The sequence below is a fragment of the Anomalospiza imberbis genome, chromosome 1 (genome assembly GCF_031753505.1).
Source record: "Anomalospiza imberbis isolate Cuckoo-Finch-1a 21T00152 chromosome 1, ASM3175350v1, whole genome shotgun sequence".
NCBI classification, from domain to species: domain Eukaryota; kingdom Metazoa; phylum Chordata; class Aves; order Passeriformes; family Viduidae; genus Anomalospiza; species Anomalospiza imberbis.
This window is the reverse complement of record NC_089681.1, coordinates 102790032-102860032: the sequence shown is the minus strand read 5'-3', so window position 1 is coordinate 102860032 and position 70001 is coordinate 102790032. Positions and strand designations below refer to the sequence as shown.

The following is a 70001-nucleotide window of genomic DNA, read 5'->3' as shown; positions in this document are numbered from 1 at the left end:
CTTGCCAAAAATAAATAAATAAAAATGTATCTATTTATTTTAATATTTTCTCCTAGGTACTGAAGAGGACTTAAGATACAAACCCCTGATTTGCTGGGGTGTGCAACCCAACTTACTTTGGCTGTTTCTTACTTAACTCCTTTTTTGTATAGAGCTTAAACTCTCCACACTAGGTCATTCAAGTCTTGAGTCACCAGGAAAAAGAAGTCGCTGTTTAAAGTATGGCAGACTACCAAAAGTTCAGACAGCTGCAATGAAGGATTAGTTGTGGGTTTTTCTCACTGCCTTGCTACAAACTGCATCACAGCTCTATGTTCAAACATTATTAAATGGGAATGTTTTCTCTGGCACTGGCTACTCCTCCCCACAGTTTAAGTATTGAATTTTTTTAACTGAAGTAGCTTTGGTTTACAGCTCACATTAGAACTTAAAAACATATTTCCATAGTAGCTGGCATATGCAGGCAACTGTTTATTCTCAGTACCAGCCATAATAAACACTTGTACTTTTATAATCCAACAAATCTTTGTCTAATCACAACTCCGTTTTCAGAGCTGTAAAATTTGTACGCTATTTAAACACTTTTTCAGGAAGACTCTCTTGAAAGATTTTCTAAGTGTGCCTCCATTATCAATACAGACCAATAATTCACTGGAAAGGATATGAAGATAAATGGTGGGTATTGATGGCAACAGTCTACTGAGAAAGAACTTTGTAAAGCAGGACATATTATCAGATTTTCAAGGGGACAGTTTGTCTGGAAAGCATGGAGAAATGACACCTCCTTGGTTGGATGGGCTCTTTGGATGAATTAAGAACAGCAACTGACTAACTTTTGGGTTTATATTCCAAAGCAGTAAAGCCCTGGAAAACGGAGCAATTTGAATTTGCTTTTGGCTCATGCCCTGTCAACAGAAGAAATGAAGATCTGCTTGCAGGATTGCTACAGCAAATGAAAGGGCCCAGCAGGACATTTGTATTCCCTTTGAATTTGCCAGAAGTGATCATTCTAAAAGTATTTGTTTTTCATAGTTGATTTTGTTGGCAATAGGAATTGCCGAGGCACGGAAATATGGAGCCTGAAATGCTCTTTTATTGGAGCATAATTAAGCTTTGAGGAGAAAAATCACTGCCATCCTTCTTCCTTTTCTAATGGATGTTGCCATTTGTGAGGATGAATTTGCAAGGAGCCAGTAATAAAAATAATTGCTATCAGTAAGAGTAGGCAATAATTTGAAAAGCATTATACTCTTAGCAGAGTCTGCGAAATGCACTGATTTTCAACCTGTGCATGTCTTCCCTTACCCAAGCTTTAGTGCTTACATAAGAAACACTGTCCTGACAGCCAGTGGTTGTGTTTTTCACCTAAACAAATATCCACCTCAGTGTGACACTGTTTCTGACTCTGTTCAATCCTCTGCTTCCAAGCAGTTCCCGGTCATGCAAGACCCCATTCAATAAGAAAACAAGCTCAGGACTCACATGCATGCAGACGCCTGTGCTAGGAATCTGCTGAAGATGGACTTCACTCACCATTTGCCTCTAAGTGGTGATGGAACAACATGCAGATGGAATTATTGCAGACTTCCTTGTGAGCACTGACAGAGCATCAGAGGCCAACAGCAGCTACCAAGATAGCCAGCTTTGCTGTTAGAAATGTGAGTAATTATTGAAAAGTGTAGCTGTACAGCTCTACAACAGGCAATACTACCACCAAGGTGGACAGAAACACAGTACCAATGCTGCATTCAAACCTGTCACATGAACATGGTGTGTTCAGCAAGGTGATGTTCCCATGAGCATCGGCATCATACAGTAAACCTTGCCAAAAGTGGAGACAAATATAAATATCTCATCTGGTTGGGCAGAAGCTGCTAACATCTGAGGCAGACTCACAACTGCAGGAATTTGGGGTGGCAGAAGGGAGGCAAGAATATTCCCACTGCCTCCCAAGAAGAATTGGCAGGATCAGAGAAGTGGAAGAAGAGACAGTTATTACAGTCACATGTAAATGTTGGCATTTAACAATAGCAGCAGGAAAAGAAAAATCAGTTAAAAGAACCTGAGAATTCTGAAAAAAGCCACAATAAATACTGAAGAACTGGAAGAGGAGCTATTTCTCATTAGAAAAGAACAAGGGTTTGAGAACTACTTGTACTTATTAAGATGGAACTGGCTTGGGACTATATGTAGTAGAAATTAGGAAAGCCAGAAAAAAATCCACAGACACTTGAACAAAACAAAAAAGGGATCAAGGTGCCATCTCACAAGGCTGCAAGAGTATCAGTTGCCTCCTCAAGTTAAATGGAATGGTAAAGGACATCAGACTTACTTTAACCAGGCTTAAGAAAAATAAATTATTGGCTAATGAACATCTCAGTGAATCATGAAATCCCCACCTAAGAAGGCACAATGGGAGGGCAGTTTAGCTGCATGATGAAGAGCTGAGGAAATGAGTGAACATGAGAAGGGATTAGCTAAGGAAGCCTTAAAGACCAAATCACAAGCTTGCCAGAAAATTGATAACACCTGAGAGACTTGCAATAACCATTGAAAAACGGTTCAATGAAGAGGAAAAATCAGGGTTATAGGCACCAAATGTATTCCCACTGTAATCTGAAGTCAAATGAATCACCGAACAGGTAACTCTGGTGCTTAGTTTTTACTGGTGAAGTGAAAAAATGGCAGTATGTTACCATGTCCTTTGCTCCTTAAAAAACATAATAGGAATCTTAGACAATTAGTGCTAGAAAGGGGAATGGAGTTCTTTAACTAGAGAGAAATAATTCTGGGTGCAAGAGAAATTGGAACTTATTTTCTCTCATCTTGTACCTACTGCAGTCTATGCTACTTGCTCCACCAACAGGCACCACCTGATTAGGAGTTTTATGCACGTGTTATTTCCACACAGGATGTACAGTCATGGGACACCTTGGGCTCAGGAACCTGAATTACAACCATCACTCTTGGAGCCTTTGCACTGCAGCACCTACAGACAGCACACAGGAGCTGGGACACCACAGGGCACCACAGAAACAAAAAGCCAGGCAACAGCCAGAGCTTGGCAGAGCTCTGAAGTCAGTTTGGTAAATGGTAATAGCAAAAATGTAAATTAAAAATGCTGTTAAACAAATGTAGATGTACATCCATCTCTAACAAGCTCCACACTCTTTAATGGTGGGATTTCTGGATTTGAATGCTAGAGTATCAAGATGAAGCTATTGGCTGTCACAGAATCACAGGATCATACAATATAATGAGCTGCAGGACGATGGAGTTCAACTCCTGGCCCTGCACTGGACATTCCTGGGAGTCACACCATGTGCCTGAGTGCATTGTCCAAACACTTCTTGAGCTCTGTCAGGCTTGGTGCTGTGACCACTTCCCTGGGGAGCCTGTTCCAGTGCCCAACCACCCTCTGGGTGAAGAATCGTTTTCTAATATCCAACCTTAATCTTCCTTGACACAACTTCAGGCCATTCCCTCGGGTCCTGTCACTGGTCACCACAGAGATCAGTGCCTGTCCCTCCTTTTCTCCTCACAAGGAAGTTGTAGACTGCAATGAGGTCTCCCCTCATCACTGACTGAGCTCCTGAGGACAAAATCTGGAGTTGTCCATCAGGCTAGAAGGCAGAAGGACAACAGGGGACTCCAGAGTAGAAACCTCTCCTTTGAGCATACACATACCTCCAGCAAGAGAAAACTATGGATAAATTGGACTACTCCAGTAGGATATTACATGTATTTCATGGGGTAAAGTGAAGGTTTACACTCAACTGCTTGTAAAGAACTTTTAAAAGCAAACTTCAATTCTTACATAAAATTACAATGAGTGGAGTGCTAATATTGTGTAGAACAAAACCATGAGGAAATGTGATACATACAACCCTCTGTCAGTTCAAGGCACACAGCAAGCCAGATTCTGGTTTCCTTACCACAAACTAAGCTGGGCAAATCTCCTAAAGTTAAAAGGTTCTGGATGGATTTTCATTTTGAGATTACAACAGTCTGTCCAACAACTTCAGTGGATTAGTTGTGATTTATATTAAAGCAGTTTAAAAAGCCAATCTGATCTTCCAAACATCTTTCACACTCAAATTCAAATGTTTCATTGCTGTCATGTGCTGAAGGACACTGAAACCTCATCCTATGGATTCTCCTTCTTATTCCCTATAGACACTCAAGAGTGTAGACTACTACAGCTTATATAAATTATAGCAGCAACAACATGGCAAGCTAATGTAGATCATGTTTTGCCTTCTTAAAAACTCAAAGCAGATTAAGGGTTTGTAATTCACTTCCATTCAGCTGAATTACAGTTCCACCATAGGCAGTGAATGCTCATCTGGATGCTCATTTGCACTGAAGGTTCATCTCTTGATGCAAGCAGGATGAAACCACTTGCAGGGCTTGATCCTTGAAAACAAAAGAGGAAAGCACAGGATGAAATCCTGTATCCTTCTCTGAGTTCAAGGGGATTTTTGGTCTTCAGTAGACTTAGTAGACTTCATAACTCTTCTTTATCACACCATTTTTGTTCTGTACTAATACTTCTGTATTGGACTCTGCTGTACAGTTAACAAAAAGGACAGGAATTCACATGTAAATATTTTTCATTATTCTACTGAAAATCACCTCAGTTTCCACCTGTACTTACTTTTGGATGAAAACTACGCAGATAGTCCCACCAGGCTGAAAAATCCACACAAACGATTTTTTCACAGAAGAGAATACTAAATTCATCGATCATCAGTATTTCATACAAGACTGGCCCCACCTCAACAGGGACCACAGGCTGTTTCAACAGAAAGACTAAAAACTGGTAGGAAGAAAAAAGTATTTTTATTCTCAGTTTCACATAGTGGAATTTAATTTAGTTTTCAAGAAAGATCAACACTGCTTTCAGAATTCTTTAAGCAATGTTTACAAGATCGTTAGTTGTGCTTTGTTAAACACCTTATTTCAGCTATCTAAATGTACCTTAATATCTTTCAGGTGCACTGGGATTCATTATCACTTTATTCACCATCACATAAAAAGACATATATAAATAATACAATTCATAGCCCAGAAAGAGGAACTGTTACGTCTTTCACAGTTCATAATCTGTCAAAAGTTCTTGAGAATTTAGCCGTACTGCTACAACTCAGTAGAACAGCACTGAAATGAGGAACCTTAGTGTTATCCCAGGAAACAGAAATACTGTTTTGTTGTGTTTGTGTAAGGGAAAGAAAGCTCAAGGGGGAAACTCATGTGCACCAGTTCTGCACGGTGAAAAGCTATGCTCACAGAAGAGTCAGTGCAGCACGGAAGTGACCTTTCAGGAGTGGATCTTGGGACAAAAGGTGCAGCTTAAAGAAGCACCTTTGAGGTATATCTAACTGAAACTACAGGTGATCAAAAATAATAATAAGGAGCAATGGTGAGTCTTCACTTCTGTAAAATACTTCGTGGTGGTTTCACTCATCAGGATTCCTTCTTTTCCTCCACTTCTAACAGCTCATCAAGGAATTCCACAACTTCACCCTAGAAATTATTAAATTTAACAGAAATAAATTAACCCCCAAAATTGGTGGGAAATTTCTGCTATTTTAATAAAAAAATAAACTGTAATAATATGTGTGCAAATATTTTCAACACCTCCATGCAGACACGAGTGCAACAAATCTATAAAATGCAGGTAAATGGCTCATACTGGCATAGCACAAGACTTGCAGCGACACAGACCTTAAAAGGAGAAAATGTTATACACGTCACAGTAAATTCTCTCATATTTTTACAGGTACTTAAATAGACAATGAAATCCTCAAACTTGGAGAGGAATAAATGTTTAAAGCACCTGTTAAATTAGGAAGTTACTAGAATGCCATAAAACATTAAAAAAAAATTAGAAAGCCTCAAAATTCGAAGCCAAAGCGTTTTGTAGAACCGTAACTTTGACTTTGTATGTCTGCTCTAACTGTTTACATCCCCTGTCACACCCTTCAAAACACACCTTCTCCATTTTCAACCACAGATCTTCAAAAGCCATGCTTCAACGCAGCAAAAATGTGAAGAACCAGAGATACTAGAATGTTTCCCATACTGGAAACAAATACACTGGGTTTAGATTCAGACCAGAAAATTTACAAGCTCCACTCTGCTAAAACAGGGCACCAACACAATGTAGCAATCCAACTTTATTTAAACTACTCCTAACACAGTTCTATGTCCTATACCTTAGTAAAATGTCTTCCTGCATTCCAGCCTGAGCACTCTGGGATTATACAGCCTCACTGGCTGGAACTTACTCTCTTGTCAACTAAACTACAGTAACTGAGCTAAAACCTTCTGTGATCACTTCTAGCACAAGGTAACACCTTCAAGTGGTGAAAAGCAGGTGGTCAACAGCAACTGCGCAGCAGCATCTCCTACTACTCACAACTGCCTGTAACAGCCCATCTGCTGGCACCCTCAGAAACACCAGTATCTTCTGGTTTGCTTTCCATGCACAGTTCAGAAACACTGCCTGAGAGGGGAGACCCTGTAGGAATACCTGTGCCCATCTTCACTTTTTGATTCAACTTAAAAGTAGAGAGATGCAGATGCTCAATGCTACATTTCCAACCTTTTACTCTAGTAACTACAATGTTCTGATAAACTCTTAATTTAACTCTGTTTTCTTTAAACCTTTCTGTCCCTTCTTTCTTGACAGAAAACTACTGTCCAAAAGGTTGTAAGATATCATTTAGGTTTTTTCCAAAATAAATTGTCATTTTCTGCTGGAAAACCTGATCAGCTTGTACTCACTCTCATATTTAAATTAATGAGAACTTTTACCAGTTATGTTGAAAGCAAGTCATCCTTGTTTGGATGCTCATTTCCCTTCTTTACTTCACCACCCATTCCAAGTCTGTGAACTGTATTGGGCTTCTGAGTCTGCTCAATTGATGTTTACAATCCCAATTACATTTTTAGGACATTTTTGTCTAAATAAGCATTCCTTCAAAAGACAGCATCTTCTAGACACATTCTGAGAGTCAAAATTTTACCATTTTCTGTTCTGGTGAGAAAAGGGCATTAAAACTCTGCCAATGAAAACAATATGAGGAAATAGAGAACTTTTTTTATTTGGAATACAATAATGCTATTATGGATATTGTGATTAAAAAGTATTAACATCACACTTTTAGGAAGTATGACTAGTCAGGAGAGAAGTAATGAAACTAAGCAAACAAAAATAAAAGCAGGAGGAAAGCTGGCTGAAATAACTGCTGTTCTTATTCTCTGCTTCACAGCTCCATCTCAAAAGACCACCGAGATTTTGAAACTATGAAGCGATTTTCGCAAATCCTGAAGGATGGCAATTTGTTGTGCTTTGAATTAAATCAAAAGATTTAATTATCCAACATATTATTGTCACACTCATCACTAAGACAGAAGACACAACATACAGACAAAACTCAAGGTTTTTATTTCTGGTTTGTTTTCAAATCCAGAAACATGTAAGAAATGAAAAAGGATATTTAAATGCAACAATATTAGGAAAAAAAAAAAAACCTAAACAAACCTGAAATCTGAAATCTCTAGTGTCTGAAACTGAGATCTAAAGAAAAACATTGCAGAAGCTATTGTGGTCTAAGTAGATGTACCAAGGAATAAGATAGGTTGAAATATAGCAAAAATATAAAAACAGTTGCTGAAACAATATACATAAAATATGCTGCAATACAACTGAGTAATTGCCTGTATGTTGGTTATTTTGGAAAAGGCAAAATCTCCAGATTAAAGACAAAACCCCAGTTAAAATATTTTTGCCTGTGCCTTCACAATCAGAATGTGAAACATTTGCAAGCTGTCACTAGAGAGGTTGGCAGCCCAATGAAAAGGTGATAACTCTGCCCCAGAGGAGGTAATCACATTGTCACACAGGCAGCTGTGACCAGGCCAGCACTGTCCTTGTCCCATTAGCACTCACTTCACACTGCACCAGACATCTAGCTGAACTCAGTGCATATTCCACAGGTGTTCATTCCAGGGAAAGAAGCCTTCTCTCAGCTGATATCCAGTAACTTTGTGCTGATTTATGCCTGCAGACCTGGAGTCTGAAATGAGTCTTTGATGATATGATTTACTCCCTCAGTGAGACAGAGTCCCTCCTCTCACCTGCTGTGCTCTTTGGCTCCTCCCTACCTTTACAGGAAGAACATCCAATTTTCCATGCAAAGTCAGCTGCAAACCTATAATTCTTTCTGCTGCCAGCTACTCGAGGGCACATCGGCCACCAGCTCCAAGGCAGGTAACACAAATACACTGCTCCAGCCCAGCGCGGATGTCAATCGTGGTGAGCAATCCATGGCCCAAAGAGCGATGCTGACGTCTTGCTGCTAGGTAGGACATCAGGAGGTGAAGTCTGGCTAGCTCGGGAAGAGAAGGGTTTGCTGCCAGACCAGTACAGGAGTGATAGTCAGGCAGCCAACAAGTGGGAAGTACACACACACGGGCTGCTTGGTCAGCTGCAGGGAAGCATTTCCTCCCTGCCCGGCCCTCAGTCCACAGTCGTGTCCTCCAGGTTGGCCAGGTACGGGTTGAGCAGCTCTGTGGCACCCACAACCTCCCTTCCTGTGCTTCCAACCTCTTCTCTCTCCCAGTTCAGGGATGGTCAGTGGAAAGTGGGACTGACAGACCAAGGATGTATGGGAAAAGATGGAACAGGTATAGCCTGAAATACAAGAGGTGTGATATCGAGCAGAAAAAGGGGAATGTTCCCAGACTAGTGTGAGTGGCAGGAGGAATCAGAGAAGCTGATCCGTCCAACTGGAACCTCTAATTATCTGTTAGATATGCAAAGTGAGCACTCTTGGTGTAGATTAACAATGAAATACAGGCATAGACAGAAAGAACAAGTTGTGTGCCACAGTAATTAATTCAAGGTTTTACCAAGGGTATGTGAGTAGGTGGATTATAATAAAAACAATCTTAAAAACAGAGTTCTTGGTCAATTCTGAATAAGCTAAGCCAGGCTAGTGAGATTGGGGCACCATCATATGAGAAGCAAAGCCCTGGAAAAAAAAAAAGACCTAAAAAGGAGAAGACTGCAAAACTCCTCACTTAGTACCTCAGTGTGTGGTAAGACATTTCCCTCTCTCTCAGGATTTTTCATAGAGGTGCACAGAGAGAAAGAAGGAGAAAACAATTTCTATTTCTGCTCCTTGTTTTTTCCATGTGGAATGTGTTTGGAGAATTGTTTACCTGGGGAGATTGCTTGATTGGATTCTGGTGAGGATTGTTTGAGCCTGATGGCCAATCAGGTCCACCAGTGTCTGGACTCTGGTGAACAGGGTCACGAGCTGTTATTAGTTAGATATGGTAGTTAGAAAAGTAGGTATGTAGTTTTGTATCTTCCTCTATATAGTATATTAATGTATTATAGCATAGTTATAATAAAGAAATCATTCAGCCTTCTGAGCTGGAGTTGGACATCATCATTTCTTCCTACTGGGCTCGCCTGCATTTTACAATATCAGTGTACTGAGTGTCCAAGACCATGATATACATTGAGCCAGGCCCTTCCTTATGCAACATGAAATGTCACATTCACATTCACAAAACACAGCTTTTTTAGAGAAACAACTGTACTTTGGAGACTCCTAGCCAACTATTCAAATAAAACAGCAAAGAGGAAGTAGCAACAAGTACCTGGCTCTGTTATGGCACACTTGAGCCTGATTGTCCAGCACCAACTTTCTTTCAGCAGCATCATTTAAAAACAGTAGAAAGCAGCTGTTGCACTGCCCACTGACAGACCCAGACACTTTGCCACTGCTTGTAATAATCACCTTCTGCAAATGCAAGCATTAATCATTCATGAGTCCTTGCCTCCACCTATAATCTGTTCTGCCCTTTCTCAGTGTGGACAGGAAAGGTTATGGGACACAATTAGCTTTCTTGTAATAGCTCACACTTTCCAATGCAGATCTGCTGATGGCCTCTCCTATAGGGATTCCGTATGGACTGTAGTGGGATATCTCATTCTTCACGGAAGTAACAGAGAAGATAATAAAAGACAAAGTTCTAGAATTAATTAAGATCCACAGAAAATTATTATTCTGGACATGCTTTTATGTGTGATTACCAGTTAATGTATAGGAAACTGCTTTTATTCTAACTCATCCAACAGCCTCAAGAGACAACACACAGAGCATGAAGAATTGGGTGGATCTTTGTTTCCTTATAATCTATGACCTAGAAGAAAAATATTTATCTCACAAAATGTCCCTCAGTTGTCCTTCAGAGCAAAAATTCAAATTTTGCTGAAGTTCAAAGACTTCAATGATTGGAAACTTGTTCAACAGTGAGAGCAACAGATTCGATTCCCTCATGTACTGGGTGTAGGTGATCAGGTTGTGGTAGTGAGAAGAGTGGCGTCTAGGTGAGGAGCTAGCAGCCCTGTAATTAATTATTGTCCTGTAACTACCCTAGTGAGTAATGGGAGTAGTCACAATGATTAGGCTATGAAAAGCAGCAGATTTTGTTCAAGAACAAATAAGCACCTTGCAAGAGTGAAGACAAAGGTTTGATATGGATGACTGTGGAGGACATTTGCTCCATGGACCTGACAGAGCCTGCACATAGACCACAAAGCCCACTGGCCAGTAATGTTTTGGAGAGGGAAAACATTATTTCAGGCTAACAGTAAGGCACGTGTCAATGAGTGGCTCAGACTGAAAGGTTTATTCAGCCTTCGACCAAGGGAAAGTTTCTCGATCTAACCTTCAGTTAAAACCTGAGAGTTAACTGTAACCACCTCAAAGACCTGCCAGAACTTCCATGAGCCGTACAGGCCATACTGGACATTCTTCACATTCTAGCTGGGGAAAAAATAAGAAAACCCCTCAATTCTTTGTGCAGAAAAATTATTTGACCCTTAATTTATTTCTTTTTCAGATACTTAGTCGACAGTATGACCAACTGCCACATGCTTATAGGGCTTTTTTTCTTAAATATTAAGAGAACTTAGTTGTCTTTTACATGAATATTAACTACTTTCTCAAATATTTTTCCATTTCATTTCAACGATATATTCTGAACCTTTAACTGTTTTTTTCTCATATATTATGGGAGACTACCCTACACTGCAGTTATTACAGTAGTATTTTACAGTAAACCAGTAAATGTGCTTTCCTTTTAACTTATTTATAAGACCTATAAAACCTGAGTCAACCCAATTTCAGAGGGACTTCAACATTGCTTCAATTGCACTGAAAGCAGAAGCCTTCCAGCAGCCTTGTTTCTGAGCTCTACTTACGCTCTCTTGCCTGCTTTATGTTGCATGCAGAAGTGCAAGAGAATCTGGGCAGTAGAAGTTCCTCCTAATGCCAGTACCTGCAGCTTGGGGCCATCCTAGCATTTAAGCCCAACCAGGCAGGCAGCTTCCCATGCATGATGGCTTAAATGAGAGCAGGAACACCTTTGACCAAGACACACATCCAGCAGTGCAGAAGCAAGAGGAGAAAGCAGAAAGACCCAGCCATATGAGAAGAATCTCCACCAGAAAATGATGATGGAAAAAAAAAAATACCAACCTCATCTTATTTTTTCTTTTAAAAGTCTGTGTTGAACAGGGACCATAACACTGCCCATTAGCTGGCAATTCTCTCTGAAACAGCTGCCGCCAGCTCTTCTCAGGGCAGCAGTGCTGTTGGAGCTGTGCTGGTCTGAAGTCATAGGCAGGGCAGGGTTTACAGGTCTGCACTTACAGCTTGCTGTTACAAGCACACTTGTGTAAATCATTTGAACATATCCAGGGAGTGAGTTAATAAATCTCAAAGTATGCGGTTAGCAATTCCCAAAGAGAAAAATAGGCTGAACTCAGATTACTATTTGCTATCAGTACTTCACTGGAGCCCTTGTGTTTTGATGCTATTCCATATGTCCTCTTTCCACCAGTCACGTTAGTTCAGTACTTATTCTTCTTTGCATTACATGGATGTGACGAAACAGAGCATTTTAATTTCAGCCACTACACAAATGGAACACATACTATATACAAATAAAAAGAAAGAGGTCCAAAAAAAGTGAGTCAAAGCTGCCAACAGCTTTTCACCTACTGATTAAGTACTGAGAGAAAAATCACATTGTAGGCTCATCCTCGCCAAATACTTGTGGTTCTTATGTAATTTAGAACAGCTAAGTAGCTATCTCTCTCCCCAAAAAATTCCATAAGGACACTGATTTTATGGGCCAAAAATATGTCTCATACAATTAGTGTGGTGGTGGAGTTACATCTACACTAGCTGAGTGTCTGGCTCTTAACAGCATTTCAGTTTGCCACTTAAATCTGTGCAGTACCAGGAGCTGTATCCATGATAGCCTTGATGCATTACACATCTGAACAGAAATCAAGAAGCTTGTCTATCCATGGCCAACCAAGATGACAACACTGTAATGTTCTTTTAACGCCCCTGTGGAAAACTGCAAGGATATTTAAGAATAATTACTTTTTCTTAAAAGTAATTTGTAGCAAGTTGGTGCTAATATTCTGTCACCTCCACTGTGTTAAATGTTTGAATTAAGAGTTTTTCATTTCCTTGTGGAAAAACATTAATAGAGTAACACAAGCAGGACAGTATTTCTTATAGTAACATATGCAAAAATCATTACTGCCTTTTCCAGCCTCTGCAATTACTGCTATGTATTCCTGTCGAAACCAAATGTTTTCCCTCGCTTTGCTGAGGGGATTTAGAAAGACACATGGATGATTTGGGATACAGGAGCAGTGAGAAGTCTAGATAAAATGAGATTCTCCACTTGAAAATAATGACACTCACATAGGAACTGATCCTCTTGCCACATTAAGCCTTTTGCTTCTGTCAAGGGAAAAAGAATTATTTTTTTCCTACAGATTATCTTGCAGGCTATCTTACTGGCCCACAAGAAACTTCACAAACAGCAAACATGGACCACAGAAACTCACAAAAAATATGGCCTATGGCCCAAGGAGCACATGGTTTAAATAAACAGAGTGCACTTAGAAGAGAGCTTGCCTCCTTCCTTAACAATTTTTAATAAAGTTTTTACTGTAATGCCTTATCTGGGGTTTTCATCAGTTTTCAACATTCCTATGGAACAAACTTTTCTATCTGTGCCAGGAGAAATATTAAACAAAATAAAAATTCCACTTATACTACCAGGTCCTGCCCATAGAGCAGAAACTGCAAGGTAGTGGTTTTACCTTTATGCTATTCCTGCTCTGTCTGCACTCCCTGGAAGTCTCCTGCAGACAAAGACAAGTTCTGGTAGCCAGGGATTTATGAGTTCACTACCAAAAGCCAGAGCCAAGCCAGAGGCATGGACAGCCTCCATCCCCTACATGCTTTTGGGCCGTAGGAAGGGAGGGCACAGAAGCCCTTCAGCTTTTCCCCTGAGAATGGTAACTTTCCTAAACAAAGAGAGTGTGAGGTAGGGATATCTGCAGCATAAGCAGGCCCAGTAATTTTGGTTGTTTAATCCAAACATATAATCCAGTGTAATGTGACTTCCTTGTCAGCCCAGAAGTTAAACTGAGGTTTACACTGCACCACCCTCCTGCAGTCTGCAAGGTCATTTGTAATTGCCCTGGTGAAAGGGGCTACAGGAATGAATGCCAGCAACTGAATGCTTGTTTATTCTACACACAGTGATGGAGGCTGAAGATTGTTCTATAACCCCCCTTCTTCTACCAACATATAGGGAAAACCCTCAAACAGGACTTATTCACCCCCTCCTTAAATACTCATCCCCGTGTTTTGAAGCAGCAGCAGATAGGAAAGAAAGAAAAAAGTACAAATTAAGTTGATGCCTAACATAAGAAAACATCATGGACAAAGCACAAACCAACAAGGGAATATAAAAAGTGCTCAAGAATTTCACACCTTGATGAAAATCCATACAGACTAGTCCTCATCTAAGCTTAACCTTAAAGCAAGCTTATTAAACTGTCTTTCAGGGGGTTTTATCACAATGGAAAGTCTTCCTGTAGTCTGGTAACCTTGCAATGGAATTTTACATAGAGTCGTTTTCAGATCACAAGAATACTGAAGGCGGCACAGACATTACTTCTCTGCTGTAAAATATTCTCTCTCCCTATGTGTTGAATAACAAAAATTGCAAAGGTGTTTTTATTTTTTAACCTAAACCATCTTCGTCTTTTCTAACTAGAAAAGACCTCGGCAGTGCTCATTACAGATACCCTTGCCTCATATCATAACTGAGCACAGCTCTTTCTTTGTCAATGCCAGCAACATTTCATCATTTGAAGATTTTTCTAAACCTCTAAATGAAAGGACCTAAAAACAAAGCAAAAGGCAATCCAAAACCTCCCATAAATGATACTTTAATTTCAGCTGCGGAAGGAAACGCCCTTTCAACAATTAAACTACTTTTCTTGCACCAAAATAAAAAAATCCCTCTTACATATTTTCCAGTGCAAATAGTAGTCATTATATGTTATTTGACCGTGAATTCCAACCATCTAAAAAGCATTAATGGGTGACCAAAATGCCACTGAGCAGAAAAAAATAACAGATAACAAGATTTCCTTTGGACAAAAACTACAATTTAGGTGGTTACTTCTGGACAAAACCATAAGGACCTTTAAGTCTAATTTAAATAACACTTAAAAAAAAAAATCCACACCCCCTCCTGGCCCCCGCAAAACACCAAACCCAGAAAAACATTTGGTTTAAATATATATGCACCATTTCTCTGCCCCCTGGTGTTACAACTCGAAAACTGGGTTTCCTTTCTTTTCTGTGGGCTCAGTGCATTATGTATTTACCTTTGTGTTAATTCTGTCCATGTTTTTTAAATTGTACATGATGTTCTTCGGGTTTGTTCTTATATTCCACTTACCAAACAAAAATTTATTATAAATCGGTCGTGGTTACAAGAAGATTTTTCCATATTAGTGAAATCCTGGAATTACAGCTACATATCATCCTCACTTTAAAGGTGATTGCTGCTTTTTTGACCCTGATTTCACTTCTAGAAAACTCACCTCATCATCATCCATCAGATGTTCCTTCGCGAATTCATACATTTCCAGCTGGAGTGTGGTAATGTTGTGGTATCGAACCGCCTCCTATCAAAAAAAAAACCACATTTCTGTTACTTTAGGGTAGCAAGACTGGTGAGTGTCATCACATGCCTCCTGAAACTATCCCAGTGAAGTCACGCCCAGACCTAGTAAAGGTAGATCCCAGGCAGGGGTCACAGTGTTTGAGAAAGGAAACAGCAGAACAGCAAACAGAGTATTCCAAACTCTTCTGTGGATCTTCCTAAGCACAGGCTCCCTCACTGCAAGAACAAAGCACTCTCCTCCTTCTCATGTTTCAAAGCACTGGCGAGCCTGAGAATAGGGAATGAGACTGCCAGGGCTGAGCAGTAGCCTGTGCCTGCATTCCAGTGGGCTTTGGACAGGAGAAAGCCTCTGTCTCCCTGTGCTGGCTATGGCAGCAGGCAGTTCTGGGAAAGAGACACACTGAGCTGTTTTGCATGATAATGACTCACCAGCCCAGTCTGGGCTAGGGTAACTCTGCAAGGTCACTCACCTGTCCCTCCTCACTTCTCTGCTGTGTGCCCAGACAGCACAGGGTAGCTCAGTCTCATACTCTCACATTTGTGAGTACCAACTGCCATCTACTTTGATTATTCTGTCTAACTCCTTTTGGGGAAGAAAACTCCCCAAAGGAGACTCCCTCTTTCACAAGAACATCTAAAGCTTAGTGCCAGAGCCAAATGTTGCTGTCACCCCATTACCATTTTTTGAAAATAAACCAGAGGCATTATGGTTTTCAAGGCAAGTGATTAGGGCAGCAAGCAACTTCTGTTTACAGCTACATAGATCAAAGTACAAGAAAATACAGCTGTGTGCATTTAATATTTTGTATTTTAAAATCAAATTATCTGTAGTCCCCAGCTCCAGAAGTTATCAATGAAACATTCAGAGTGCATGTGTAGGGGCCTTGTTCTGACCTCTCTGCACTCATGTGCCAAATGTGTCTGCGGTTTGCAGTTTCATACTGTTGCTACCCCTCACTCCCACCACCACCAAACATTGTCTCCAATATGGTTATAAAGCACCATTCTGTTCCCAAAAGCAGTGACAAAGGAGCAGTCTCCTCCCTTGTGAGCTCAGACTTGCTGCTGCTGCCTGAAAGAACCAAATGCATTTTTGCTGCCTTTTGTCTCAGTTGGCCCTGTAGGGCAGGCCTGGGTTCCCACTGTGCCAATAAAGTGTGCGCTCTAAGAGGCATGACTAGAAGGAACTAAATTTAATTTGTGGAACATGTATTGCTAATGACTAACTAGCTGTACAGCCCATATGACATGCCTAAGCAGTCAGTGAGTGTCACAATTTAGCTGCATGACTTAAATCCTGGTAACAAGAAACATTGCAAAATCCAATTTGATGTCACAGTGCAGGCTGTAAAATTTCCCTGGACATGGAAATTTAAGAACAGCATGGAAACCCATTTTTAAAATAGTTTTCCAAAGCCAGATGACAACTGTTGCTGGATGGACTGGTGTCTTCTTTACAGCAAGCATTTTAATTTAGATAATTAGATGCAATACAGTCCTGGGCCTTTTTCCATCCTCATCCACCCAACTGGGTTCTAAATGGAGTAAGTGGAAAGTCAGTTTAGCTGGAGTTACCATATTCAGACACATTCCAATGCCCACAGAACCTGAAATAACAAGCGAGTGGGCAACTATGTGTTGGCAAATAACGATTCACAAAAGCCTGAATGTCACTCAGAGATTTCATCATCAGAGATTTCAGGGGCCAGCTGCTTTATTTATAAAGGTACATAAAGATATAAATATGCCCAAGTGTCGGAGAAGTACCAGCATGAGCTTAATTCTCATCATATATTATATGCTAACATAGTATAGTTCAACAAAAAGGGAAGAGTTATAATGACATTCACTGTTTACATGACACACTACATCTCTGTGTACAACTTTCTATATGATTTTAATAAAACAGGACATGTTAAACTCCAGAATCAGAAGATAGCTCACATTTTCCTACTGAGTTTCAGAGAAAAATTTCAATGTGTCTAGAAGGCATTTTAGGTAATTCACCTACCGATCTGGGCTGAAAATCCTCCTCTTTAAGTCCCCACTTGTCTTTGTGGTACTGGTAATAGACCATGTTCTGTTTCATTACTTCATCTTTCTCGTCAAACAGAAGGTAACTGGCAGCACAAGAAGCTGCATTCTTCATGTCATTCACTAATTAATAAACACACACCAAAAAAATCCAGGTAAGGTAAATGAACAAATTCCTGCTATTATCTAAGCTCTGGAAAACTCAAATGGAAACACAGTGCATACTCTACCTCCTCACCAGCTGCATAGAGGAAAAAAAATTGCTCCCCCAAAACTATAAGCTATTTTTGTTCTGAAACACATAAGGCCACAATTCAAAAATCATCATAATCATCAACCTCTGATAGTTTTCTATGAAAATCCTAACCAAATGTTCCTCCCAGGTATCCCAGTATCAGCCCACAGCTTGGTGATATGCACTGGGGCATTTATTTAAAATACAAACAAAAATATATTAAACCCCTCCCTACTTCTCTGTACTAGGATTGACAAAGAGGGAAGAGTCAAGGTGTAAAGTGTGTAGTCAAACAACACAAGCAAGAGTCATTAATGGCTCGATGCTACATAGCTGATGTGTCTTCCCTTTGATATCGGAGCCTGCAGGAACAGCTGTAAGGGCTACATGTGTTCTTCACAGTGCAAGCAGCTCCTCAAGAAACCACAACTTTCACTGCTTAATTTACCTACCAAATATGTCACCACTGAGTACCAAACATTACGCTTTCTGTTAAGTGGTCCCCTCTTTCTTCAAAATCCATTTAGCTCCATTCTAACAGGATGATAAGAATCACCAGGAAAAAGCAAATAGTATGAAATACTCTGTATGCTTGTCTGTGGAAAAAATTCTGTCTCATGTCTGTTAACTGCAATGATAACAGGGTGCAAAAGACACCAGGAAACTTAGATTTTCTGTCCCAGAACAGTTTAAAATGCAGATTCTGGAGGCCGCTACTTGCATTCTAAAGCATAAAATTAGAGGGAAAAGATTATGAATGGAATCTGTCCCACATCATCCAACATCAGTGTTATTTAAGCACAAAAAATTACTACTTACATTTATAATATGCAAACTGCAAGTAGTGGTACATGGTGGCTACAAATTTTTCAACGACAAAGCCTCCTATAATGGGTGTCAGATTGCTCTCACACTGCACTTTGCAAGCAAGGACTTCAACATAATGATCTGGAAGGAAGAAAACAGCAACAGAGGATATGGGTAGCACAGAGTAAATTGTTATAATCACTCCCATTAGTCATCCATCAAAATTTGGCCTTATAATGCTCTCCTGGGTCCTGTGCATCTGGATCTTGCTGCTTGGAAGTACTGAGAATCTCCAGTACTGAGTACAACTCCATCTGAAGCATGAATCAAGTGTTGGTACTAGGCCCTTCTGTAAAAATCTGTGTGGCTGACTTTTAAGGCATCAGAGCTGGACTTCCAGAGAACTGAGCACTTAGGTTTCACTGACACCTACAGGCAGCATGTGGTTGGTGGGTTTTATAGAGTATTACACAGCACTGCATTATGTCCTCGCTGTAAACTTCACAGTGCTTTCTTTCCTTTTCTAAATTTTGCAAACCTTAGCAATTTCATTACACTATGGCACAAATAAGGTCGCCATGCTGCTGAGTACAACTGTGTCACAGACAGATACAGCAGGTGATTGCAAAATAAACAGCCAGAGATGGCTGTGTTATGGGCCCAGAGTTTGGATGTTTTAAGAGAGAAGAAAGAGGAGAATATGCTGCTCACCACAAAAAAACTTTCAGCCAGGAACATATAAATGCACAAGCTTACCCAGCCTAAAAAATGCTAAATATCTAATGCAATATAGGACTATAGGTGATTTTATCGTCAAGAAAATACATTTCAAGAAAACATTCCAGCAAAAAGTTTCAAGCATTTTCTGGATATATCACATTCATCTACAGGACAGAAAAGAAATATTTTAAACTCTTAGTTTCCCTGTTAGCCACATTTGGCAGGTGAAAGCAAGTTAGCTAAGCTTGTGCAGCAAATTTCTGACCAAGACAAAGAACACTTTTCATCCCTGACAACTCCTAACATGAAGAACACTGAGGTTAATTAAATATAACTGCTGAAACTAACTAAAAATAACTGGCCAAATGAAATTCCCAGGCCCATCTTTTACAAGAGCAGTGGAATCTGGACACAATAGTGTTCAATTCCAGCCAGCAGTTAAAGCCAGAGATGTGAGTCCCCCAGTGAAGTGATCCCATGCAATGAGGACTGCTGGCTTCCTAACACAACTCACTGCTCAGTGATAAATACATACCTAGTGCAAGACCCAAATACTTCTGGTTAACACTTACTGCTACATCTGCTTCCTACAGACCCTTGGAGGCAGAATATTTCTCCCTGGAACACCAGCATGATTCAGCCCAGGCAATGCAAATAAATTTGAGTGTTCTTATCTCATGAGTGAAATACTTGAAATGCATGAACATGGCCATGGTGACATCATGCAATAATTCCTGCCTTTCCTTCCCATCACTGCTGCTGGGAATTGTCCTTCCCTTCCAAGGAGGAAGGAGGGTGACAGTAAGTGTCAACCACAACTGAGCATAGACACTACTCTTCAAAGTGGCTTGGGGATTGTCCTGATGTCAGAGCTCTGACCCACTAGGGAAGAAAGTCTGCGTTTCTTGCTTTACCTCCTGTGACTTGTGCTTCACTCTGTATCTGCTATCCTAGACACCTGCATGTTTTGCCCAAGAACAAGTCAAGGCTTGAGGAATAGCCTGCAATAGCTACTCCATGTCAGCTGTACTGGTGGATACCAGCTGCACACCATGAAAAACTGAAGTTGCACGTGTATAAACATACTTCACAAAAGCTTCCCCTCACCAAGACATATTATGGCTTTAGGACAAAAAGTTGGAATGTTTTTCCTTAGGGCAACTTAATACATAAAAAGCGCAAGAGAATTTCTAAGTTTATTTAGAAAACATGCAGATGTTCTCCACAAAAATATTGCCAACAACACTGAGCTGTTAGAGCACTGGAGAGATTACTTGTTTCTTTTGCTGCCAAAAAGCATAGGAAATGTGCATGTGCCATTTTGACAACAATCAAAAAAGTTGATGTCCCTTTTCCTTTGCAAAACAATGTATTTTTTTTTTTTGCTAAACACACAAAATATAGACATTACCTACTAGTGAAACTCTAATGTAGGAAAGATTAAAAATAGCCAACAGAATCTTGTCATACTTATGAGAAAGGAGATGCAGATCACCAGACCTACACACACCACAAAGCTGATTTCAAAGGCAGGCTAACTAACCACTGAGCCTCAAAGGTGGCCAAACTGATACTGAAATGATGGTCAAGAGACGTGGCTGGATGACCACTGCTACCCAGATGGAGCAGTTGTTATTTACACAACTAAGTTACTCTGACACAGAACTTCCATGCTAATGTAAGATCTCTGTTCCAATTTCCTGATAGACCTCATTTATGTCACTGACAAGAGCAAAAAAGTAAACCAGAATTCAAACAGTTTTCAGTGAATCTAATAAACTCCTCTTGGCCTAAACTGAAGAACAGGATTTGGGTAACCAATCCTATGAATAAATTGAAACGCACTTTGGGGACATCTTTCCTTCATGCTTTATAACCACTCACCTGCAATAGAAAGATAGAAGTCTTTAAAATCTGTGATCTCTCGGGAGCCTTCACAGGCTGCTATGCAGTCATCGTAGGCTTTGAAGAAATCAGGAAGAGCCAGTTCCATGTCTGAGATGGATGTCCGCCAATTGTCGCCATTGTACGCTCTCACAGCCCTGACAAAGAGGTTCTGAAAATTGGCAGGAATGAATCAGCAGTAACTGACCCATGAGAAGTGTTGTGTAAACTCAAATACAGTAAATGATGTCTCCACATTTCTGTATGAGCTGCTCTCCAGATGATGTGAGAACAAATACAGTAGACTAATGGATTTTAACAGGTATTTCCTAGAGAGCAGGGTATGTAATTCCATTTCCAATCAAAAGAAAAGCCTGCTGGACAGAAGCAATCGTGTGAATATAAAGCGCAGGCTGTGAGAGAGGTTTTCAATGGAATCTTAAAGCCAAATGTCTGAGCTATTTTCAGTTGTGCCACTACAGCACTCATGAATTTGGATAACTAGGCACCTGCTTAGCTCCAGCAGTGTAGCAGCTTTCAGGTATGCCACTCTCTGATTTGCTGTGACTCATTTATGGAACAATGAAGTGCAGGAGAGGTGAGAATTACTGAATGCATCAAGAAGGCAGAACAAAGATGACTGAGATGACAAAAAGAGGGAGATTAAGAACTGAGAACACATAAGCAAATGGGATCCCTAAATTTCACCCAATAGGAAGAGTAATAGAACAGCTCCGAAAGAGCAGACTCTCCTGAATAAAAAGCATACCTCATAAGGCTTTGTCTCCAAGTCTTTAATATGCTCCTCAGCATCAGGCATGCTCTTATAGTAGGCCATATTTCTTTGCATCATTTCATCATCTGGATGCTTCAGAAGAAATGTGTGAGCTGCTGCGATAGCTTTTGGAAGATTATTAGCCTAAACAGGGATAGGGAAAAGAAGGTGTTAAAAAAAAGATTAACTGGAGAAAAAATTAAACCAAAACAAAACAGTTCAAAGGTTCCCAGTTTTCTCAATGATTTTTCTTGCATTGTCTATATTCACAAATTTACTTCTACTGAGAGCACAGTCTCAGCAGATACAATGGTACAGTAAAACTGATACAATTCCTCTCAGTTTTACTCCTAGCTCCATCACTGTGAATCATTAACTTTACAAGTCTATTATTCTTGCAGATAGCATAGATGATTGTTGTGAATCAAAAAGATTAGGTTCTATCCCTTGCCCCTGCCCTGCTAATAGAGCTGACAAGGCAAAATACCAGGGCTCCTGGGAGGGATTAATCTCACAGCAAGTACTGATGCTAACCTATGGATAGTAGTCAGGAGTCATCACTGCTTTCTTCACTGTTTGTATGTGTTTATGTCACTTATTTGCCTAGCAGCACAATAATATATCTTCCTGGTGGCATTACAAAGTTAGAACATACTGCAAAGACTTGGTCAAAAACTGTGTTCTAAAGCAACTTTCTGTGCCCGTTTTTAAACTAACTTTAATCCCTGTTAGATAGACTTTGTGAAGTATGCATTTCTCCTTTACAACTGCATGTACCAAACACATATGTACTTCTGTGTGCATGCCATCTATGATTTCTTAAAACTTTATATATATATATACACACACATGCACATTTTCATAAATTATATAGTATATACACACATATTTAGGAAGAGTGAGAGAGAAAGCAAAAGTCTGGGGTATTTGTGAACTGTTTAAACCCTTTTTCTAGGCTGTTCAGTGTATTGATGTAAAGGCAATACAGAACTCCACCTCACATGTGAAATAGCTTCTGGCAGCACATGTTTGAAACCACGAGCAAGAATCACAGTGTGCACACGCACGCTTCTGCTTGCACCCACAAAAGGTGCCCTTTCATTTTGGAAAGGAACCTGAGAGATGGCTGCACAGGAGCAAAACTTCAACCCACCAAGTGCTGCTGGGCCGCTAGGAGTGTCCCAGCACAGGAGCTCTGCCAGCTGCCCTTCCTGGCTGCCCCAAAACTATGTGTTTCCAATCCGCCCCGACCGTGCTAAATGCAAAGGGAAAAATCTCAGCTGCACTTTCGTCAAATGCCTGGTTTCTTCTGCGCTGTAGCTGTAAAGCTGCTTCTTTGGTAGGCTGACAAGTCTCATTTTTACTTAGGTCCATGATTCACTCTTGGTTTCAATTTTCACCTCGTAGGAAAAAAAAAAATAAAAAACGGTTTTGTAGAAACACTCCTAAGTGAACTCAATGGCTCTGAGAAAGCTCCCTCCAGAGGAGCAAGCAGCAGCGCAGGAACAGCTACTCCCAGAATCTTACAACGTGGCAAATTTCTCTGCGGAGCCCACCTGAATACACACATGGTGACTCTAAAAAATTACATAAAGCGTTTCCCTCCGGCTTCTTCCTCTACTATAAATGCTGTTGCGGGGGTGGAGGGGTGGGCGAATGAAAATTCCTTTCACAGAAACCACCAGCCAGGAAAAAGTCCTTTGGATGCAGGAGTTTGTAGCTCTAGAAGGCCCATTTAGAACTCCCCGAGAGAGATAAGGGCTCAGAACTGGACTGCAAATCCAGAATGAAACACAATATAAACAACAGACACTAAAGGCAAAACCACCAAACCACGCTGCTCAAAGTTAATGCAAATGTGATTGAAAAAAGAGTTAAAAGAGAGGGGGAGGGATTCCTCCAATTTCCTTCTCACACCTGGCAGTTACTTGATTGTATTCAAAATTATAAGAAGAAATTATATTTGGTGTTATCTGTACAGTGCAAACTTTGTATGTGCCACAAAGGGGGGGATTAATAGTTAAATTAAGATAAGAAGAGGAAACATTTGTGGTGATGTCATTTTGGTATCCATATATGGCTTTGAGAATTCGAGGAATTCCTGCCTCTCAGTTAAAAGAAAAGGCAGAGGCTTTAATATATCAAGTTAAGTTCTTTTGTATGGTCTTAGGGAAGGCATTAGACACCAGTGTGATACTGTGCATGCGGATGCTGTTCTGGTTTTATGAGAACATGTTTCCCTGCGAGTGTTTGGAAAAACTGCTGAGGAAACAGCACTCCTAAAAACAGGGCACAGCAACAGTTTAGAAGACGTGTTTTCAAGAGGCAATCTCAAAATAATGCACAAGCATACAACCCTATGTAATGTATACTGGGATATGCTGGGAGTGAAGCCCTGAAAGAGAAAACAATCTAACCAAGGAGCTCAGCTTGTTTCCTCCCAACAGAGAGGCCCTGTTTATTTCAAATGGAAATAATTGCAGTATCTGAGGGGATGGCAGAAGAGATGGACCTTGATATAGAGAACAGAAGGTAAAGATGAGAAGAGAGAAAATAATCAATTAGACCCTGGACAGAAGAATGAAAAGCTAGAAAAACAGGATGAAATCTGTTAAGAGAGAAGCGTGTCCCCAGCCATGGTTGACCCAAGAGCAAAAGGTAAATACCATTCCAGGCTAGCATTATAGTGTCCCACTTCAGCAGCCAATTTTTGCTTTGTTTCTTCTTGCAGCTGTAATGAAACTGGAGTTTTCCAGGCATGAGGCTATCTGCAAGTCACAGGCTGGGGGCTGCGGCACTTGAAAGAACTGGACCAGAAACGAGCAAGTGAAGAAGGTGGACACGCTGAAGGAGAAGAAGTAGTGCAGATCATTTGCAATAGCAGAGCTGTGACATGAAGAGTCTGAAAAAGGTTCCAGAGAAGGTTAGAAAGTAAGGCGGATGGAAAGATGACAGGGGCAGGAATGACACAGCTACTGGACACAGAGGTAGCTTCTAGGGGCCAGATGTCTAGGAAGAATTGGAAGGGCTCATTCTAGGGGACGTGCTAGATGAGCTGTAAAACATGGGTGAAGAGCGAGCATGATGGTATGTGGGTAAAGCAGGGGGAAGACAAGGCACACACTAATCCCGCTGTGGGTTACAGCAGTGGGAGGAAACCAGAGAAAGGTTTGCCAATGAGAGAATTACAAAGTGTAGGGTTCGCAGCCTATGGGGACAAGGACTGACCATGGGGCACGGAAGAAACGGAGGTGAGGCAGATGAGAACTGGTGTGGAGGAGGTGATGGGGAACGAGGTTGTGGCCCAGAGTAACCTGCTCCGAGGGCCAGGTGAGAGGTCGGCAGGACAGGAGGTTTTTCTAGCATTGGGTGCACGAGGCATTTGGAGTCTGTCGAGGCTGTCCTGGGACGATCACGCTCTCCCCCTCCACCACGACACTGACAGGCACGCTGGGCGTGCCTGGAGGGTGCCACCGCACCAGGCGAGACTCTGAGGAGAGCCTCCGACAGAGGCGGGGGAGCAGAGGCAGGGCAGAGAGAGGGGAGGAGAAAGGAGGAGGGATCAAGGAGAGGCGGGGGAGGGGGCTCACCTTGAAGTAGGCGAACTGCAGGTACTTGTAGGGCTCGCGGCGCTGGAACTCCTCGAGCAGTTCGCGGCCGGGCTGCGCCTGTCGGAAGGCGGGCAGCCCCTGCTTGCAGCGCCGCAGGCACTGCGCCCGCCGCAGCACCCCGGACAGGAGGCGCAGCTCCTCCAGCGCCGCGCCGGCGGGCGCGGGGGGCGCGGGGGGCGGCTGCCCGGCCGTGCTGCAGTTGCGGTGGCAGAACGCCTCGCTGTCGCGCAGCAGGCGGTACAGCCGCATGCTGACCTCCAGGTAGCTGACGCTCTCGGGCCAGTTCTCGGTGCTGTACTGGTCCAGCCCGTAGCGATAGGCCGACTCCAGCGGCATCAGCTCGTCCCGCGGGAAGCTGCGGAAGCTGTAGCGCTCGTACTGCGCCCCCGCCGCCGCCAGCAGCGCCGCCAGCGCCGCCACCCACATGGCTGAGCCACTGCCACCGCCACCGCACAGCACCACGTCGCTGCCGCTGGCGGGGCGCAGGGCCGGGAAAGGCGGCCCGGGGCCGGGAGGAGGGAAGGAAAAAGCGGGCGGGCCGGGGCGAAGGCAGGGCAGAGGCGGTCCCGGGGCCGGGGCGGAGGGACAGGCGGCCCCGGGGAGGGAGCGCGGCCGCGGCGGGGCGGGGCGAGCGGAGCGCCGGCTCCTCCGGGCGCCCTCTGGAGCTGTCGCCCGAGCTGGTGCCAGCAGCAGTCGCGTCTGCAAGGAAAACTTTCGTTGATGTGTTTTCCTAGTGTCTATGAGAATTGCTTTTTTCGCCATGCACAATTTAGGGGTTTTGTTTGGAAAATATATGTTCTAAATTAATCTCTTGTACCCTTCAAAAAATTTTTGGTGTGTGTTTATCTACAAAATTTGTGACATAGGTTCATACATTCATATTGTGATCACGAGCAATAAGTGCATTGTTGGAATACTCCTAGAATTCTGGACATTATTTTCCTTGAAACTGGAGTTTTAGATACGGTGTTAGAAGGCATTTTAAGTACTATTTCTGCCTCTTGTTGTTGTTTGATGTTTGGTTCCCTCAGGAAAAAAAACATAGAAGATCTATAAGGGAAGTGGTTTTGCATTTTTTTGGATACTTGCCAGAAAAGTATATTTCAAATGATAGCTATAGAGCTATATAATGCCAACAGTCCTCCACTGGTTCTGTGCAGTGCTTTGGGGCATTTTCTGATGTCCAGCTACATTAATTAACTAATAATCATTAGTAAGCGGGAAAAGCTGTGGCTGTAGATCCAAAAAACTTGAAAGTTCCTAATCTAATCAAATAATTCTTTAGAATTGTTATTTTGGTCTGACACATAGAGATTATTTGCATTATGACAATACGCAGCCTCCCAGATTTCACAATCCGAGTTGGACCAGCTGCTCTCTCTCCACTCCTCTTGGGGGACCCACGCACTGATCAGTGGCAATCCTGGGGCTGGAGAACCCTCCAGCTTGGAAAAAACTTGTGTAGAGCCATTTAAAATGGCTTCAAAACTAGACAAATAGTGAAGGCCCAGGTCTTTGTCTGTTCTTTTTTATTTTTAAACTGAGGAGTCACAGGTAATTAAAAACAAAACAAAACCCCCACACCCTATAAAATAACAAGAAAAACCTGCAAGCCCCTAACAGTTCCAGTATTTACCTTTCCTTTAGGTGACATTTAACCCTGTGCTTTCTGGATCTAGTAAGAATAGTTCTGTATCCCTTTGCTTTCTTAGGCTGAGTATCAGTGTTTATGTAGGTGTGTGAACTAAGTGACCAATCATGAAGAAAATTATTTCGTAGAAACACTTAATATTTGGACTGTTTGTCATTTGACATTTCTCAGCAGAGGCAGCCACAGGATGGAGACTGGTGAACTGCTCAAGAATTCTTCATTGCAGTGGCTACCCTTATAGCAGGGGCTCTCATGAATTACTGAGCTGAGCCTGCCCTTCTGAGCCCAAAATCACCTGCAGGTGCAAGTGCTGGAAATGTTGTATCTAAGTAGTTGTTATTATTTCACACTTCTTGAATGGCTGAGAAACCTAGAACCTCAGACATCAAAGGTCACTGGTGTTTGATTCCCTTCCACAGGAGGGCTGAGCACCAACGTGTCCCCAGCCAGGCTTTCAACCTTGGCTTGTTGCCAGCCTTTTGTATGTCAGTCCACTGCCAGCATGGACTCTGCATTTTGTCTTTGCATGGAATAGGGATGATTCTCCTGTTTTTCCTGGCAGATGGCTGTAAACACTCTGAATCCCATTTTTAAACCTTATTGGGTAACAAAGATGCAGATGGGAGCTTACACACCACAGGAGGAGCCCCCAGAAGGAGAAAGAGTCCAACAGTCTGGTTTGTGTGTGCATGTGGATGTTGCTCACTTTGCCACTATTTGTGCTGAATGCCTGTTGTCCTGTTCCCACAGTCACTCCTGCTCTTTCTCACTGACAGTTTCTGGAGTTTTGCTGCCAGCTGATACCCAGAGACTTGCCAATATGTTGTTAAAAACATCAAGATAAATTATACTCTCTGACACTGTTTCTGTAGTATTAGGGAATAGGCATTAGTTTATTCCAGGTCAGGGTACTCCACTTAGATGCACATGACTTTCAAAACTTTTCACTTATTTATACATTTTTAGCAAAGAAGTTAATATTCATTGGTTCTAAATTACACAATTTTTTGCATCAATTATTGTTTTATCTTCTATTGTTTATTGATTTCTCACTTCTCATGCTAACTAGTCCACATCTTTTAATTTTCTTATTATCTTTTTCCTAGACAGAGAATCTCCAAAACATGTTGAATCACCTTTGTTAGTCTCTTCTTTATCTTCTGGTTACTTCCACATGTCCTTGGAGGGCTATAAATTCTGGGTTCCAGGTGTCCAGTCTTTAACTCCCAAGGGCTTTTTTCAGTGAAGCTTATCAGAATTAATTCATCATAACTTTAAGTTTTTGGAGATCTAATAATCACACTCTAGCAATAACAGTCAGTAAAAAAAAACTTAGCTACATGCTGGCTAAAATGGAAAATTACACTGCTAAAGACCAACACACTACTTATGGTTTTTAAAACAACTAATCAAAAAGTTAATTAAAACAAATAACCAGGAAAGTTATCTCATTTCAAACAAGCAGGCAGGCAGGGGACCATGGATGGTGCAGTGGGATCTGGGGCTGACTCATTCTGTCTTACTGGACTAAAACCTGCTACTTGTCTTTGGAGGCCTGAAACCTGAGTGCAATGTGCTGCTAGTCAGATTCCCAGGAGTGAGGGGAGCCACAGAAGCAGGGGCTGCAGCACCACAGGGAATACAGGGAGCAGCACAGGGTGGTAAAATAAACTAGGCAACACTCTGGCATCCACCCCCAGGGAACACCATGGCAAAAGGATTTGAAATAGCAAAATGAAGGAAATGTTGACATTTGAACTGGAAAGCAAAGGAGTTTCCATGCAGCAACAAGTTAAACCTGGGTCAGTCCCCAGGCTTGAAGGGCTGGCAGTTTCAAGCTTATGTTTCAGAATTCTTAGGAATAAATTATAAAATCCCACAGGATGGAGGAAGAAGGATCCACCTTCATACTCCCCACCCACTGAGCGAGGGGCTGGGTTCTTTCCAAAGGGAAGAAAGTGAGTGCCTGGGTTTTTTCAAATCGGTGCTGCATTTGGAACATGAAGGAAGCAAACAAATTTGGGTTTAACTTAAAAAAAACATATTATGAAACTTAATAAAACCTTTATTATATGGTTTACTTATAGTAAACCATATAATAAAACATATTATAAAACATTATAAAAACATATTATAAAACATAACCAACCCAAACCCTCTTACATTCATTATTCAAAACACAATTACATAAATAAGTAATAAAAAGAAAACAAACGTTAAAAAAACAGGACAGGTGACATCTGGAATGTGGCATATGTCCATATGTTTATCACAAAAGCAGACAGTAAAGCTCATTCATTTCCCTATTCCATCTTTAAGTCCTGTTAGCCCCAAAATTCTTCTTTAAGTCTTGGCAAAACACGCTTCCTTGTCCTGCGGGTGATGGCTTCTCACAAAAAATGTTCCTTCCTCTCATTGTGGTAGTCATCCTGGAAGTGAGAAAACAACCCAGGCATTTTAATTCCTTTATTTCTAATTCAATTGGTCAGTTCTACTTTTCTGAATTTCTGTCTGGTTTGAGTGTGACATTTTTTAATTTCATGATTTAATAAAGGCAAAAAGACCTAACATAGCAACCCCTAAACTCTTACATTTACTAATCAATAACCCTTGACAATAAACTAAGTAAAAAAGCAATCTCACGAGTTTCCCTATCAAACTCTTTCTATCCCCAGTAAACCCCCAAATTAAGCTTTAATCTTGGGGAGAGACCTTTCCTCCAACAGGCCGTGGCTTCTCATGTACATGTTTCTTCCTCCTGTTGTGTCAAACACCCTGGAAGTTAGAAAAAAACAAATTTTCATTCTTAATTCCCTTAATTCCATAAATGCTGTTAAACCCAGAAGCATTATTCTGACCTTTGTGAAATGTTGCCCACTGTGTGTTTGCCAAAGTTGATTCTGAAGGTTGAGTTTTCAGTAAGACCCTTGGGCTGTGAGGTGCGATCCTCCTACTGCCCTCAGCATCACTCAGGTGTCTTTGGAAGTTTAAATCTGTTTCAAGTCAAAAGCAGCAAGTTTCTAGCAGAAAGAGGAACAATTTTCATCTCTCAAACATCCTGCAAAGTAATGAAGGGTATTCTTTGACTCCTCAAATCTATCTCCCTGTTTTCCTTCCTTGAAGAATGGCAGCTCCTCTTTAGGCTACAACAACCTGGAAATCAAAAAGTCTTTAATTTTTGTCCCTTCTGTTCAAAAAGGGGGAGAACAAAAGGAAGAAAATAAGCTTGAAAACTCTCAACAGCCCAGGCAATTACAACATCCAGCACAAACACGGATCAGCCCATGCCAACTATCCAAACACTGAACGGTTGAGAAAGAATTTGGATTTGGCCACAAGGATGGGCTGTGAACACCAAGCTTGGAGGAAAAACCCTCTAATTTATACTGCACTAAGTGGTCAGATAAATAGATAAGTATACAGATATACACCTGTATATAGTGTATAACTACTCACCTCCTCAGAGTGCAGCTCTGGCACTAAGTGGAGGAGTTCCTGCGCTCAGCTCCCAGACCTGTGCTCATTGCTGTCACCTGGGACTGCCCCGAGAGCGGGCCACAGCCTGCAGCTCACGCCTGGGGGGCAGCAGGATCCCCCTAGAGCTCTCCCTCGACAGCTGCATCAGTCGTCGTGGGTGCAGAGCTTAGAGAGGCCGCGGCTTTCTCCCCACCGGGTACTGCTGCTCCCTGGTCAAGCTGGCAGAACTTCAGTGCCCTTCCTGCATGCACTTCTGCATGACCTGATGTGCCAAAGCCTGTTTTCCTGCCCTGGATGCGGGTGCTGCCCAGAAGCTTCTTACGGGGTTGGGGGGATGGGCATTTGGCCCCCATTGCTCCTGAAACACCCAAGTCCTGTCAGCCACTGTTGTGCCAACTGCAGGCTCCTGGCATCTCTCTCAGCTTCTCCTGGGGATCCCCTGTTCAGGAAACTAGAGTGGCTCACCTCACCAGCCATCTAAAAAATCAGGCCTGTTGTGCTTTCCAGGAAATCCAGGACAGTTAATTAATATTTAGCTGCAAGTCTCCCAGGAGAGCAGCCTCCTCAGCAGTGACACCACCAGTCCCCTCTCTCTGGTGCTTCTCTACACCTGCACAGACTCAAGGTGGCCAGTCCCACCAGGCTGTGCAGTTCACGGCACGGCTACGATTCCCCTCAGGAGCAGCCCACAGCCAGTTTGGCTCCGATACAGGATGAATGGTCTGATCCCAGCTCCCTCAGTCGTTCCTCATACGGCTTGTGTTCCAAGCCCCTCACCAGCCTTGTTGCTCTCCTTTGGACACGCTCAAGCATCTCAACATCCTTCCTAAACTGAGGGGCCCAGAACTGGACACAGTACTCAAGGTGTGGCCTCACCAGTACCGAGTACAGGGGAAGAATGACCTCCCTGCTCCTGCTGGACACACTATTCCTGATACTGGCCAGGATGCCATTGGCCTTCTTGGCCACCTGGGCACACTGGTGGCTCATGTTCAGCCGACTGTCAACCAGCACCCCCAGGTCCCTTTCTGCCTGAGCACTGTCCAGCCACACCGTCCCCAGCCTATAACGTTGCAGGGGGTTATTGTGGCCAAAGTGCAGGACTCGGCACTTGGACTTATTGAACTTCATCCCATTAGATTCTGCCCATCATCCAACCGTTCCAAGTCCCTCTGCAAAGCCCTCCGTCCCTCTAACAGATCGACACACGCTCCCAGCTTAGTGTCATCTGCAAATTTGCTAATGAAAGACTCTAAACCCTCATCCATATCATCAATAAAAACATTAAACAGAACTGGCCCCAGCACAGACTCCTGAGGGACACCACCGGTGACTGGCCGCCAGCTGGATGCAGCACCATTCACGACCACTCTCTGGGCCCGGCCATGCAGCCAGTTCCTAACCCAGCACAGAGTGCTCCTGTCCAAGCCACGGACTGCCAGCTTATCCAGGAGTATGTTGTGGGAGACAGAGTCAAAGGCCTTGATGAAATCCAAATAAACAACATCTACAGCCTTCCCTGCATCCACTAGGTGGGTTACCTGGTCATAAAAGGTGACCAGGTTGGTTAAACATGACCTATGCCTCCTAAACCCATGCTGGCTGGGTCTGATACCCTGGCCATCCTGTAAATTCTGTGTGATGGCACTTAATATAAACTGTTCCATTATTTTGCCAGGTACTGAGGTCAGGCTGACTGGTCTATAGTTACCAGGATCCTCTTTTGCACCTTTTTTGTGAATGGGTGTCACATTGGCCAGCTTCCAGTCATCCGGAACTTCACCAGTGAGCCAGGAATCACTGGTTTTCACAGAAATTCACTCTCTAATCACTTAATATCTTTTTTATATTGTGGTGCCCAAAACTGCCCCCAAGACTCGAGGTGAAGCTGCTCCAGTGCAGAGCAGAGCGGGACAATCCCCTCCCTTGCCCAGCTGGTGATGCTGTGCCCTCACATTCAACTTACCATCAGCCCCTCAGGTCCCTTTCCACAACCCTTCTTTCCAGCCTCTCATTCCCCAGTTTGTTCATACATCCAGGGTTGTCCCATGCCAGATATAGAATCTGGCACTTGTCTTTGTTAAACTTCATACATTTTGTTTTTAAAAGTTTTCATTTTAAATATCATTGTTTTGGTGTTTTTTTTTTTTTTCTTGTTTGGTTGGTTGGCTGGTTTGTTTGGGTTTTTTTTTGGGTTTTTTTTGGTTTTTTTATTTGTTTTGGTGGGGGAGAGTTTTGTTGTCTTTTTTATTTCTTTTTTTTTTTCACAGGAAAGAGGACCTGGTCTTCTAAGTTTCTTAGCTTTTCAAGACAGACATGTGAAATAATAACAACTATTACCTACAACATTTCAAACACTTGGCTCTTGATTATATTTCAGTTCTGTGGTTTACATTCTGCTTTCCCAATCAATCCCTACAGATTCACTCAGGACTGCCAGATAGCACCAATAAAGACTACTGGACAGTTCCTGTGACTGCAGTTCAGTGACATGTAGAGCAAACCCTGCATATCATTTGTAAACCACCTGGGGATCCTTTGAGTTGAAAAGCAAGGTGTAAATTGAAAATATTTCTTTTTATTATTATTGCTGTAAACAGACTGGATATGTATCCATTGTAACATTCACTCTGTCAACACCTAGACCAGCAGTTATTTTAATATTGTCCCTTTACTTTTCAGTGTGTAGAAGACTTTACATATTTTCAGGAAGCCTGTTTTTATCAAAGACTGCATCAACTTACACCAAATACCCACCCAGTCTGCCAATCTCCAGCACACATGCTAGAGGAAGTTGTGAAAAAACAGGTACCTGTAATAAACAGATGTGCTCTTGTTGTTTCAGCTCCTAACACAATTAAATTTTACAGGAGCAGCAATGAATTTAGACTTCAGGCACCTGTATGCTTTAGTAAAACCTGTCAATGAACAAAACTAGGATCTTGAATTCTTATCTTTTCAGAACTGTCTCGAGTGCTCTAAATCAGCTGACAACCTGACTTGGAATATTAAAAACAAAAATACAGCCCTACCATGTCAGACCAAAGGGTCACCGAACTCTGTGTTCTGTATCAAGCTCTGCATTATATCTCCATCACTGCCCAAAACCAAATGCTAATAAATACTAAAGAGGCTAAAAATTATCAAGAAGGTAGGCTGTGATTATATTAGAGGTCCAGTTAGTCAGGGTATTAAATAGACTGGTGTTTGCATATACTGTGATACCAGATTTTGGTTTGAGAGCTGCCATTAAGACTCCAAACCCTGTTGCAGCCCACTAGACAGAGATGTAAGTGGAGACTCAGCTTGATGCTAGACCTAATTATCAATAAAACAATGGCATCAACTATAAAAAGAGATTAAACCCTCAAAGACTGGAACTGGAGCTCATAGGCATTTCTTTTAAGGTTTAGCTGAATCTGACCTGAGGCTTGCCTGGTCCCTTGGCTTAAGTTTAGTCAGAAAAATTTCCTGTCAATGGAGCAAACTAAAACGAGCAAGATAAGCAAATTAAAGCCCCAATAAAACCCAAAGAAAGAAGCTGTGGAGTCAGAAACAGTCATGTAAATATTCCTGACTAACGACAACCAAAAAAGAACCAAATTCCTCTGAGAACTGGAGAGAGTCAGAAGATGGACCCCCTGTAAGATCAAGGATTGACCCACTCTGAGAGATGGTGGGCAGTACCTCATACCTGCACTATGCTGGTGAGCACGTTAATGCTCAGCCCAGCAGCAGGTTACTCCCAGCTGTCTACTCTGTGCCTTAGCCAGCAGGAAGGATAATTATCTTAAACATGGCCATAAACTGTGTATACTCCTGCTTCCAGTGACTACACGTGGTTAACGATACACATTAAAACCTGAAGAGCTAAGGTTTTTAAACACAAAGCGTTCCTGCTCTCACACCTTTTCCACCTTGCAAAACACACACACAACTCGTTCCTGTTTATCTTACAAAATCCAGCTAACAGCCTCATTAAGTTCCTTGCTGATTCCAAGTAATGTTTCTGCTGCAATGGCTCCAGTTAGCACCAGGCAACAGATTTGAAATAGGGCACAAAGAGCTTGACTCTTTTTGTTAAAAAAGCACTATTCTCAAACAAGCAAAGGATACTTCCTTTTTTTTCTTTTTTTCTTTTTGGGGGGTGGGCAAGGAGGGTAGGTGGAGGTGTGTGTGGTAGGGTGAGTGAGCAGGGAATGTGGCCATTTCATTGCTGCAGGAAATAAAGAGCTTTAACATGCGAGACCCCAACAGTGCCATTACTTCAACTCGCTTCCAGGACAGAGGTTGCAGCCTTGGATACGCTTCAGTCCAAACTCTTCACATTGTCAAAGCCAGACCTATGCCCTAGCTCTTTGTCCGGGCTTGTCTGCATTGAACCGATATTCCAGCTACAAGCACTGCCAACGAGGCAGTCCGACTACCAAAGCTTTACCAGCAGCCTGCACAGACTTACCGCGGCCACCACCTCAGCATAAGCCAGCGTGCGGAATTCCTCATCATTCGCCTGCACGAAAACGACTAAAGACTCTCCATTTGCCGGATGCTCCCCGTCCACCTCCTTCCCTTGAAGCTTCAGCACCGCGGATAGCGGCGGTCGGCGCGGGGGTCCCGGCGGGGTCCCGGCGGGGTCCTGGCGCCCGCCCGCCCCAGGGTGCGCCCCGGCCGGACCAGCTGGAGCCTGTTAGCAAACTGCAGCCTGATATGCCACTTCTCCTTCGTGTCTGGAAAGAATCCTCTCCTCTCCCAAGCAGTTCTGTTCCTCAGTGCTCTCTGCTTTGCTCCCCTTTTGTGCCCTTACAATGAGATCCAGAAGTATTGCAAAGATGACTTCAAAAGCTGTGAACGGGAATCTACCCCTGTAATCGTCCAATTCTTTGTTGTTGTCTCCCTGTCTCTACCTGGATTTTCTTCTTGATTTTTCGTGCAGGGAAATCAGTTTCAGCACAAAATAGCAAGTTAGGTTAAAAATGCCTCACTCTCCAGTGATGTTACTCGATCAGGAAAGTCCTTCCATAAGCATGAGAAGAAGGGATTGGAAATAAAAAGTATTAGCCTTTCTCATAGAACAACCTTGTCTCCCCATTTTCATCAATTTCCATGTGTAGAAAGTTCTACTTAAATATTCATTTGCAAAAAGAGGATACTCAAAATGGAAGGAGTAAAAGTATTAGTGAAGTACAGCATTGTAGGACTGACAAACAGGCACAACATTTTAAGAAATGCAAGGCAATTTGATGCCCCAGCATAAAGCCAAATTAGACACAGGCACTGTATTTGCATCTTTATCTGTATGATCCTATGTGTGGTTTTTATTTCCTCATGGCATCACTAGCAAGCTCAAAATACGGGATTTCCACACAGTCCCTTCAGGCATCTACAGTCCCCTCCTACACAGGCCCTGCTCAAACAGCCAAATAACATAAAATTTGTTCCCAAGCTGGACCATCTCAGACTTTAAGCAGGCACATGACAAATACTCAGTTTTGCTGAATCACGAGTTAAAAGCTGCCTTACAATCAAAAGGCCAGTGTAACAGCAGGTAATGCAATGCCAGTACTATCATAGATGTTTGACTCTGCCTCCATTCCTGGCTCATTCACTGAAACAATGGGCTCCTCCCATAAATGCCAGGTGAGATAAGGCTGAGGCTCCCTAACAGGAGGCAGGCAGGATTTTGAAGAAAGAACTGTTTTCAATAATAGTCAGAGAATTGGAAGACCAAAAGAAAGGAGAAGATGTAGTGCAGGACACTTTCTTTTTGAAGTGTAAATGTCTAACACTTTCCAGCGTACATGTGACTGATTTTAGACATGCTCACCCACAATCCACCTGAGAATACTGATGACGAATTGGTAGCAGCTGCCACTCACAGAATGAGGTGAGAGAGCAATATGCTTTCTTACGGAAATAAGCATAAAGATGGCTTTGCCATCTGTATTCACATACAGCCAAAGTGTGGCTGAAGTCTGTTGAATTACAGAGGGTTGCTCTTACTGTACTGCTCTGGTAAGAGGCTCTGAAAAGGGAGAAGTGGAAACCACTGAGCAAGTCACATAAATGTAGTGTACAGTTCTGCAGGCTTGCAGGGGAAAATTCAGACTTGCTTGTACTTCCACTAGCTTTAAGCTGCATGGTGTTGAATCTGGATCAGAACAAATTGTACAAGCGTTGCCAAGGCTTTCACACTGGCAGTTTCTCAACAGCTTTGTCACCGTTGGTACCCAAAGCAGTGAGCTTGGCTATGCTCATATGGGCTGGAACAGCAGCTCTGGATAGCAGGGAGAGAATTTTCAAGGTAATAATATGACTCCTATTTTGGCAACTTGTACATATATGAGGAAAATGGATGTAAGCTAGCCAATATAATTATTTAAGATTTCAGGATAACTTATGCCTTGATTTTTTTGATAGCAGAAGACCAAGAAGTAGCATCTCTTGGTGCTTTTACTCTTAAAAAAAGCTAGAAGCAACAGAGAAAGTACATGGCTTTAAAACATATAATACACAACAAACTGCAAATGCAACCCTGTGCTTGGGAACAGAAAAGGAGAAAAATACACTAGGTTGAGCCTTTAGAGCATAAGAAAGCAAGAGCGTCTTTGAAAAAATGCAATGCTAATTAGAAAACAAATCTCACAGTTCAAGGAGTCTAGTTCTGATTTGCTAGAAATAGAAGGAATTTTTGATCTATAGTAGTGCATGTTTTGTTACTCAGCTTTAGTCAGTGGTGGAAGAGAGAGAATTAGGACTTCTACACTTGTTTTCTAACCCATTTGAAAGGTTTTTCACGAAGGAAGTACTGAGCATCTAACTGAACCTCAAGGAGACTATGTCCTAACTACAATTCTGGAAAATGATGTTCTAGTAGAAAGCATGAGTTATCCTGACATGTTTTTCTTTCTGGAAAACAGCTGCTTCCTGAAGCTTCTGGAAATCCCCGGGAGGATGGGCCAAAATAATAGTTGTAACTAAAGCCTTATAAGAGTGGGCTTCCTATGGCCCCACAAGCTCCCCTGCTCAACTCCCATGCAGCAGTCTGAGATGGAAAAGCTGTGCCATGCTGTGCCAGCTACACACAGCAGTTTATTTGGAAGTTTTTCCACTGAAGTAATCTGGAACAGACCATAGCAAGCCAGATCAGTCTTAAATCCCTTGCATCATGATCCTGGATAAAAAAAATGGGCTCTTTACAGATGACAGCCTGGAAGACCTGTGCTTTCACATGTGAGCTGAAAACTGTATGCAAGATACTTACCTTTGCCTAGTGGAGTACTCTACCACACAGGATAGATGTCCAAAGGGCAACAGCCCCCTCCTCCAGCCAGAATCTGTTCCTGCTCCTAATCCTATCAGCTTCCTGCTCTCACCTTGCTCAGAAAGTTCTCAGCTTTCTGCTGGGTCTTATGAACAAACCAAGATTCCTGACCTGCGCTATGGCCTCAAGCCCCAACAATACTACAGCAGTTTCCAATGCCAAGAGCCAATGCAGCAAACGTTCCCTGCAGTATTCCCAGAATGGGGAACTGGGGGATCTCAGCTTCCCAGGCCCTTCACTCCAACTTGCTCTTTGACACTGACATCTTGTGACCAACTGTGCATATGACAACTCACTTACTCTGATGGAACTGGGATCAGTTCCCAGGGAACTGGGAACTGGAACATGCTCATCCCATGTTATATCCCCTTCTTTTTTTTTTTCCTGTAGGATCAGTGGATCTCTTCACAGGCCAAAGGATCAGAGTAAAGATAAATTAAGACCAGAGACAAATCCACTCAGGCACTGAAGAAATTTGTATTTCCATGTTTTCACTAGTCCCCCAAAACAACCCCAAAATGAAACTGGTGTTTTCAGTGACTGGTGCACAGCACCATTAGCACAACTGCTCTTCCACACGTCCCTCACCAGCATCTTTGCTGAGAAAAACAGAGCTTCTCTTCTCTGCCACTTGCTTAAGATATATCTTTCAATACCTGCCTCTCAGAGACAGCCACTAGAGCCAGCAATGGGCTGAACTTCACCATGTGTAATTGTCCTCTACAGGAGGCAAGACATTCACCTGTACAAAAAGTGAAAAACTAGTTTTGAAAAAGTAAGGTACTCTAGCAGTCACTGTCAAGATTCTGTTACATCCACCCTGTCACATGAAAGCTGTGGGTTGACACTGGTAAGACTGGGTTTGCACACAGAAAACACTAGAATGTGACTTTGCTGAAAGTTCTGAAGTTTATTCCATGTTCACTTACCAATAAACTCCATGAAAGTGTTCTATAGGTATATATTTAATCTGAAGAAAAGAAAAAGTAAATATGAACTACAGTTTAGATATGAACTACACTTACAGAGCTGTATTGGATAGGTCGTCATTCAAATTTAGGATGTAACTTCACAGACATCTGAAGTAACCTGATTATGCAGTAATTCTTACAATGTAGAACCCTAAGAAAAATATAGTAAGGGTCAGCATTTAGGACACTTACCTCAGTGAGTGCAGACTTTCCTACATGTTCCCTGCCATTCTTGGCACCAACTTACACATCACTGAACTGCCACACCTATACCAGTAAATTGGGCATGTCTGGGATAATCCTAGGCATTCAGGCCAACCAATGTGGACGTGCCTGCGCCTGTGCTAATAAATTCTCTCATTCTCCAAGCAGGCTGGCTGCACACAAATAGCTTCCAAGAAAGTGCCAGCTTCAAAAGAATGTTCAGAAGTCCTTGGAAATGCTCTGCTTGGCACAGGCTGGCATCATGCCAGCCAGCATATCAGTTTATTGACAATAAATAATCACATTCCTTTGCCTGGGCCCTGGTTAACTTACTACCACAAATGCTGCCCAAATCCTCCCAGCATGGAGTGTCCACATATGCTTGATATGCCAGAAGGACACGGGATGCTATCCAGAAGGATCCCCTTACTTTGCTGTGGTGGTTTCACCTGAAACACTGTGTCCAGCTCTGGAATCTGGAATCCTGCTCCCTTCTTGGAGTACAAGAAAGACATGGACCTGTCACAGCAACTTCAGAGGAGGGCAACAGGAATGATGACAGGACTAAAACATCTCCCTTTTGAGGAAAGGCTGAGAGAGTGGGAATTTCTCAGCCTGGAGAAATCTCCAGGGTCACTTATTGCAGCCTTTTAACATATGAAGGGGTCTTGTAAGAAAGATGGAGAGAGAATTTTTACCAAGGTTGGTAGTGACAGAACAAGGGGTAACAGAGAACCAAGAACTAAGAAGCAGGTCCCTGAAAAAAAAAAGAGAAAAGGCAAAAGAAAAGGCAAAAAAAGAGAAGTCATCCAGACAGACACTCAAAATCATTGCAGCAAAACAAGCAAGCAATACAGGAATCAATAGTATTTATATTACTGTGACATATGATATTTCATTAACTTACAAGAATTTAGTAGTATTGAAGTGGAACATTTTCACATCAAACTTTTTATCATCTTTCTACAACAAGGAAAATAATTGAAAGGTATTTTAAAATAAGGATCATAATAGATGAATCAATCACTGAGCAAAAAAATGACAAGTTCTACAAATGTCTCTCTTGTTCTAAATTGTTTTTAGATTTAGGTGAAATGCAAATCATTTAGGTGAAATGCAATCAGGATGGATATTTTAAGCATTGTTTTGAGGTTCACTGAAGTGATTTACATTAAGTTTATGTGCAAGGCAGCATCATGTGAAAGTTTAGCTATTATGCAAACAAGATAACCGAGGCTGACAAGAAAACTACCAGAAAAATCATTCAAAACATTTGCGTGACACTGTGCCCTTTTAAATCTTACATTTTTAGCTCAAATTTACTCTTTGAGTTCTGGCTGTTTGTGGTTTTCCCAGCTGCCTGCCTGTGTCAACTCACAGCCTGTGAAAGGCCAAGTAGGTCCACATTTACTTTTGAGACTGTAATACGGTTTCAATAGCAGAAGTTGGACCCTATATAGGGTCTGACATGTCTTACCATTTTTATGATTTTTGTGGAAGAACACTGGCTTTTTCTTTTTTGATATTTACTGCTGAATATGCCTTTTCTAAGACTAACAGCTGTGCCTCACATAATGTGCAAAATGAGGTACAGGATTACTAGTGTCAAGGCTACCTTTTAAAGGAGAAAAGTATAGTGAGATATAAGCAGAGATTTCCACAGTCCATCACTTAATGATGTTGGAGAACACAGGTGCAACCTGTGAAGACGTTCAGGTAGCCACTGGCAACTTAAACCAACAGGAAAGACACTTACTGAATGCTCCTGAGGAGAAGCATATTTAAGAATTATAATTGTCTGCTTGTTCCTGGGGATGCAGGTCTACCAGCAGTGATGCTAGCACCTTATCAGGATATGAAAGCACAGTATGCACAAAATGCAATCCACTTTCAAACAACCAGAGTGCAATAATACCTGCATTTTTCTGCAGCGCAGCAGATGTTATCAGGTAAAAATGCCTTTTATCCAGAAACTACACCATAGGTGCTCTGTGAAGCCTCATGCTTTCTGGACCCTTCAGTGTGTCCCATGACTAGGGATTTGTATGGCCAATTTCTTACAATCAGACAAGCTGCAAGAGACCTGTGCCATTCACTTTTCTATGCATCTAATCCATAGATGACCCTATACTAGGCAGGTGTTCCACCTGCCTTCTCCCTAGAGACCCTACTGGCTAAGAGGAGAGTGTTCCTGTTATTAACTTACATAAGGAATGAGCACTCGGCAAAAGGCAGCAGTGCTCTTACCAGTAGTGCTTAGCCCAGAGGATTTTCAGCTTCATAAGGTCACTCCCACAGGTAACCAGCCCTTTAGAGAGCAGGAAGGAATCCCCTGGAAGAGCTGCACAGCTGGCACACTCTTCCAAGTGCCTACTATATTTGACAATTGCATGGAGCTAGCACCCCAGCTGGTCTGGGATGAATCACTCGTCTGCTTGGTGTGCCATTTGCGGCTCTGTATTCACTGTGCCGTCCTGTGCAACACTAATCTAGGAAGACAGGCACAGCCCTGCTGGTTTGAAGAGAGATCAGACCATGGTCCTTTGCCAAGGTCCTGTTTGTCTAGTGGGACGTGCGTAAGATCTATCAGGCTACCAGTGTAGTAACTACCCACACAATGAAACGACAATTCAGCAAATTTCTCAGTCAGGCTGTCCTTGGCTGAACAGGGATCACAGGGGTTCTGTCTTCCAGGCTTTTCTCCCTCAAATAACTAATAACAAACCCACCTCCCCCATATTTGTAGTATTTGCATTTCCTTTTCACTGTCTGGCAGGACGTTGGTATTTGGCACCTTTGACTGCCTAGCAAATTTATTGATCTCCTTTTTCAGTTGGTTAACCTGGAGAGACAGAAACCACAATAACCATAAAACTCATCATGAAAGCAAAAGCTTTTAATTCAGTATTTCACACTCCAGCAGAAAAAAGCAATACTGACACTACTTCCCCATTTTACATGTTCACATTTTCTGCAAGCTACTTTAACCAGTTTTGCAATGGCCTAGACAATGTCTGTCATGCAGTATTGGGCCTGATAGTACTTCTCTACGTTGACAGGTCGCTGTCAGTTGGAAAACCTCCAATATAAATCAGAAAAAATGAATTAAAATAGCAACTATCTCTCTTATAAACTCAGAGCACAAAGACAGTAAATATTTCACACACCAAGATGATATTCAAATCAAGTACTGTGTTAAACAGTGAACAAGACTCTAAATAAAAACCTTTCATACTCTTAATTTTTCCCACTGAGAACATGGAGTGTACAATCTGATTATGTGCTATCATCAAATTACTGAATACCAATGTTAATCAAACTAATATTTATATCAACACCAAAACCAGGCAGGATCGGGATCACAATTTTGGCAGAATCCAGACAGCTTTAACTTGGTTCAGATCACGTCCCATTCTATTCTAGTGATATACCAAGTAAGCCAAAAAACTGCTCCTGTATCAGCTGCTGTATTTTCAAGATAACTTGTGTGGCAGCTGAGTTGAGGAAAGGCAGTGACTTCTAGACTGTAACTTATGAATGTAGAACACAGCAGGCCTTTCAATGTTTTTTCCCAACCTACAGACCACTTACAAATGCCAAATAGCAACTGATGCAACAGCAGACTTTCAGAGGAATGCAATGGCTTAATCCTCTAAAATTGCAGAGTTTGTCGTTTAAGCTTGCACTTCAAAACCTTGGAGGTATTCGTTTATCATAAGCTACTGCTACTCTTTCACAGTGTAACCGCCGCACACTGAACTTAGCAGCGCTTTATGCTTACAACCGACCAATTCGGGACTCAAAAGTTCCGTAAAAACTAGAATAACTGTCCCATAAGCCTGTGAGCAGCTGTAATTCGCCCAAGCATGGGGACACTGGCAATTCTAGCACCAAAAGCCCAGGTTTTAGCGCCGTCTTGCTGCATCTTAGATGCTCACCAGATAAAGCACCTGGACAACCACGGACAGAAATTGCGCCGTGACACCTTCCCGTGCAGTCACGGCGCTACCGGTGGGCTCGCTGCGCCGCACCCTCGCTGGCCTCTGTGGGATCACCCAAGGGCGGTACCTCCATGCCACCCTTCCCGTCCGCGGCAGCAATTTACCGAATCCCACTCTCCCGGTGGAAGGATTCAAGCGGCCCCAGCGCTGCCCTCAGCCCGCCCTCACCTCCCCCGGCCCCGCCGCACGCGGCGCGCCCTCACAGGCTGCCGCGGGCCGCTGGCCCCGCCCCCCGGCGCCGGCCCGCCAATCCCGGAGGGCGATGTGGCTGCACGCGCTCGGGGCGCTCCCGCCCCGTCCCTCCCGCCTCCCGCCCCTGGAGAGGCCGCGCGCTCCACGCGTGGCGGCCTGCGGTTGGCGGCTCCGCGGCGGCCAATGGCGGGGCGGCACCTCAGAGCGGCCGGGCGCTTCTGCGCGCGGCGGCGCCGCAGCTCTCCCGCCGCCGCTCCGGCCGATGGCGCCCGTGTGCCGCCGCGGCGCTGCGGCCGCAGCCGCCGGGGGTCCCCGGGGGCGCCGCGGATCCCGCGAAATCCGCGCACCCCGCGCCGGCGGCCCTCGTGACGATTGTTGATTGGCGAGCGCGCCAAGCACGTGTTGAGGCGGCAGCCAATCAGCGGGCGCGGCGTGCCGCGAGGGGCGGGGCGGGCGGCGGGAGCGCAGCGTAGGGAGCGGACGGGCCGGGCCGGGCCGGGAGCGGCGGCGGGATGAGGATGCGCGGGCTGTGGGTGCTGGTGCTGCTGCTGGGGCTGGCTCAGATCGCCCTCTTGGCGCGGGGCGCGGCGGCACAGGAAGAGGATGGCGACGGAGGTGAGCAGGGGCCGGGCCGGCAGCGCAGGCTGGGTCTCCCCGCGGGAGGCGGTGTCGCGGCCCCGGCGCTGGGCGCTGCGGGGAGCGAGCCCGGGCTGGCGGGACGCCGCTGGAGCCGGAGGGCTCCTCGCAGGCCTCTGTGCAGGGCTCTGATCCCGTCCCGTGAAGGCGCTGTGGTCTGTGCGAGCCGCTTATCCCGGCGCTGCTCGTCTGTCCTGCGCCATGGGGCGGCTCTGCCTCGCCTCTCCCAAGCAGGGAGTTAACAGCTAGCTAACAATTAGCCATGTTGGCAATCCCCGGCTTCTGAGTCTCCAGGGAATTTGCGATTTTTTATTCCGACTCCTGCCGGACAGATTGCGATTTCATTATGCGGAGAGGGACTCTTCATCAGGGACTGTGCTGATAAGACGAGGAGTAATGGATGCGGATTGAAAGAGGGAAAATTTTCTTCCTCGATACGAGGAAGAAATGCTTTACTCTGAGGGTGGTGAGACACTGGCACAGGCTGCCCAGAGAGGTTGTGGATACCCCGATCCCGGCAGTGCTGAAGACCACCAAGCAGTGGTCTAGTGGGAGGTGTCCCCTCCCATGGCCGGGAGTTGGGACTGTGAGATCTTTACGGTCCCGTCCAACCCTTAGCATTCTATGGTTCTGTGATTGAGCACTCTTTTCCTTACTCCTTTGTTCAGGGACTCTCTGCATTCTTCATGTTTCAAACTGATTTTTTTTTCCCTCACAGAAGGAAGGCCCATTGTTACCATCTTCTTAGTGCTCTTCCCACCGTCTTTGGATTTCACTGACGTGTTTCTCCTCCTTACCAAAATTAGCTGAAACAAAGCTGCTCAGGCTTATTGAGTATAGTGCCTGTATGTAGGAGGCAGACATTTGAAGGTGTTTCTTTTTTTGGTTTTAAGTTTCTTTCATGTGGATTTTGGTAACTTATGCATCTTTCATGTTTCCTACATGAACACTGCTGTATTTTAAGTATTAGAGGACTTTTAGAGAGACTGGATTATGGATGACCTTCTGAACTCATGTCCTGCAACTTCTTGCTCGCCTAACAGGCACTAAAACTTGCAGAAGTGCATTTAGATCTGTTACCCTATTTGTGTAACTGACTGTATGGTCTGTAGGATAAGGGTGAAGAGATTTGTTTTAAATGATATGGCATCTGCAGTAAGGAGATGGAGATACAGAATCTTCCTGTGGAGCTCTTTTCTTTTTTTCTGTTGTAAACTGGAATACAATTTTTCTGCTTCTCTCTGCTTTTAGCTAGAACACGGTTATGGTTTCTTTGTATCATGTGACAAAGTGTAGTACTGATTTCCCTTGCCACCTTCAAAGGGTGAAGTAACACCTGTGATGTTACAGTGTTACCTGTGGCTGGCAGCAGTAGCTCGGCTTCTTCTGGGCCTTTTCATCAATATTTACCATGCTTGCTGTTCTTCTCATTATAGGAGTTCTCAGGATCAAAGGTACACAGTGGTGGAAGTATCTCCTGCTGTGTGGAGCTGAACACTAATCCACTGCCCAACTTGAATCGTTTTCCAGGTTCTATTGTATATCTTGAATTTGTATATAGATCATGAACTAGGCTGTGCAAAGCCTTTGCCTTAAAAATGCACATAATTGGGGATTTCAGTTTTTGCCCTTGGAATGCAGACTTGGGTGAAGTGGAATAAATTTATTTTGCAACAAGGAAGTAATCTTATGCACATTTATTGTTGGGGAGATGAAAAGTTCTGAGCAAACCCAACTTGTTGCACTGCATGATTTGGGAAACGAGGTTTGAGCTCCCAGGGAGGTGAATATGCTGGAAGTGAGGTTAGCCTGGATCCTGACCACTACACCCTTAGCATCCTGGTGATGAGAAAGGAGGGATCATGCAGAGGATCCACCACAGAAAAGATTGAAGGGGGCTGATGATATTGAAAATCTTTCAAAAGCCCTAGCAACACATGATGAGTCCTGACTTCTGGGTTTGTGAAAACTGAGCTCATCCAATTAGGGAACAGTGTGGTCCTCAAAAGGGTACTTTCAAGAAGAATCCCAAAGTCATTGGTGTCTGGATGCAGCATTTTTTGAACAGGATCTACTTTGTTTAAGAAAATGTTACTAGGCTGTACTTCTGATAAATGCTGACTGTTCAGTGAAGTTACTGTAAAAATTAATTTCAGAGTAGTTGGTAGTTGTCATCCTAAAGAAGGCCTGCCAGCCAGCATCGTGTACTTCAAGTCTTAAAAAAAGTTCCTTCTTGACTTCTTGATCATGTTTATTGACTTGTGTAGTAATGTGTTGAAATTTGTGGATTTTTTTTTTTTTTTAGTATAGGGGTAATATATCCATATTTTACCAGAGGACAAATTTTAGCCACAACTGTCACAGCTGTTGGTTTGTCCACTGGCTTTGCAAGTCACTTTAAGAAACAAAGAGACTTCAGTTTGAGGGCAGCTGTTTTATTTTCATGAGCTGACTTATGTAAGTATTTATTAGCTACTTCTGCCACTTTAGGTGTCACAGTTAGACTCATTCTGTTCCCTTTAAATTGAAAACCTTTAGCGCAAAGCAAAGTTTCTTGCTCTTAATAGGAAAAAAAAAAGGTCCTTCTTGCTTCCCTCATGGTTGGGTCCCTGAAACGAGTCTTTCAGTCCCAACAGTAGAGGGATGGCAGAGGTAGCTATGATGGCCCTAGGTGTTGGTGAAGGTGGAAGCTACAGAAAGTAAGTCTGCACGCTTAAGGACTGGTATCTAAGTGTACTTAACTTTCTTTTTAGTGCAGCCTTCCTTAAGCCCTTTGGGAAGAGGTGGAGTCCTGCCGTAGCAGTGCTATTGTCCTGCCTCCATCTCCAGGGAGGAGGAAATGGGTGTGTGTAATGCCCATGACAATGTGTCACTGTCAGGGAAGTTTTACCTTCGCAGGTTGTTGCAGGGAAAGATACAAAAGTATTTCTGTGAGGGATGGTGGATCTAGTGGTTACATTTTCCACCAGTGCCGGATGTTTTTGCAGGTGATACCTTGTTGCCACTGTAGTTGCTGCGGTCTTTGTCTGTCTTGGGGGAGGGTAGTGAGCAGGAACAAGGGTCACGACCTGGTGGATAGTTTGAGGTGCAGGAGCAGAACTGGCCGGCTGGTTTTGCTTGCATTCCTTTGTGTCACGAAAAATCATATCTGAAGCAATTTGCCAGGAATGCAGTGGCTGGGAATTCAGGCACAGGCCAGCCAGGAACAGCCTGTGGTGAAACATAGCCCTCAGAACTGCTGAGCACCCGTGTAGGGCACAAGTTTTGCCTGCTGAAGCCCTCTGAAATCCAGCTGTTTCACCGGGCAGTCCTGCAGGTCTGTGAGGCATGGATTCACTCTAGGGTGAGCAAGTGCTGCAACACAGGAGGCATTGTCTGCTTGCAAATAGTGCTTTTAGCTGCCTCAAAGATCAGGTGAAACGCTTGATAAAGACACCTAATCCATCTGACTACTGTTGAGTGATAAATTATCTCCTGTGATCACTCCCTTCATCAGAAGCTTTAGTATTTTTGTGCTACATAAATTTGACCTCTAATTAAAATCAACATATTTTCTCTAAGAGCCCATATTTTTTCCTGAGAGCATATAGGCTTGTTTTTGTATACTTTCTTCCAAACTAAAAATAGTTATTGTAATTTAATGGCATAATTTTATCCATGGTGAGGTTGATCCTAATGTCTGCCGTTGGTCTGAGAAAAGTGGGGTTTGTTTTGTTACCTTTTTCATATCTGGATAGCACAAATTTATCATTCTTAACTTTCAACTTCCTGATGAAATCAGAATATTTTCAGAATACTGCTGCAGTATCTCCTCTCAGCTTAGTCAAAAGGCAATGAAAGTTAAATAGAAAATAATTTTAAACAAGAAATCTTAATCCCTTTTTTCTTTTGTTAAGATTTTTTTTAAATCCTACTCCTGGGACTCCCACTGGTTGAAAGGGACTTAACTTCATTGTTTTACAGTTTTCATTTGGGATGAGATATTTTCATTACTTGTTCTGTAACTGAAATTCTTGTAAAGTCCTTCAGGAAGGTCTGGTTTCCTTGAAAGATAGCAGTTTTGGTTTTTTTAAATAGTTTAAAGGAACATGTGAAAGGTCAGATTTTGAAAAAACCATCTCAAATTCCAAGCCAACAAAGAATTAACCAGCAGAAATGTGCTGGCTTCAGCTTTCACATGCTAATTTTGCTTTAGTAATTTAACAAATCTTCTTTGTCCTTTAAAGGCCTGTTTTGGACCAGCGGTTCTGGTCTTAAAGGCCTCCCCAAAAGTTCTTTGAAAGAAGAAGCTTTCACTCCATTATTATTTTTTTTTAGGAATACTACCTGGGTCCTGCAGTCAGTTACTTGATTTTACACTCTCTGCAGCCTGGTGCTGATCCAGAGCAGAGTGATTGACGCTCCTGTGAGTGGAAAGACTCCTCAATGAATAGCAGACCTGACACATCGCTGTTACTGAAAGCAAGAGCGGCAGAGGCAGATGGAGCAGTCAGGACAGAAGCACAATTTTGAAGTGCTGCCTCCATACCACCTTGATAGTAGCAAAATTGTAACATTTGGGTTTATAGCAAGTGTGTCTGTTTATCAGACCTTCAGACAGGCAGCACATAGCTATTGTGATGTTACAGGTCTCCTGAGCAGGGGTGCAAGGGAAGCATTGGGAACAGATAACACCTGCTTTTTTTGGTGCAAGACAGTAATTTTTCCAACTTCAAGTTGGCTACACTTAAAGGACAGCTGGTCTGTTGCATGATGAAGGGGTTCTGTGTGAAGTTCAGGTATCATTTGTGTGCCCTTCTTGCCCAGCAAAACGTATCTCACCGCCCACATTTCAACAAGATGTCCATCAAACCTTGGTGGCAACTGTTGCATAGATTTGTGTGCTTTAATTCTTCTCGTGTCCATTTTGTTAGTTCTTCCTGAAATGTGAAATACCTGTTGATACTTTACTGAAATATTAATATTCTTAACTGGTGTGGTGTGGACACTGTTGAATTAGTCAAACATCTGAGTCCAGGCTCTTTGCAAACTGAGATAGCTGTCACTGTATGTGGAGCAGAAACTAATTCATGTGGGTACTTTTCTTAACCACAGGAGATAGCTAATCCATCTTCAGTCTGGTACTGTCACTTTAATGTTAAACTTGACACATTGTAATCTGTGTCATATTCTTTCCTTTCCAGAATCTGTTGCAAAAGAAGCTGATGATGATGGTGATGATGATGATGATGAAGAGGATGACGAAGATGATGATGATTCTGTAGTTAAAGAAGAAAATGGTGTATTAGTCTTGAATGATGCAAACTTTGACACCTTCACTGCAGACAAGGATACCGTGCTGCTGGAGTTTTATGCACCATGGTGAGTTCACAGCAGCACCTCCATGGGTGCAGCATCAGAGGGCTTCTCTGCCAGGACAAGCTCCTAAAAAGTGAGCTTGGGTTGCCATTTTAAAGATGACAAAGGACTAACTTGCCTTCAGGAGATGCCCTGGACTCTGCTATAGTCCAGAAAAAAAGCTGGTTTTGGTGGTGGAGAAGAACCTTTTTTCCCACCCCTGTACCATGCAATAACCAACAGCCTGCTCCTGTTCCACAGATTTGGGTCATACTGAGGGATCCCATGCCTAGGGGAGCACAAGCCTAATTCTAGCCCTGTTTTATGCCTGTCATGGAACAAAAATGGTCTCAGTGAGGCCCAGAAAAGTCATGCAGTGTGGTCTTGCAGCCTGCTATTATTGTGTGCCAGTCCTGGACCACTGAGAAGGTGTGTACTTGCTCATCTAGATGGAGTAATGAAGTCTTCCCTAGAAGGGAAATTGCCAGAAGGTTTTCCTTTCCAAATTCACATTTCTGTCCTTGCCAGAAGGGTATGGTATGGTTAGGGACACAGCTTTGTTTGTATTACCAATTTAAGGAGTGCCTCATACATCTACCTAATGATGGCAGTTCTGCTGGCATCCCAGGGTATACAGCACCACTGGTCTGCTCCAGGGAGCTACGATGGACTTACTTGCATATAACCAAGACAAAGGATTTAGGCCAGGATGTGTCTTCTCTTGCATTCTTATGTTCAAAAACATTAGGGATGGTTACTGGGGTAGAAGTAGAGTACTTCTCTACTTCTAAGAGTAGAAGATATTTTCAGTAGAGTTGCTGAGTTAGTGTTGCAGCCAGAATCTCTTTTCTTTTGTGGCTCAGTGATACAAAAATGACTTATTCGTTGGTCCTTCTCCAGCCTTTGAATAGAGGGGGCATATGATCTTGCTTGAGGTGGAGCTGCATTTTAACTTGTGCCATTCTTGTCAGAGAATCCCATCCCTGCTTGGCTGTAGGCATTAATTCTGCAGCTGTAGTTTGCCTACATGAAAACTAAACATGAAGTTCAATTTATCTGAGCAGAAGGATATGTATCATCATAGACTAAACACCTCTCCTATTTTTCTACTCCCCCTCCTGCCAGCTGAGATGCTAAGGAGCACAGGCTATCTGCCACACACTTCTTTCGGTTTTCGTATATTTTCCTGGTTTCTTCTTTAGCTTGTCAGGCTATATTTGGCATTTACTATGCTGGTATCCTTGGCCATGCCTACTTTTGCAGCAGGAGCCTCTGTTCTCCCCAGAGAGTTCTGGTGTGGCCAGAGAGGGAGCAGATGCTGTGTTACCATGGTGGGTGGGAGATTGCATTAGGCCAGCTTAACTGCTGGTTCATTTTCTCTTTACTTCAATTTAGAGTGCTAGGGAGAGGCTGAAATTGAATTGAGACCGTATTTGTCAGGGGTGGGGAGGGGTGGGAGGAAGGAAGGGAGGAACATAATACAAGATTTACAACTTCGTTGTAAAAACAGTTGTTGAATTTTTTTACAGTGGTTTTATAAAGCATATGGCAATACATTCCACATTGAATGAAAATTAAGAAAAATAAAGGTTTTGATGTGAACATACAGTACATTAGCTACAGTTGCTCTCTATCTCTCCATGATCTGAACATCTAGCAAGACAAACATTTCTGTGCTGATGATGTGAACATCTACCAGAAGGCATCCTGGAAATTCAGAGCAGCAGAGCACCTCTGCATGTCTGTCATGCATTTATATATCTACTTGTGTCTTCCTCTGACAGGTGTGGGCACTGCAAGCAGTTTGCTCCTGAGTATGAAAAGATAGCCAAAACTCTGAAGGAAAATGACCCTCCTATTCCTGTAGCCAAAATAGATGCTACTGCAGCTACTTCACTATCGAGTCGTTTTGATGTCAGTGGCTACCCAACCATCAAAATCCTGAAAAAAGGCCAAGCTGTTGACTATGATGGGTCGCGGACGGAAGACGGTAAGCACCAGTCCTTTGCAGTTCCCTGTAAGAAAACAAAGTAGCATATGATCTTGTTTCTTACTATGTGGCTGTTTTGAAGGACTCTGATCTCAAGTTATTTATCTTAAAACAAGTAATATTATGAATGCTGAAATTTTCCCTGTTTTCTCAACAGGCTGCGTGCTAGAGGACAATTTTGTAGGTAGTGGGTAGTGCTGTTACTGCCAGAAGGTTTCTAGAAATTATGACTTGACTGGAAGAGGAGACAGTCTCATGTTTGCTGAAGGATCAGCCAATAAACATTTGATCTATATATTGACTGTATAGAAAACCACTTGTATTTTCCTTAATTAATATGCCCAGCTCTAGCCAGAGGGGGAAAAACTACCTTTTCTGTCTGTTTTGAGATGGAATTCAGTGCTGCACACATCTGTGCTCTGCATAAGGCACTCTATGGGGTGAAGAGAAGACCTTCCTGGTAATGCCAACAAGGAAATAAGGGATAAAGGAGCTTGATTAAATAAAGTGTTCTCATGTAAGGTTGATGTGTAAGCATTGGTCCAACACTGTGCCTGCCACTCTGTTTTCTAATTCTTGTATTTGACGTGCTCCTTGTATGTTAAAATGCATGTTTGCTAATTGGGTTATTGAACTGTATTTCAGCTATTGTGGCCAAAGTCAGGGAGGTTTCTGACCCCAACTGGACCCCTCCACCTGAAGCTACTCTGGTATTGACCCAGGATAATTTTGACGAAGTTGTGAATGATGCTGACATAATCCTGGTGGAGTTTTATGCTCCCTGGTAAGCAAGAAGGCAGTCACCTGTATTTGTCTAGCACAGATGGCCTGAACACACTTGGTGAACCTGTCTTCCATTGTTATGCCTCGTTACACATCTGTGCCTCATGCAGAGCTCTGGTATACCTCATTTCTAATCTGCACCTGGGATCATGTTGCAAATCACTAGCAGACTAGACTGGATCTATGTCTCAGCAAGGGGTGGTGTCCAAATCTTCGCTGGAGGTTCATAATATTTGCTAATTTGGGAACACACCGAGGTACTAAAAACCAAAGGGAATTGGTCCTTAGCTTAAAAATGGCCTCTAAAAATGAAGCTACCTATAGTAGTGTGAGGCCAGGCACAGAGTCCAGCTTCAGGTTGCAGAGACACATCTTCCTAGGCTGAAGTGTGCCCTGTAGATTCAATGATCCCATTTCTGCATTCTGGAAGTCTTAACTCTTCCACTTCAGGGGTAGAAGGTACCTGGCAGGCTTAATGACTTGTAAGAAGTGCCCTCTGCTGTCCCTCCCTAGGTGTGGACACTGCAAGAGGCTTGCTCCAGAATACGAGAAGGCTGCCCAGGAGCTCAGCAAGCGCACGCCTCCCATCCCCCTGGCTAAAGTCGACGCCACGGCTGAAACGGAGCTTGCAAAGAAGTTTGATGTTACTGGCTACCCAACTCTCAAAATCTTCCGCAAGGGCAAACCTTATGACTACAGTGGTCCGCGGGAAAAATACGGTACTGCAACTTAGGCTTTTTCTTGTTTTCTGAGGGCTCGGCCACAGATATTTTGATGTAACTTGCAGACACATTGAGTTCTGTATCTCTGCAGGACTTGCAGATTTGTTAATGTCATAGCAGCAGTAGCTGGGGAAAACTGAAAAATTCTGCTCTCATACCTACACAGGATATTTAAATTTGTCTCTAGTCTTCATAACATCTTTTGGTGGTAGTGTCAGCTCCTTTCAATATCAAGTAAGTTAAATACACATGGTGAAGCAGTGGCAGTATAGGTAAATGGGCAGGTTTTAATTATACTGGAATGCGCCTTGAGGGCTGGCAAAAATACTCAATATTAAGTTTTAATTAGACTTAAGACTATTCAAGTAGCACTTTGGCTCATAACAGGTTCAGGAGACAGTGAAGGGTCTGGAATTTTAGAAAGGAGCATTGCTTGCAAGATCAACTGATATACATGGATTATGTGCTTGATCACCTCTTCTGAAACCAACCTGAAAGGGAAAAATCAGAAATGCAACTTTAAAAACTTGGACTGAAATCTTGCTGATTTGATCTTTAGGTTATTGTGGGAGGGCTGCACAGGAGGAAAGGTGTTCATGGGAAATGTGACATTAAACATTTTAGATGGCATGCCTGAATCTTCCAGTTCAATAAATGTTCTAAGCAACTTTTTGGGGGCGGGTTTCTCTCACAGGTATTGTTGACTACATGATTGAACAGGCTGGTCCTCCATCCAAACAGATTCAGGCTACCAAGCAGGTACAAGAATTTCTGAGGGATGGGGATGATGTCATCATCATTGGTGTCTTTAGTGGAGAGAATGACAAAACCTATCAGCTCTATCAGGAAGCAGGTAAAGAATGTTTTAAAATATTAATGGAATATATGTTTTGTTGGGATTCTGCCTAGGACTTTGGGCATGGAGAGATCATTTCTGCTCCTAGAACAATAGGGAGGGTTGGAGAGGAGAAGAAGTAGTAGGAGGAAAGGTGATCTTCTACTTGTACTCAAAAAATAAGCTCACACCGGATTTTGAGGCTGTAACTAAAGTGTCAGCCAGTCACAGATTATATCTCTGCTTGGTAATTGTGTCCCTAAAAATAGTGTGGATAGCTGAACTATTTGGGGGAAGCCAAGAGGTAAGAGATTGACAAAAGAATAACTGTTTTGAGGTAAGAGATTGACAAAAGATTAATATGTTTTGGAAGCTGTTCAAGGTGTTTGAGTGTGTAGAATAACTTGCCAAGTGGATGGGCTGTTGAACAGCATTCAAATAGTGCTGCTGGAATTGTATGTATATTCACATGCTTCTCACACCTGGATGAGAGCTGTTGTCTAAGACTGGGTTGTTCTGTGTCACTTGGAGAACAGGAACTGTTTCCTTGTAGTTACAGTCTCAAGATCTCAGTTACAAGCTGTCAGTTCACTTTCTAATGACTTTTCCTTCACCCTAACCTATTTTTCAGCTAATGGTTTGAGAGAAGATTATAAGTTCCATCACACCTTCAGCAACGAGATTGCAAAACTATTGAAAGTTTCTCCAGGAAAACTGGTTGTCATGCAGCCGGAAAAATTTCAGTCAAAGCACGAGCCCAAGATGCATGTTCTGAATCTTAAAGTGAGTAGATAGTCCAGAGCTAAAATGTTTATGTGTGGGATTGAAGGTTCTCTTTCTCTGTAATTATGATCAGTTGGCATCTTCCTGTTGGAAGTACTCCCACTAGATATTTGAGTCAACCTGTTTGTACACTGAAACTGTACTTCTTTTTTAAGAGGACTTTATGAAATTAGTCCAGATGTTATGTTTTCAAATAAGAATTTGTTCGTGCAATATTCGGTGCTCAAAGGTTTGAAGAAAATGTGGTGTCAGCCTTGTTTTTATAACATGTCCTTCCCTCTTTTGCATTCATGTGTGTCCCAATATTGTTTTTTTAGTAGTTTGTAGCAGAAATGCTGCTTAAATCTGTTTGTTTGAACTTTTTTCACTATTTCTTTACAGGACTCTACCGAGGGATCTGAGATTAAAGAGCACGTGCTAAAACATGCTTTGCCTCTAGTTGGTCATCGCAAGCCTTCCAATGATGCCAAGAGATACTCCAAGCGTCCTCTAGTGGTTGTCTACTACTCTGTGGACTTCAGTTTCGACTACCGTGTTGGTAGGTTTGCTACAATTACCCTTCCTTCACTTTGAGAGGAAGCAGGCACTAAATAACTAGAAATTACCAATTCTGTCCTGTCCTGTTTTGTCAGCCACTCAGTACTGGAGAAGCAAAGTCCTGGAAGTGGCTAAAGACTTCCCTGAATACGTGTTTGCTGTTTCTGATGAGGAAGATTATTCTTCTGAAATAAAAGATTTGGGCCTGCTTGAGAGTGGAGAGGATGTCAACGCTGCCATTCTGGATGAAGGTGGCAAGAAGTACGCCATGGAGCCAGAAGAGTTTGACTCTGATGTGCTCAGGCAGTTTGTGGTGGCGTTCAAAAAAGGTACAGTTTGTAAAATAGGGTTCTCTAAGCTATTTTGTTTACACTTCCAAGAATTGTTTTCTGAGGCAATGGCTCCAGTAACAGAGCCTGTTTTATGAGCCTAAAATGTTCCTGTGGCTTTAAAGTGTGAGCTGGTCATTCATATTTGGGACTACTATATTAAATCATGGGTTATTACTTTGTGGATGTACAGCCATAAAAAGAGGAGAAGGGTTCTAGGGAATTGCAAAAAAAACCCCTCTTGCCCGTATTTCAGGAGGTTATTGGGCCACAATGTCACCAGTTATCTAGCCTGTGTTTCATGCTGAGGCAAGTTCATTTGCTAGTGCAGTGATTTTCCCTGGCAGGAGGATGTACTTCTGCCCTTTCTTAGAGGAGATTGTAAGGGGTGCTCTTACCATATTCTAACGGTGTTGTGTGTTTTACTTCCTTCTAGGAAAACTGAAGCCAATTGTGAAATCCCAGCCAGTGCCAAAAAATAACAAAGGGCCTGTGAAAGTGGTAGTGGGTAAAACCTTTGAGACCATAGTGATGGATCCGAAGAATGATGTTCTCATAGAGTTCTATGCCCCATGGTGTGGACACTGCAAGAAACTAGAACCAGTGTATAATGAGCTAGGCAAAAAATACAAGAATGAGAAAAACCTGATTATAGCCAAGATGGATGCTACTGCCAATGACGTGACGAATGACCACTACAAAGTGGAGGGATTTCCCACCATCTACTTTGCTCCAAAGGACAAGAAGAACAACCCGATTAAATTTGAAGGCGGGGACAGAGATTTAGAGCATTTGAGCAAATTTATAGAGGAGCATGCAACAAAACTCTCCAGAACAAAAGAAGAGCTTTAGATAAGATGGGGGTGGAGAAGAAAAGTTGTTTGTACAATGTAGTTAAAATCAAGTTACTGACAAAACTTGGTGAGAGAAGAATTAAGCAGTTTTGAGCAAAGAGATTCTTGAGCAGTAAAGCAATTTCAGTATCTTTTTTTTTATATGGCAGATGAGTTTTTTTTCTGGACACTGAACTTAATACTCTAATATGAATGTCTTATGTTAGTTACGGTTTTGATCTTTGGAGAAAAATACATCCTTTATTTTTTGTGACTGTCTTGAGCTTTGTTCTTTGACTCCAATGCAACTGTTTTTAAGTTAAAAGATACTACCAAAAAGAGAGAAGCAGATCCCTCAGACAAATAGATTTCTCTTATTTATTGTAATGGTTACTGGGGGGAGTAGTCTCTTCAGCTAGTCTTTTCAGTTATGTTTCTTTGTACCTATTCATGTGACTCTATCACTGTATTCATAACTGAGGATAAGAATGGAGGTTTCCTAAAGTGCAGATGAATTATTTGGTCCTACTGAGATAAGACACAGGGACGTGCTAACTAAATATGCTCTAGACCTGTTTTAGCTTTGTGGCTCTCTGTAGAGGGGATGATGCTAAAATAGCAAGTTTTTCTAATGTACCTCTCTTTACTAGTCCTTATTGACCCATTTACATCTTAGTCTTCCTGAATATGTTTTGGAGTAATTAGAGTGTGGCAGAAAAAGAGCATCTAGTGGGTGGAAATCCTGGGATTCTGATGTCAGATCTATGTGTTACTGTCTCCTTTCCTTTTGCAGAGAGGAAAGTTTGATAGTGATTCTTCTTTGGGCAAGCAGACTGAGACCTTCTAATGGCCTTTATTCCTCTAGCAGATATTGCAAGTACAGAGAATAATCACATCCTCTCTGCGCTCCCCTTGGGAGTATATGCATTTAAAAGTGAGTTTTTATCTTGAATGGCCTTGTTTAGATATGTCCATACATTTATGGGCCATGTTGAGGCTGCAGACTTATGGGCTCTAGAAGCACTGTCTGCCTCTTCTCAGAGCCGTGATGCTGCGGTGTGTACGACTTGAGTGTCCCTGAGGCAGTTTTGATTCACATTTCGTTTTACAGGTATTTCTTCTCCTAGCAGCACTGTTTTCTGTCTTGCAAAATATGACCAGTCTTCCTTCAGTAATTGCTTGTTGCATTAGTTCGTAGATTTTTGGAGAGTGTACAAATCTAAAACCAGTACCCAATCTTTTTTTTTTCTTCTGGGGAGATGCATTCTTCTGTGTATCAAGGATAAACCAGGATAAACAAGGATGTCCAGGAAGTGGCTGTTCAGGTAGAGTCTGGGGACCCAAAAGGGACTGCAAGGGGGTACGTAGTCCTTATACTTTCCTACTGCACTTGGCATCCCTATTGAAGGGGCATCCTTCCCTCCTGCCTTAAAAGGAGACTGTCCCCCACTGTTAACAACCCACACGGCAAAGCATAACTATCAAATTATTCTTGCAGAGGTGTATGGGACGGACTGCAGGAAGGCTTTCTCTTAATTAATGGTTTAGCCAAAGATAGTGAACAAAGCTCACCAGCAGGTTATGAGTGAGAGGGACAGTATCAAATCTGGAAGTGCTGGGGTGTGCCTGAATGCTATTCAGCTCCTATTCTTTATCAGCAAAAGATGGGAAATGTTAAGGAAGTGTTAAAGCAGTGTCATCATTTACCTCAGGCCCTAGCATTGTCCCTCTCCTCTTTTCACATTAGAGGGCTTTTTCTTTCTATTGTCCTTAAGTGGACAGATGGCTGTTAAGCTTAAGACAGTATTTCACCTACAAGTCTCTTACCAGATAAAGTGCATTATCTTCCCATCTACTGGCATTTCTTTTTGCAGCTCTTCTGTAGAGCTTTCAAAAGCTATAATCTATTCTAAATGTGTTGTTCAGGCAACAGGAGTGAGATCAGACTTAGCTGAGCACCAGAGGTGATTTTTTTCAGAAAATAAACATACAGGTCAAGTAACAAGTTCTGTCCTATCTGCCAGTGTTATCAACTCAGTTCTTCAAAGAACTAGGCATAGGCTTTTTAAAGCAGTTCTTAAAACATAGTTCAGGTTCTATGCCTAAGAAAATACCTCACACAATGCTGTGGGGAACTAATTTACTCCTTGTTAGTTGATTGCAGACTTAAAGGGTTTTTTCCAAAACAGCTGTTGTCTAACTTACAGGGGGATATGGATAAATAAGGAACATGTAGAAGGGAGGGTGGGGAGTCCCTTATTGATGGTGAAGGACTTCAGTCAGGGTTGAGGCACCATTCTCCTTGGGACAGCAAGGGTTGAACTTGAGCACGAGCATTTTCTCGCCTCCCTCTGAGAGGTGCTAAATTATTAACATTGTCATTGCCAATGCTGTACTGTTTCTTTAAACTGTGTCCTCCCAGCAGGAGCCAACCCCTCTCTGGGCTGAAACCTCTACAGCCTCCAGGGAACCTCTCTGGCAATAGAAGACACAAGGCCCAGGGGAGTGTCCTAGATGTGCTTGCTCAGTGCTCCTGTCACCCCTCTCTCTCCTCCTTGCCTTCACAGGTGGAAGCGGCCTAGTGCATAAACAGTTACTTCAGTGTGGTGCTGAGACACCTGACTCTTGTTCAGGAGCAGTAGTGCTTAAGTCAGAGCTGATTAGGAATACAGTAACCAGTACTGCTTACAGTCTCTTGACAACAGTGAGCTGCAAGAGCAGGCAGTGTTACCCCAAGCAGGTTATGAGCAGTAGGGGGATTGAGGATTTGTTCCATCCTTACAATGGTGTTGCCTGACCACATTTTCTGTGAATCCTCAGCTGTGCCACTCACCTTGGCATCTGCATGTCATAATAAATACATTTATAACTCCCCAGCAAGATGAGAATACTCTTGCCTCTAAGCTTTGGGAGGAGTCACAGTGGAAAGCAAATTGCTTTCCTTAGTTCAAGTATCCTATCCTTTGCTGTGTGTACTATCAACATCACATGAACCCTCTGTAAAACTCACTGGGATGGATACACTGTGAGGTCTGTTATCTCTGTACAGAAAATGATATTAATGTGATTGATGCATTCTAAGGAGAACAGGTCATACCATCTTTTGGAATTTGTTAAATGCATCATGCGTGTCTGCTTTTTCCTTCCTGAGGCATTAGGATGCTTTCCTAAACATCCTAAATACTTTTATTAGAGAGTTACCTAAATGCTGCTATTAGCCTTGCTGTTCCCTTATTACAGAAGAAAAAAAAAGTGCAGTGCAAGAGAATAAGGGAGCTAACTGCTAATTATGGTAGTGCCTGGGTATGGCCCAGGATTTGGCTGGTGGCAAGCAGGAAAGGCACTGCAGAGCTGGTGCCACAAAGTTTTCTCTGCCCTCTTGTATGTGAGGCTATGTACTGAGGAAACAGGTTTCTGGAAAGTAGAACATGAATAAATGGTACTGATTAAAGGCTTCTCGGAAAGTAGCATTTACTGTAGTGATCAGACTGCTGTCTTTTCTTTTTTGGTAGGCAATAGAAGCCAGTGCAAACTGTGATCCAAAAGGCCTTTGCTGACAGCCTGCATTGGTATTGGACACTGGTCAGAGGGCTGAGTGTTGCAGTCTGTATGCTCAGCCCTTGATGTGGGTAGTGAGTAAGTCAAGCCCTGTGCAAACTTGTGTAATCCGCTTCTCAAACTGGTACAGACCCTTGTATTTGTTATGCAATTTGGCTTTGGTTTGCTGTGTTTGACTTGCAGAACTCCCTTTGTCAGTGCAGATCAGGGATCTATGAGCAACCCTAGCAAAATTCAGTGCAGTAGCATCTTGGATCAGTTGCCGGGCATTTCTAAGACTTCAGCACAGCTTGAAGTGTCACAGGAATCACTGCATGTCACTGCAGTGCATTTGCCAGGGGAGGGCTCTCAGTTGCTACAAAGAGCTCCCCTTCTTTTCCTGCCTGGACCCATGGTAGATTGTGTGAAGCCATGCAACCAGGAGCAGAAGAAATGTTCTTCTTCCATGCATGACCTGTCTTTATATCTGCCCAGAATGCCACTCACAAATCAAGTGATTTCATTCAACATCCTTGGAGGTTGCACTGTACTTGAAGCCAGTTCCTTTAGACAGAGCTCTGCCTGCTCTCAGGCCACAGACTGATGTCATGTTAATGTTAGTGCTGGATTTTCTGTGTCAGGAGCTGCTGGTTTTATGTGAAGCCATTGTGCTGTAATCTGTCTGAACAAGCTCTATATGTACCATGAAAACTAAATTATCATGTCTTTGTAGAGTCTAGATGAGGCTGGTTGGGTCTGGAAGGACAAGACCACTCTCCTGTTTCATTTTTGCATCCAGAGAGAATGGGATCTGGTCTGTGAACTGCTCCAAATCCCTACATTAGAAAGGTGGGAGTTTCAGTTTCAGAAATGCTGTTCACATCTCAAGCTGTGTGTGACTTGGTTAACAGAAACATAAAGGAGATAAGCTATATTAATCCAACCATGCAAATAAAACCCTTATCACAATCAGTAACCCAATCCTCTGAAGGATTTCCACAGGCTGGGATTTTGAACAGCCAGTTGTTTCTTCATAGTGAAAGCTGACACTTGACAGCCTGGCTTCCATTGATACCCTTCTACTTGCCTTTGTCTAAGTTATAGTGGCCTTCCTGAAATCTAGTATGTTTTGCCTCACAATAGGAGAGAATTGTTCTGCAATACAGCCTGGTAAAATCCTGCTCAGAATGATAAAAGCAGAGTAAAAAAAATACAGCAGAAGGTCATCTCAGAGGCAGAGAAAAAGGTAATTTATAAGTTTTCCCTAAAGTTAGAGAAAGCAAGGCTAGACAGGGCCATTTACTCAGCTCATCTTTTTGGTTTACATATCAGACCACAAGTTCTCTACTGTTTGCTTTCCATATTCAGCCTAATAGCTTGCATTTAACCTGTGGGCCTGTCCAAACAAAGTGTGCAACACAAACAAAGCTTCATAGCTCTGCTGAGTGGTGCTGCTGCACTAACACTGATTTCTGAGCCACAGAATGCAATCAGGAAACGGGATGTGCCACTAGAAATTGGTACTACTGCTTTGAGGAAGGAAGGCAGTTTTGCCTTCACTTTGCCATGTGAAATATTTCATATGTAACTTTTGATGATGCCTTTGGACAGTGGACTTCAGTGATGTGTTTTCATGTGGGGGTTGGCTCTTCTTTTGTGATGTTGAGTTGGTTTTGGTGTTTTTCAGTCTCAAGATACCTACTAACATATAACAAGTAAAACTCCACTAGTTTAATTAAGCTGTGGCTTTTCCCAGCCAGCAGATTTTCACAGAGGGCCTAAAGACAAGAGGGTTGAGCTTCATTTAAGCTCCTTTCCCTGAGCCTGAAGGAGCAGTAATAGAGCACCAGACTTCAGCAGATGCAAATTGATAGAGCTGTTTACTGGTGTACTAATGAGTCCATGGAATTGTCAGCGGCCTTACTATAATCTGCCTGTCTCTTTGTTTTTCTCAGAGATCACCCTTAATGTTCAATTTGGACAAACCAGCTAATCTTTAAATAGAAAAATCACAAATTAAAAAAAAGGTCACAGTGGGTTTGTTTTTTCATTCTTACACTTCCAAAGTGCACCATAAATGTTAATGATCAAAGCATGCCGTTTGCCATAGCTACACAGCAGTGGGTATAAGTGCAGTACTTATACAGGAAAATGTCCAAAAGAACTGGTAAGGATCAACAAGTCCTCCTTTGATCACAGTGCTGGGGTAACAGGTTCAGTGGTAAGATAAAATCAATGTTTGTTTGGAGTTATTTTCCTAACAATGCAGCTTGTTTTGCTGAGAATTATAGGAATGGTCAAACTTCAGTGTCACAAGACATCTATTGCTTGAACGCTTCAGCCTGAAGAGGAACTGTGGATATATAAGGATCAAGTCATCCTCTTGTGCATGAAGCACTGCATTTTGAAAGGCCAGACCTAAGTCACTGGTGGAAAACATACTGCTTGGAAAGGAAAGAGGAAATTAGGACAATGTGTGAAGATTACTACACATATGTAAATGAATCACAGGCAGTACCAGGCAATACAGCCAATTGCATGTATTTGTCGCTAGTAAGTACAGATCAATAACTATGTGAGAGCAAAAAAAGCAAGAGAAAGCATTTAGCCTGAGACATGCATCAGCTCAGATATAAAATAAGTAGAACTGTACAAAAAATATTCTAGTGAAAATTGTAGATCTTGGGATACTGTTTGGAGGGGAAAAAATAACATTGCCACAAAACTCTCTTGGTTTGAAACATTCCTTGCTTTTCATCTCGCGAGTGGCTGAAATCAATAACCAATTTAGACCATGCACTTTAATAGTGATAAAATAATGACATTTTCTGACTCAACAGAGTCTAACAGCAAAATTTCTTCAGACACTTTGACTTCAGAGAATCTGTCAAATGCATTCAAAAATATCCTGCTATATTCATTTGTTTGCCATGAGAACTGAGTGGTTATTATGTGGTTCTCTGCTGTCTATGACATTTCCTTTTTCCTAGGTCAACCTTCCTTCTACTAAATTGAATCCAGTGTTAATCTTTCAGAATAAACAAGATCCATCCAACACTATGGATGTAACAAAGTTTTCCTGATCCCAAACCAGGATTTATTAATTCCAGTAAAAGATTCAGTATCAAAAAATTAGGTGACTGACACCTGCACTGGAAAGTAAACCCTGAAGTTTGGTATCTGGGATGTACCTATGGGGTAAAAATCTGCCTGGAGGGAGAGAATCAGACAAAATCCAAAACAAACAGGGTGGTGAGTAAAGCCAAATGAAGCTCCAGCCAGCAGAAAAAGGCCTGAAAGCTGCCCCTCTTTCAGACCTAAACACATTCCTTGAGGTCACAGAACTGTGCTTGCAGTCTTTTGTGTTCATCAGCATAAAACTCCTTCTTGGAAAGCAGGTGCCTTATACGCTCCATCAAAGAATTTATCTTTGAGCAGCAGATGTGACCCTCCATGCTTTTACAACAGTGGTTAGACCTTCTGCCCAAGGCCAAGGAGATGCCTCTCTCTTCCTGAAACTGCTCAGATGTGCACCTTTTCAGACAATACTTTAGCTCTCTACCCATCAGCAACAGCTATGCTGTCCCTTCTGCCACCTCTGTTCTGCTGCACCTGTCTGACCAGGTGTAGTTTTGAAAATGAGCTTCCTATACTACTTCTCAAAAATGCTTGGCAACACTTTTAACTGTGCTAAGTGGTATGGATTTATAAATGCTTGTAGCCAGTCCTATCTCTATGGCACACCTTTGCTCAGAGCACCCTGCTGTGCTTCTGGCATGTCACCAGGTTAATCTAAATTAACCAGGTTATGTTCAGTGCTCTGGAGGCTGCAGGCAGCTCCTGGCAGGCTAACCACCCAGAATTTGGATGGAAGTGTGGATATTGCAATAGCAGGCAGTGTTGTAAATATTTTATAAAAGGAGGGGGTTTTTGGCCGTGCTGGGGGGCTGTGCTTTTCCTTACACTAGAACTGAGAGACTGCCGGCAGTGATGAACAAATGCCAGGGGAGGGTCTGCTTGGGGTGCAAAAGACTAGTCAAGTGCAGTAGTGGGAAGGGGGGAAAGAGAGAACAAGGAGATCAATCTGTAACTGACTGTGAACAATCAATTGAGATACCCCACTACCTTCGGACCAGCCGAGAAATTTACCTTACCGCAGGGATATTTATACCTCCCTTGGACTCACACCTTCTATGTTATGGCTACCCCTAAATATGCATCCCGCGTTTTCCACTGCCCAGGCATTCGGGTCTCTATTCCCAACAGGGCGATGAAAGCCACGGTTGCAAATGCATGCCTTTAGGCACAGGAAAAATCCTTTCCTTCCCGCTGGGAGACCCCGCTGCATTCTGGGAGAGCACTATGGAAATCATGAGTCCCGCCCCTGCCCTCGGCACCGCCTGCCTCCGCCCTTCCCTGGGAACGGCGCAGCTCCGGAGAGTTTCTCCGTGCGCCTCCTAAGAGCTGGCTTTCCCCCCTGCATCTCTTTACTGAGTTTTCCAAAGATAACTGAGCTTCCGCTGGGTACATACAATTACCGCTCGTTTGCATTTCCCTCCCTCGGATTGTTTTAATGGCTTTAATCAGTGGAATGGCAAAACTAATTCCATTTCCAACGGGGGGGGGAGGAAAGGAAAGGAAATGGGAAAGGAAATGGGAAAGGAAATGGGAAAGGAAAGGAAAGGAAATGGGAAAGGAAATGGGAAAGTGGAAAGGAAATGGGAAAGTGGAAAGGAAATGGGAAAGTGGAAAGGAAAGGAAAGGAAAGGAAAGGAAAGGAAAGGAAAGGAAAGGAAAGGAAAGGAAAGGAAAGGAAAGGAAAGGAAAGGAAAGGAAAGGAAAGGAAAGGCAAGGAAAGGAAAGGAAAGGAAAGGAAAGGCAAGGCAAGGCAAGGCACCTGCCAGAAGCAAGCTCAGCTGTGGAAAGGAACTTCATGTCTGAGAGTTTCCCTTCAGCCTATTTTTCAGCTTCTTCTGCATGTAATGAATGCAGACATCAATAAGCACTGATTAATCTGATTTATTTTCCTTTGGGTTTCTCTCTCCTTCCTCAAGAGGGCTGCTTTTGTTATAGAATTCATAGTCTCTTCTGCCAAGTGGAACCCTGACCCAGGCACAAGAGCATTCTTTCCTTAGGTAATTATCAGAAGGAACTGGTAGTTAATCTCTCTGATTGCTACCTTTTTCCTTTCTCAAATGCTTGTCATTACTGAAGGAAGCTAGGTTTTCCTGGACTTGGAGGAATTCTTGGGTTTTCTCTCAAGGCCTGTGAGTACTTGTCTCCATGCTGTTGGTGGTAATTCTTCATTGGAAGTGTTTCCATAACTAACTTCAAGGAATGTTTTGCAGCTCAGTCTCTCTTCAAACTCTTGAAAGTTTCCTTGGTATGAGCATAGATGCTGGGGAAAATCTGTCCTGGTCAAATAATTAGCAGGAGAACAAAGAGTTTTATCCCCATAGTTCTGCTCTGGTGAGTATATGGCGAAATGTAAATGACCAAGCTGCATGGGATTTTAATGCTCACCACAAAAAAAGACAGGAATATTTGGTTCTTGAGTTTCCAATACATGTGCAGGAGAAGACCATCTGTCTCTCACCCACTGCTATGTTTCCATCTTGTCTCCTCCTTAAACCCTTGCAGAGACATGGCAACAGGTGCTTTTTTTCTTCTGTGGCCTTGCAAACTGCCACTAAAATTGCTACGGTGTGACCCATGGGGAGGAGCCCCAGTGGGAACAGTGAAATGGGTTGTGAAAAAAACTAGTGGCTCCCTTGGATCTGGAGTGACATGTAATTATAAAACCTGAGACAGGTAAAACTGGCTGTAACAGGAAGGAAATTCATTACTCTGTCACAAAGACATCTTTCAGAATGCTTCTGTGTCACATAAAGAATTATCAGCAAGATGACCTATCTCAGCAGCAGTAAAACCTGAAATACAGAATATGTAAAAGCAGAGAGAAATCCTCCAAGGGCTGGACTTGCTGTATTTTGCATGGAATCATATGATATTCCCTGCATTTTCTCCTGCATGTTCATTTTTTGAAATGCTGAAGATACTCATCTGTAAAGAGAAGAAGTGATAGGGTGGGGATTAACAAAGGGACAAAGGATAGGTGTTTAAATGTTTGGGTGGATCGCTGGTAGCAAGGTTTTTTTTGTTTTTTTTTTTTTTTTTTTTTTTTTTGACACAGGAACAGCAGCATTATTAGTTGTCCAAAGCTTAAACCTTCCTATCTTATCTTTACCTTGTATTTTCAGACCATGGGTGACAAATATGGCCACAGATAATCACTGAGATGCTAAGTTCCTGCATGTTGATATCAATTTATTCTTTCTTCTTTCTATTCTTTAGTCTTCCTATTTTTCCATTAGAAGATCATGGACTCAGGTTTTTACCTGACCAGGTTTCTCTTTTGGAACGAATAACGTAAACATAAATACAATCAGACTTGTGGCCTCCTGCTTAGAGTGAAAATTCTAGAACAGCAGAAAGTATTGAAAATTATTTGGAGACCATGGTGTCATTCACTGTGGCTATAGAAATTTCCATGAAAAAAGAATTGTTTGCAAAATGGTTTATTTTATCCATAGTTGGGCTTCTCTGAAACTTGGAGATTTTTTTCAAGGGGATGTTCTAATATAATATAGCTGTTCTATTCTAGCTAACATGTATGATGAGTTTCAATTTCATTTTACTTTTATGGTTGCTGGTAAATAGGTCTATGCCTTTAGTAAGTGTAAAAGAGTATTGCTTTATTAACATCAATTATTGTTAGCTCTTATTGACATGGAAAGAGCACCCACATGTCTCAGCAAAAGCAGCTCCCCCTCTGACAGATGACAGTACCAACAGCAGGCAAGAGACATTTCCCTGCAAGCTCCTTAAGGCATAGAATTAATGCATTCTGATTTACAGCAGCTCCAGTCCTTAGAGTATTCACATGGCTAGGATAGTGACAGGGAATGATACACACTTATTGCAGCACATTCTGAAAGCACATCTCTTTTAGGTGTGTAACCTGACGTTATTTTAAATTGGTGAGGAACAACTTCTTAAATTATAGATCTGTGTTTTCAAGTCAACAGACAAAATTATTTCATGTGACACTGTTAGCAGCATTTCCTTCTGAGGCCAAGTGAGACATGGTTTTTCCCTTCTCAGGGTATCAGTCCTAAGAAAGATAACCTGTATCACTGTGAAAATGTTTTATGTGTTCTGGGGTGGAAAAAAAACCTGTGAAGTGTCTGAAATTACACTCCATATCTCTTTTTTTTTTCTTGCAGACCTTCCATATAATTTAGAGATTGGGAAGACTCTCTCCCCCTTGGGAATTAATTAAAATTACTTTTTTTAATCTCTGTAGACTATAAGTATTTGTATATTCAGCCTTCTAACATCTCTCCCTAGGGAACACTTGCTAAAGAAACAGCTCAGCTTTTTCAGCAGAGGTAACAATGTTGCATATTGCAATTATTATTTCTTACACTAAGCATCTAAGTTAATACTTCCAGAATTCGGTTCAAACAACAAAACAAACTTCTAGTGAAAGAATAACTCTACCTAGAGAGAAGATACTTTCTCTAACTGTACTTTGAACTGTGCTCTCTTCAAAATGTTTGTTTTGCTTTAATGAGAGAATGTTGTAATCTGTTAGCTTTACGGTACTTTTGTAAAACTCTGCTAAAAGAAATTGAGCAAATTTCACAAGAAACTTGGTAGTGTTGCCAAGGAAGATTATTTTTATGTATTTTCATTTATCACTTTTGACTCTTGCAGGTTCATGGTGTAGATGTGGCCAAAATGGTGGTGTTTGGTGTCTAAAGACTGATGTGGGAGCTGGGAAGGCAACAGTTTTCCTTTTGCAGCTTATTTTGGGGACATGGGTGCTGCATGGGTGTAAACAAACTTTTGGCAGAAACATGGCACTGTTTCTGTCACAGACTGTCCAGCAGAAGATAAAGGTACTGTGCCAGGTGCAGCAGGTGCCACACCTCTGGGGGAGGACAGGGATGCATGGAAAGCATCAGCTGTAGGTCTGAGGAGCCCATCACCCTACACAAGGGTCACTGTCCCACTGAGTGACTATCCCAGCAGGCAGAGTAACTCCACCACAGTGTGGTGCGACTCCCTGGTGCTGCAGGAGGTAGGATATCTCCTCTTCTCCAGAGGGAAGGAGCTCTCTGACTTGCACCACTGGGATTGATTGCTGTTGACTGGATTTTGTCTCCCCAGTGGAAATTTCATGGGTCTTAATTAAGTTATCTTAACCTTTCTTTCTTGGTCTGCTGAACTCCATGGGCATGAGATGTAGAAAAGCAGTGGCTCCATAAATAAACTGCTCTGATCATAAAAAGAACTATGAGCCTGTGATTAAAAATCCCTAATGAAAATTCCACTTGGCTGATCAAACTGAGAGTAGCTGATTGCTATCACTGTCACTGACCTTTCTATCACATTCATTGACATTAGACTTGGCTGCTGCAGTTTATATCACAGCAATAAAAAGTTCACTAGAATTTGCTTTACAATGTTCTGGTAACTAATATTCTATTAATTGATACCCTGTATGATTAATAAAACCAGCCTATAAATTTTATTTGAAACCTAGCGCCCAGATACAAACTTTGTAGGTTCAAAGTGGTATGAAGGCAAGGAATTTTCTAGGAAAAAAGTCTTCACGTATAAGTGCATAAAAGCACTTGGTGTCATTTTTACTTCCTCACGTTAAGTACAGTGTTTTAAAATGTCTTGAGATGAGAGTTGTATTTAGCAGCAATTTATCTACTGATCTAATGACTGCAAAAGCAACCAGGAGACGTAGTAAGCAGAGCTGGCTGACACATCCTTATTGGACTCCCAAATACATCAAGTTAGAAAGTCTGCTGCATCTTGCTTATTTAAAAGGTTTCTTTAAAAATGACTCTGCTTGCTTAGAGGATGCAACAAGTGGTAGGAAGAAGTGTTTAGAAAAGAGAATCAAGACTGGGTTTCCAAAGCAGGAAAACCAAGAGAAAACTCCTCATGAAAGCAGAGCGCACTAGGATCATATAATGTAAAAAAATAGAAAAATATAAATGTGTCTGGATGCAGTGATGAGCAATGGAGGTGCCTTTCCTGCAGGACCATGGGGAGGCAGGCAGCACCTCAGCTTGGGACAGGCTCTGGCCAGGGCCAAATGTGTGGCTGAAAGCTGGGATGAGGCAGAGAAGAGAAAACGGCATCGAGGCCTGGCTGCCTAAGAGCAAAGGGAGCTGCCAGCAGGACAGGTGGGCTGGTGACAAGCAGGGAGGAGGCATGATGGCAAAAAAACCCAATGCTAGAAAAGAGATGGATGCTTCCTGCACCTCACGGAGAGGCCCCTCGGCTCCCGGCTGCCCACACACATGGCCATCGGGCCATGGCTGCCGGCAGTGCCGCCTCAGGGAGCGGGGCCTGGCATGAGGGCAAAAAGTGTTTTCCCCAGCATTTGCAGCCCTTCCTCCCCAAAAATATGCTGTGTTGAGTTTGGAACCAGCTCCATAACTTGTGCCCGCTTGGCCAAACGCGTTCCGGGACACCTGCTCGGCAAAGGTGGGTGTCTCAATGCTGAGGGAGCGGGCAGGCTCTCGACGAATGGCTCGGTGGGGGCACGCCTCCCGTACTGCCATCACCTAACCCAGCTCTCAGCACCGCCCCCGGCGCGCGTATCCCTTGAGATTCGGAAGCGCTGTGGTTTGGATGGGAGGGCTCATTCTGTGATTCAGACAGAGCTGAGTGCTTGCAGCCACCACACCCACTGAAAGGAAAGGGAGCACAATTAGTTATTGCCACGGTGATTAGCGGTGTTAAGTTAAATATTAATATGTGACAGAGGAGTGTTATTGGAAGGTTATCTTTAGCCCTCATTAGGAAAAAGCTTCTACACCCTCGGAGAAGGGTTGTAGTAGCAAACCTGTAACAGGGAAACTTGGAACTGGTAAAGAAAATCCTGAAGGTGGGAAATGAAAACAAAAAAGGATTTAAACATATGACAGCATGCAGGTTTCTAGTATATTCAGGCATGTTCATGTCATTTGGGTTTTTGGAGAGGTAGATGGGTCCCGATTTCTGGAGCTGTGCCTGCAGATCTTGTGGTGCAGCACAAGAGAGCTGTCAGTGCCTTCGCGTGTTCAGCCCGTGGGCATGGTTGGAGGCAGGTTGTAGAGTGGTGATAGGAGTACATGGTACGACTTTGTGTCTGCAGCTCAGTCCACAGAAGGAGCCTTTTGTTCGCAGACTATGAATTTGTGGGGCTATAAGGCATTTATGAGGGAGCTGTAGCTGAAAGGAAGGCAGTGGAAAAAACCCAGAGAGGAATGTAAGAGAAAGGTCAACAGGAACAATAGCATTTTAGCCAGAAGGATTTAATAATTAAACAATAAAAATAGATTTCAAATCGATGATAAATTCTGATTAAAGAACCTATAGGAAAATGGATCTGTGGTGGCTAAGAATATATTCCTCTCAGCAATTAATATCTTACAGCTGACTTTAAAAAATACCTTGCACATTTCCCCCAGTCTAGAAAGTGGGGCCCGAGATGGCTCAAGGAAACAAGCTTTGAGCCACCACCTGCAGATCATTAAGGAAAAAATTGACACAACAACCAAAAATTAAGCACCTTTCTGCACAAAACAAGGACCTCCGCCTTGTTCAGTTGCTTTATTCTCTGGTAG

General features: G+C 42.7%; 2 protein-coding genes and 1 long non-coding RNA gene across 3 annotated transcripts; 1 reads left to right on the top strand and 2 right to left on the bottom strand.

The window, feature by feature from the left end:
• Positions 1-4826: 4826 nt before the first annotated feature.
• On the bottom strand, positions 4827-25664 carry CRTAP (cartilage associated protein). Its single transcript, XM_068202589.1, has 7 exons — positions 25145-25664; positions 21549-21698; positions 20780-20951; positions 18188-18316; positions 17111-17256; positions 15017-15100; positions 4827-5526 (listed from the first exon to the last, which is right to left on the bottom strand). The coding sequence occupies exons 1-7, from the start codon at positions 25589-25591 to the stop codon at positions 5467-5469; spliced, it is 1188 nt and encodes a 395-aa protein (XP_068058690.1). The 5' UTR covers positions 25592-25664; the 3' UTR covers positions 4827-5466.
• A 12840-nt stretch (positions 25665-38504) lies between these two features.
• LOC137481461 (uncharacterized) lies at positions 38505-42577 on the bottom strand. The gene is made up of 2 exons (XR_011003503.1): positions 42381-42577; positions 38505-39546 (listed from the first exon to the last, which is right to left on the bottom strand). It is a non-coding gene; the product is annotated as an uncharacterized lncRNA (long non-coding RNA).
• An 857-nt stretch (positions 42578-43434) lies between these two features.
• PDIA4 (protein disulfide isomerase family A member 4) lies at positions 43435-56043 on the top strand. Its single transcript, XM_068203121.1, has 10 exons — positions 43435-43597; positions 48802-48979; positions 50740-50945; positions 51591-51729; positions 52242-52447; positions 53145-53303; positions 53917-54068; positions 54450-54606; positions 54701-54934; positions 55371-56043. The coding sequence occupies exons 1-10, from the start codon at positions 43495-43497 to the stop codon at positions 55784-55786; spliced, it is 1950 nt and encodes a 649-aa protein (XP_068059222.1). The 5' UTR covers positions 43435-43494; the 3' UTR covers positions 55787-56043.
• The last annotated feature ends 13958 nt before the right edge of the window (positions 56044-70001 follow it).

Excerpts from the sequence above, each read along its gene's own strand:
- CRTAP (XM_068202589.1), bottom strand. The coding sequence starts at position 25,591 with ATGTGGGTGGCGGCGCTGGCGGCGCTGCTGGCGGCGGCGGGGGCGCAG. Across the intron at positions 21,699-25,144 it reads TGCAGTTCGCCTACTTCAAG|GCTAATAATCTTCCAAAAGC; the intron begins GTGAGCCCCCTC and ends ATCCCTGTTTAG. Across the intron at positions 15,101-17,110 it reads AGGATTTTCAGCCCAGATCG|GAGGCGGTTCGATACCACAA; the intron begins GTAGGTGAATTA and ends TTTTTTTGATAG.
- PDIA4 (XM_068203121.1), top strand. The coding sequence starts at position 43,495 with ATGAGGATGCGCGGGCTGTGGGTGCTGGTGCTGCTGCTGGGGCTGGCT. Across the intron at positions 48,980-50,739 it reads CTGGAGTTTTATGCACCATG|GTGTGGGCACTGCAAGCAGT; the intron begins GTGAGTTCACAG and ends TTCCTCTGACAG. Across the intron at positions 52,448-53,144 it reads TGGTCCGCGGGAAAAATACG|GTATTGTTGACTACATGATT; the intron begins GTACTGCAACTT and ends TTTCTCTCACAG.